Raw genomic sequence first — 69,189 nt, 5'->3', positions numbered from 1 at the left:
CCCCCCCCAATTATTCCCCCGTTTTCCCCAAACGCATCTGACGAAAATTTGGGACAGTCTGTTTCATGAATAGTCCAAAGTTCAAATAACCATGCCTTCAGGTTTGACAACCCCATTGCAGCCCCCGGGGCAAGGGCTATAAGCTTGGCAAGTTCCACTTTATTAACGTATAAGGTTTTTATGGGAAGGGTAATCTTATAAACTTTAGAGGGGGCAGATGCGCCATAGGGTACATTTTAACAGCAAAACTTCCTATCTCTCCTTCAACCTTCAGATAAAGACAGAATTTCTCCTAAAGGAGGGGTGGGGATGTGAGTTAGAAATTGAAATTTAATTCCTCGTGTTTTCTGGGAATATTTCTTTTCTACGCTTTTATTATGAAAGCAAAGAGTTACATTAAGCCCCAAGGTGCTATCAGATGTCCTAAAGAATGACAAAAGTACCAGTTATCAATATTAATTTTTGTACAAGGGCTGGTTGGTCTCAAATCACTCTCGAATTATAAAAAACTAGCTGTTGGGGTGGCACTTCGTGCCCCTCAAGCCCCCCCCACGCGTGTAAGCCGTTACGCGCCATATTAGTTACGCGCCATTGTAGTTGTGTCCCTGTGTCCCACCTGTGATATATATATATATATATATATATATATATATATATATATATATATATATATATATATATATATATATATATATATATATATATATATATATATATATATATATATGTTTTTAACTACGTAAAACTTGCGAATATACTAACAGTCTTCGATGTCCCATTGTCTGTGCATATAAATAGATTGTCAGGTTTACCAGCTTGAACATGCAACATAAAATTGTCCATGGGAAAAACAATCCGTATTCAGATCTATACCTCATTATTCTAATGATTGCCCTTGAGCTTTGTTGATGGTGATTGCTAATCGAACATTCCCTGTGCCCCCGGCGTCCCCGTTGTAGTTGTATCCCTGTGTCCCAGTCGTCATTTATATTCCCAGTATCCCGGTCGTCATTTGTGTCCCAGTGTCCCAGTCTGTAATTTGTCTTTGAGCGTCCCGGTGTCCCGGTCGTCATTTGTGTCAAGGTGTCCCGGTGTCCCGGTCGTCATTTGTGTCCCGGTCTGTAATTTCATCAGTCGACAAACATGACGTCAGTCGACAAACAACTTCTTGACGACATACAGCTGAATCCTTATAATGACGTCAGTCGACAAACATGATGTCAGTCGACACACAAACATGACGTCAGTCGACAGACACACAAACGAACAACTTATTTTTATGTATATAGACTAGAAATCTCAATTTTAGATTAAATGAACATCCTCCGAAGTTACATCCTCCAAAGACCACGAGTGGGAGGTTGTGGATCAGGAAAGGGCAGTCCCCTTTTTATATGGGGCTATATGAGTAGTGGGGGGCAATAATCCTGAAGTGACGCCTGAGGCTCTAAAGATATTCTATGAATACGAGTGCTTATTAGCATATTACAGAGGGTACACCTCATTATCATATTACGGACGGTATATATTTAATATTCAGTAATCCCACGACAATTATATGATTTTTTTTATTCTGGTGGAATGAAACCGGTTTACATTTTTATATGCTTCCTAAACTGAGTGACTATAAAGTGGGATTTCAGAATCATTTTATAATATGAACTGAATTTTTGCCCCATATTTTTGCCCTCCCCCCCACTTTTTTGTACTTAGAATTAGTTGTTTTTGAACTTAGAAAAAAATATTGGTTTTAATTTAGATACCTTTTCAGCTTTTTTAACTTTTAAATTGTTTAATCTTTTTCTTATATGTCTTAAAATAATATTAGATATAGTTATAGCATTTGTCAAGGAGCTTTAATCAAGAAATGCACCTTAAGAAGTCATTAAACAAAAGACTTTTGCATACAACAAACTCAGATAGTTGGTAAGTTCTAAGAGTCTTAGGTGCTGACTGAGCATAAAAAATTTAACAAAAGTACTTTTGAGTGCAATAAACTCAGGTAGTTGATAAATTCTGAATGTTTTAGTTGCTGAATGAGCATCAGTAATCTAATGAAAGCACTTTTGACGACAACAACATTTCAGCTAGTTGATACATTCCGAATATTTCAGTTGCCGACTGAATATAAAAAAATTATAAAAGCAGATTTGAGTAAAACAAACTCAGCTAGATAGCAAATTCCGTGTGTTTTAGCTGCTGATTGAATAAAAAAAATGAAAGAACTTTTGAGCACAAAAAATTCAACTAATTGATAAATTTTGTGATTTTTACTTGCAGCCTAAGTACCGAAAATTTAATCAAAGCACTTTTAAGTAAAAAAAACTCAGCTAGTTGGTAAATTTCGATTTTTTAGTTACCGACTGGGTACAAGAAAAAAACACCTTTGAGTACAACAAACTCAGCTAGTTTATATATTTCGAGTGTTTTATTTACTGATTGAGTAAACTTAAAAGTTTAATGAAAACACTTTTGAGCACAACAAATTCAGTTGGTTGATAAACTATATGTGTTTTACTTGCTGGCTGTTCATCAAAACTTAAATATTCATCAAAGAAATCATACACTAGAGAAGCCATACAAGCGTAATGCACGTCAAAAGTATCATCCAATATAATATACAAATTTTGATTAATATAATGAAAATTCTTTATGGTACTATCAAAACCATAAGTCATAATATCAAAATCTTGCAAATTAATGTCAAAATCTTACATGGTGTTATCAAAGTCTTAAATATCATTAAAAAATATTTTCAGCTTCAATCAAAACGTGTCCGCTATTACGGAAATTTAATATGGCACTATTAAAATTATGCCACCTTTTAACGAAGCTAAACATAGTGATAACAAAATCGTTTCTACTATTATCAAGATTATCAAACATCTTGTCAAATATTATCAATACCTTAAATGACATTATCAGAGTTTTGCATGATTTTATCAAATCCTATAAAATATTATAAAATCTTGTTTTACATTTTCAAAGTCTTATGATATATTATGATAATCTCTTCTGGCGTTGCCAAAATCCTGCAAGTTAGTATTACAGAATGGTGCTAGGAAAATCGTGTCTGATAATATCTAAGGTATTATGAACCATTACCAAAGTTTGTATAACATTACCAAATGTTGCCTGAAATTATCAAATATCTTGAGCTATATTACCAAAATCCCACATGATACATTGAAAATCCTCTGAGATATTATCAAATTTGTATATAGTATTATCAGAGCCTTGCAAGTTATTAACCAAAAATTGCATGATATTATGACAATTCTACCTGATATTAACAAAAATATTTCTTTGGTAATATCAAAATCTGTCTGATATCGTCAAGCCTGACATGATGTTATCTAAATCATGTCTTCTTTTATCAAATTTAACATAGTGTGATCAATTCATATATGTCATTATCAAGGTTATCAAAATCTTACCAAGCATTACCAAACTCTGCTATGATATCATCAAAATCTTGGGTGATATTATGAAACATCTTGGACTATTGTATCAAAATCTCGACGGGTATAATGAGCATATAAAAAACAAGAGTAACAATAGGGAACTCTTTTCTTAAGACAGAACAACTTTGGTGATAAAACGAAAAAACTTACAACAACGCATGACCAATAAAATATCCAATGAAGTAAGGATGCGGGGACCGTTTTAAAAAGTTCACTTTTATTTTTTTTAGCCGCATGTTGTTGTATATTTTCTTCTTCTATATATTTATGTTTTGTTGAGGACGGCGCTAGGATATAGGGTCAAAATTTTCTTTTAACTAGATTTCCAGTCTTTCACTATAATTTTTAGTCTTACGAAAATAATTCCCTATTGTAGTTCTGGTTTTTGATATTTGTGATGGAAAGACAGCGTGGTTCTAGTCGCTATTTATATAATAAAAATCTTTTGTAATAATACCAAAATCATAACATGATACTATAAAAATCATGCAAGATATTGATAAAAAAATCTTTTGTTATCAAGACTTGATAACAAAATCTACCATGGTATTATTATTCAATATCGCAAATTATTACCAAAATGTCTTCATCTATGACTCAAATATGTCTGCTATTATCAGAAATTAATATGGTTTTACCAAAATCATGTTACCTATTAACGAAACTTAACTTAGTGCTATCAAGATCGTATCTGTATTATAAAGATTATCAAAATCTTGTCAAATATTATCAAAACCTTACATGATATTACCAAGCCCTTGCATGATATTACGAAACAATTTTAAATATTATGAAATCTTGTCGTGCATTATCAAATTCGTGTGAGATATTATGAGAATCCTTTCTGGAACTACCCAAATTTTGTAAGATAATATCAAAATTTCAATATTTAACATAGTACCATGAAATCGTGTCTGCTGTTCATTGGATTATCAAAATCTTAGCAAGTATTGTCAAAATGCAGTGGGGTACTATAAAAATCTTACCTGATATTATCAAACATCTTGCACTATGATATGAAAATGTCTGCTCGTATATGATATAATCAAAACCATATATGATATAATAAAAATCTTGCAAGTTATTAGCAAAATCTTGCTTTGTATTATTAAACTTTTACCTGACATTAAAAAAATATTTCCAGCAACAATCAAAACGTGTGCGCTATCAACGAATTCCAATATGGGGCTATCAAAATTATTTCCACAGTTAACACAGTTTAACATGGTGCTATCAAAATCGTGTCTGTTATTATCAAGATTATCAAAATCTTGTCAAATATTATGAAAACTTGATACTTTCAAGAATTTTTCCATTTAAAAGTCTGTATGCCGACACGTGTTCACTACCTCAAGTACTGCTATCTTTTCAATGGCAGTTATAGATGGCACCAAAACTGAATTTTAAGCTAGGTCCCATTGAGTTAACTGCTTCCAAATTAGGTTCACTTAGATACACTTAGCCTGGCCCAACACGCTAATTTAACCTAAACGTACCTAACTTAAAAGCAGTTAATTAGACTTGAAAGTATTTAACCAGAGATGATGTGTTTGGTAATATCATGTAAGACACTAAAACTGCAATTTGAAATGTTTGATAATATCAGAGAAGTTTTGATAATATTTGACAAGATTTCGATAATCGTGATTATAATAGACAAGACTTTGATATCAATATGTTTCATTTTGTTAATAATGGAAATGATTATGATAGCACCATATTGGGCTTGGGTAATAAAACACATATTTTGATATTAGTTGAAAATATTCTATTAATGTCAAATAAGATTTTGATAATAACTTGCAAGATTTCGATAATATCATTTAAGATTCTTATAATACCATAGAGAATTCTCATTATACCAATAGATATTTCGATAATGTGATACAGCATGTTTGATAGAATCAGAAAGTGTTTTTGATTGTACCATACAGCATTTTGATAAAATAGGCCAAGATTTTGATATGTTGATAAAAGCACACACGGTTTCATATTACTATGTTAAATTTCGATACTAGCTTTTGATGTCATCATTTTCGATTTTGACAATATTAGAAACGTTTTGATAGTACAAAAAATATTTTCTTAACACGTAGTAAGATTTTGTTGATACTGTGCAAGATTTGGTTAATAATTTTTACGAACTCTGATAATGGTATATAATGTTTTAATAAAGCAATATACGATTCTCGTTATGTCAGGTGAGATTTAGATAATGTATTTCAAAATGTATGATAATATGAATATCAGACAAAAGTTTCATGATATCATACAAGAGTTAGGTAATATTTGATAATATTTTGATAGTACTAGACACGATTATGCCTGAAAGGATTCTCAAAATATCTCTAAAGACTTCGATAATGCAAGACAAGATTTTTTAATATTTACAAGGATTTAGTAGTATCATGCAAGACTTTGATTACAACATACAAGGTTTTGATAATATTTCACAAGATGGCGATAATCTTGATAATAGCAGACACGATTTTGAAAGCACTATGTTCAGTTTCGTTACTAGTTAACATGATTTTGACAGCATCATATTTAAGTTTTGATACTAGCAGACATGTTCTGACTGTAGCTGAAAATATTTTGTTAAAAACTTGTGAGATTAAATGATTATATTGTGCAGCTTTTTATTAATAACTTGCATAAATTTGCGAATACCATGTATGATTTTGATATTATCATAGGATACTATTATACCAGTCGAGTTTAGGATAATATAGGGTAAGATCTTTATAATATTGGAGAAAATTTGATAATATTATACGTGAGTTTGAAAATATTCGGTACGATTTTGAAAATCTAGATAGTGACATACACAATTTAATCGCGATATGTTAGATTTTTTAATAGCAGAAACAACTTAGATAACATCATATCAGATAATGTATGGTAAGATATTTAATAATTTCAGGCAACAGTTTGAAAATATCATACAAGATTTTGGTTATGTTTGATAATGTTTTGATATTATCAGACACGATTTCGCTAGCACCATTCTAGATTTTGATAATAACTGTCAAGATTTAGGAAATACTACAAAGTTTTCTTATAATATACTTTGAAGACTTTTTTCTTACAAGACTTTGAAAATGTAATACAAGATTGTATAATTTTGATAATATTATACTAGGTATTGATAATTTTTAACAAGATTTTTGATAATCTTAATAATAGAAGACATAATTTTAATATCACTATGTTAAGTTTCGTTAACAGGTAACATGGTTTGATAGCACCATGTTAGATTTTGATAATAGCAGAAACGTTCGATTGTAGCTGAAAATATTTATGTTAATAACTTGCCAGATCAAATGACAATACTGTGCAAGATTCTGTTAGTAACTTGCATGATCTTGATAATGCGATGTATGGTTTTGATATTGTCGTAGAGGATTCTCATTATATCAGTTGAGATTTTGATAATATAGTGCGAAACTTTTCATACTATTAGACAAGATTTCGGTAATATCATAACAATTGTTTGGTAATACATAAAAAGTAGCAGACACGATTTAGATAGCATCATGTCAGATATGACAATAGCTGACACGTTTTGATTTTATCAGAAAATATTGTTGTTACTATCAGATGAAATTTTTATAATAACTTGTAATATTTAGTCAATAACTTACAAGGTTTTGATTATAATACTTGAAATTTGGTAATATAGTGGATGATTCTCACTATACCATGTTGAGATTTTGATAATTTATTGCAAGATATCTGATAATTTCTAGTAAGATTTTGATAATATCACACAATATTTTGGGAATACTTGATGATATTTTGGTAGTACCAGACATTATTTTGAAAGTACCATTCTAGATTTTGATAAGAACTTAAAAGATTTGAAAGGTAATGCCGGATAAGATTCCCTAAATATCTCACAAGACTTTGAAACTGCTAAAAAATATTTTGTAATGTTTAATGTGATTTGATAATGTCATGCAAGCCTTTGATAATATTATGTAAGGTATTGGTAATATTTAACAAGGTTTTGATAGTTTTGATAATAGCAGACTAGATTTTGATAGCACAATGTTAAGTTTTCTTTGTAGCTAACTTGATTTTAGATAGCACCTTATTAGATTTTGGTAATAACAGATACGTTTTGATAGGACCTGAAAATATTTGGTTAATACCTTTCGAGATTATGAAAATGCCATACAAGATTTTGTCAATAACTTGCATGATTTTGATAATATTATGTATTGTTTTGATATTTCCATATTTTAATCCCATTACACTAGTCGTGATTTGGATATTGCAGTGCAAGATGATCAATAATATCAGGCTAGATTTTCATAATATAATACAAGAGTCTGGTAATATTTGGTTATGGTTTTGTAATGCGTGGCAAGTTTTTCATAATTTTGACAATGATAAAGATGATTTGATCGCACTGTATCAAGTTTGGTAGTAATAGACATGATTTAAATAATGTCATATCATATTTGAAGGTATAAGACATGTTTTGATAGCTCTAGAAAAATATTATGGCTAATATCAGGTAAGATTTTCATTATGCCACGCAAGATTTTGATAATATAATGAAAAGATTTGGGAATATCATAGAGGACTTTTATTGTACCAAGTGGGACTTTGATGAGGTAGCACAAGTTGTTAGATAATTTCAGACATAAGTTTTGATAATTTCATGCAAGATTTGGAAACTTTCTTATAAATTTTTTGTCTCGATTAGGTGTAGACTATCGATTGTCAAGACTATCCGATTTTGTGAAGGGGATTTCATCGCTTCCAAATGAATTGAGAAAAGGGTTGAAGCAAATAAAACAGTACGAAAGTAGGCTCAATAAACTGTCGTCGTAATTAGTTTAATTGTCCCACAAGTTCTATTTTCTTACTATCACAGTTATTGTGGTTAGGTCGTTTACTTTTTTTTTTAAACTTCTTTTCATTCTAACTATTCAGGCCCGTACCAGGAATTTGTTTTGGGGAAAATTTTAGTTTAATCTTATTCCGGAACTGCACTGTCATGTCGGTTAATTAGTTAATCAAACAAAAATTTAAATTTTCTCTCAGTTGCCCCTTTAGGACAATTTTTGTTATGGGATCTTTCTCTTTCCAGAAATGACTCTTTCCAGAAAGTAAATAGAAATTTCTTCTAAGTAAAGAGTTTTCCAACAGCGTACGTAAAAATTAATATTAAATGCTAGGAATAAACATTACTAAAATAGTGACGTTAAAAATAACAAATTTCACATAATTTTTATTTTCTTAAACTAAAGAGTTTCAAGGATCTGTGTCAGCATCATCAAAAGAGTATAATTTACAGAGATAATCAGGAATACATACAGGCGAGTGAGAGGGATTGGGCCCATTAAGATTATTAAACAAAATTACTTTATTTTCCTCCCCCTTGATAAAATATGTGTGTGTGTCTGCTTACGGTATGTTGTTTTGACATAGGAAGATTATTCATTCTCTGCTTTCATAAAACGTTAAAATTTGCAATTGTTGATAAAACGGGGAACTAATCTGCTAGTGTTGTTAATCTCTCGAAAACGAGATCGGTCTACGACATTCCTTGAGCCACAAAAATTCCACGACATCGGTCCAACATGACTCTTGAAAACAAAATAAACATTTTGATCTACTTTGAAAATCTCAAGAAAGAATGTGAAGCATAATATCTATCGGTTTGACCGGTTTGTTCTGTCCTATAAGAGAGCATATTTGTTCAGAAATTATACTCTTTCATTTATACGCCTCTTGTAAAATCTTGAGGCTGATCAGTCCTCTTTTTTTTACTTTGCCATTTATGGAAAAGGAAGATGCCTTTTTGCCTTTTGAAGCAATTTTATAACCGGAAAGAGTTTTTTTTTCTTTTTTTGTTACCGGGGTCAGAGAGTAAAACCACCCAAGTTGTCCTTGAAGACTCTAATCAGTGGTATTACTTAATGGAAATTTAGGGGCGTAGGACAAATGTATTTTGTCATACGTGTGGGGTGGTAAATTCTTCGTTGTTATATTTAATGAAAATACTAAAGAGATTTTTCAATAAAAATATCCCTGAAAAGGTAGACTACACTGTATTCCAAAATAGTAAGGGGGGGGTGAAAAATCTTGGAGGAACAGGTGTCTTCATCACTGACTGTCGAAAATGTATCCGAAATGCTATCGAATACTTGATATTTTGCTAGTTGTGATAGTTTGTTTTGTTTTTTGACATATGCTATGTTCAATTGTTGTAAATTTTGTATGTGACAATCATTGCGAGAAAACAATTTTGGGTGATGTTAGGCATAAAGGTCGTGGCGTAATTTTGTCAAAATCCCTGGGGGGGGGGGGGGTAAAGTTGGAGCCAACTTTCCAATATCAAGTGAGAGTGACAGTAAAAACTGGAAAATAAGACATTTGGTGCCTTAGAACTATAAATGGTACTTTATAATACTGTAAAGGTGAATATGTACAAACTGGTCTGTTGATGCTTGAATTATCCAGATTTATCTGTTTTGACAAGATTTTGGGAGAAATTAAATTATCTTGGGGGGGGGCACACTCTTATAATGTACTCTACATTACTCTACATTATAAATACTCTTATAATATAATGTAGTTAACCACACTCTTATAATGTTATAAATTTTTTTCGTAGGAAAACGTGAAACAAAGATTAGTCGATTAAACCGAATTTTACAGCAAAGATAAGCGGCTACAAAACGGTTATTGAGTTACGCTACCTTTCTCTGTCAATGGCACATCAGTGTAGTTTTGCCCCCCCCCCTTCTCCTCAGAAAGATCAGTATAATATTAGGGATATGAAACAGTATTACAGCAGTATATATGAACAGTATATATGAAACGGTATTAAAACATTTTGATGAAGGAACTTCGGTAGAAAGATAATAAGAAATGACTATAAGAAAAAAACATTTTATTTTGTTAATTCGTTAGTGTTTAATTTTACTCTGACATTATATCATCTCAGAATGCGACAGTCCTTACTGCTTCTCCTAGATTATACTTCCCTAAATTTCAAATTATTTGTATTTTACTTTAAAAAGAATAGAAACGATAGTCTCCTTTATAATAATTTCTGTCTATATACCCTTAAGCCAAAATACATCTTAGTCGAAAAAAAAAAACAATAAAGAGAACACTTAGATTATAATTTTACGGTTTAGTCTTTGTTAGTCTTTGTTGTGAAACTTTTTGCAAAATAAAATGTATATTTTGGGGGAGAGGGTTTGGGTTTCCTTTTAAGTTCTGTCTTTGCCTAAGTACAAGTATATGAAAACTTCAGTGGTTAATTTGTTTGAGCTATTTATAGATTTTTTGCATGGGCTAAGGAGCAATTTGATCTGTTCATGTGATTTTTTTCACTCTACTTTCATTATAATCATTTTTTCTTGAAAAAGTCTTTTCACTTGGGCTCAAATGAACTTTATTATTCAAATAGTTTTCATGTAAGCAGCAGAGAAAATACTAAATGTTAGCCCAAATATAGAATCAGAATAATATTAAACCGCTAATCAAGGTTTGTGGATGCCAAGTCGCCAGAAAATTTGATTCTGGGAAAGTTTTTTTTTACTATTAAGCAATTAATTAATTAATGACATTGTTTTCAGGAAATTGGGATTCAAAAAGATCCTAGAAGATTAATGGACAGAACGAATGAAGGAAGAAATAATGCATAATGATGGCTGAAGGTTTTGAAGGATTGTAGTGTCAAACTATTCTCTGAAATTGTATATTTTTGTATATTGTATAAGTTGCATATTTTTAATGATGTCTTTTGCTTAGCTGCAGCCTAAGAAAAGTTAAAGAAGCTGTGGTATTTTTTTGCCTTTGTAATATGTGTAAATCTCTATTCTAGTTTCGAATCATTAGGTTAAAGATGGAATTTCAAACGGGACAATCAAATTAGGTAGCTATATGCACAAAATTAGGATATTTTTCATCTTAACAACAGTAAATTCTTTCAATGAAATAAGTTGGTTTCATGCTTCGTAGAAGCTGCCATCAATAAGTGTTTTTTTAAATATAAATACTTTTTCAATATTCAGTAACAAAGTCAGATTACAAATCATGGGTTGAAACAAAGAAATTCTGTCCATATTTTGAGTTTGAATTCTCGACACAGTGGGAATTAAAAAGAGAATATATTTTGTATATGCCTCTTATTTAAATAAAACTTAGATTTAACAAAAAACTTGTAGCATTCAATTGAAATAGCCGATGCTATACATTCTCTATTTAACCAACCTATTGTTCATAAGATAATTGCTTTGCTTCGGGCCATTTGCTTGTTTTGTTTAATTATATTAATAAAACCATCTTTCTCTCTCTTTCTCTAAAAAAGAAAAAAAAATGATAATGGCTGCCAAAGTAAATGTTCCGAAATACGTGTTCCAAAAAACGTATAGTTCATTCTTTGTTTTGTTGATAGATAATTCCATCTATCGTCCGTTGATACGTCGTTCCTATGCTTAAAGAGCGAAGGCTGAGAAAGGGGCAGCCCCATTCATATTTAAATTGACTTCATTGGTCTTAAGTTAAAAAATTTGTATTATAAATTGACTTTCAAAGTTTGACAAGAAATCCTTTCTCACTTTCTGTGTGAAATTTGCCATAGATATTTCCTCTGAATCTCCTTACCATGGTTATTATTCCCACGAAAAGTCTTCATACCGCCCAAAGACAAAAATTCTTCCCATAATAAAATTTTGTATATTCTGCGATAAGAAATACTATATGTGAAAGATGAGGAAACTGCGTAACTTGAAGTTCCCTCTCCCGTGACTATAAGGGATCATATCATCTCCAAAGATGAAGTTAATGGACCTTTATACTATTTGAATCCAACTAATATCGCCAAATTTTGATCTGTTATTATATGGGTAAAAAGAGGCGTGTAACAGGAGCTAGTGGTGCTACAATCTTTTTGATTACTATGAAACATAACACAATTTGTGATTCCCGATCATGCCAGCCCTCATCTGATCTTCTAGGTTGGATTTGATGCGATTATGCCTGGGGGAAAAATATATAAACCAGTATCTCTTCTAGCAAAAAGTGTAAAATACTATATTTTAGATAGAAATAGAAGTTTGAAACTTCTACAGTTAGTCTCTAAAATATGCTAAATATTAAAGTGCTTGACATTTCAATGGTGTTTCCTCCTTTGCCAAAAATCAGGTGAATTTCCTCACACCCGTAGCTTTTGACGAATAAATTCCGTTTTTAAATTGCCATTGCTATTGGGCTGAGTCGCTCTTTCTTGATAATGGATTACATAAATTTTGGAGATGAATATTCAACTGAACCACAAATGTGCCCTGAAACTTAAATGCTCTATATAAGCTTTAGGTAGTTTTAAACTAATTGTATATATCAAAATACCCTCGATAACAGTTTAGACCTATTTGTTTAAAATTTTAATCCAAATTCTCTTTTTTGTGGGAGTATAAAGTGCAAAAAAATGACAAATTTGATATGACATTTTGTTATCTAAAAATGATTAAATCTTAATATTTTGCTGGAATGAGCTCTATCTTGACATCCTAAAACAAATATTACCATTATGATCACTCGAAGAAACAGCTAAAAAACGGTTGCATATCTTTAAGCATCTTTTTTGGGAAGAATAAACAATTTATATCGTAAGTGTGCATTATATTCAAGGCCTTTCCTAACAAACAAATTGTTTATCAACAAAATACGATTTGAAATAATAAAACATTTTACTAGTCCCTTGTTTTCTAAAGTTATCTGATCAAAATTTTGAGAGAACGTTAATAACTACTGTGGGGAGTAAAAATAACCCCCATAAGCCACGGGGAGACGCCTGTAAGCTATGAAATGTGTTCAATCTGTACGCATAGTATTTGTTATAGAGGAGTATGCAGAAACTTTTTGAGAGGGGGAATTTTGTGCCTAGGGTGGGTTTCTTTGGTAGAATTTTTAATGGAGAGGGGAATTTCCGGGGGAGGGGGTTTTCCATGGAAAATTCTACATGGGGCGATCTGATAGAATCACTGTTCGAAATTGTTTTTAATTGTCATAATCTCTTTCCAAAGTCAGATTTTTACTGAAGATAGTTCAGGAAAAATTATCCTGAGGCTATTTTCATTTTGGATTTCCAGAAAAACCATTTTACGGAAAGAGAGGATTTCAGAAGCTATTGAGGAAATGATTGAAAATTAGTCTTTTTCAAATGACAGCATGCTAAGGAGAATTTTTCAAGCTGAATCGACCGCAAGAAAATTTACGGGGGCGATTTTTTTACTGTCTGGAGGGGGTTTTACGGGAATTAGTTTACGTGGTAGAAATTCCTACGCATGAGTTTCCTGTGAGAAGGGAATATTTAAGAAGAGTGAACCAAATCTAGGGGCGTTATTTAAAAAATGATCAGAATAAAAAAAAAACAGATTTTTTAACTGAAAGTAAAGATCATTAAAACTCAAATAAACAGAATTTACTATGTATATGAAGGGAATACGCCCCTCCTCAATACTGTTATTTACGCTGAAGTTTGACTGTTTGTCCCAATTTTTGAAGAACAGCTGCATAAACATTGGTCGTTTGAATAGAAAAGGAACCATTTCGTAAAGTCCTTAAAGCTTTAGCGTAAAGAGCAAGGCAATGTGGAGAGAAGCGACTCCTTCATAAACAATTTCTGTTTGTTTTGAATTTTAATTTTGCTCCTTACTTTCCAAAAAAAAACTTCTTCAGTTAATATCCGTTACAATTATTGTTTTGTAGGAATAAAAAGTGCAAAAAATTACAAATTTGTTATTTAAAAATGACTAAATCTTAAGATTCTGATAGAATGAACTCCATGTTGACATTCTAAAACAAATAGGTTTTACCGTTATAATTACTTAAAGAAACGCGTAAAAAATGGTTGCATATCCCTAAGTATCTTTGCAGGGAAGAATATACAATCTGTATCTTAACTACGTATTATATTTAAGGCCTTTCCGACATCTTTAAGCTATGAAATTTGTAAGATCTACGTATATCATTTGTTTTTGGGAAGCAGACACTTTCGGAGCGGGATATTTTATGACTGGGGTGAGTTTCTGTGGTAGAGTTTTTCATGGAGAGTGAAATTTCTGGGGGAAAATTTTGTAGGAATTTCTACCTGGGGCAATTTGAAAGATTTAAAAAATACGATTTTTTGTAGCTATAAGTAACGATCGTTAAAACAAATGAACAGAATTTATTTTGTATATGAAGGGGCTGCACCCCCCCCCCTCAATACGTTGCTATGGACGCTAGTTTGACTGTCACCATTTTTTAAGAACAACTACTGAAACACAGGTCGCTTAATTAGAAAATGAAGTTTTTTTAAAGCACTTAAAAGCTTTAACGTAAAGAGCAAGGTACGGAGGCGGGGAATAACCCCTTCATAAACAATAATTTCTGTTCGTTTCAAGTTTTAATGGTGTTCCTTACTTTCAGAAAAAAAACCTTCATTTAACATCCATTACATTAATGCTTGGCTTAGTGTTTTTACACTTTAAGTGCCGTTTTTCATGCGTGATCAACATCCACAGGTTTGAATTCTTTCAAGAAAAAAGATATCTCAAGTGCCATTTGGAGAGCAGAAGGGTATATAATCTCAAAAAATAAAACCCTTCTTGCTTCTCATTTTAGTCTAGATATCAATGTAATAATAAATGTAAAAATAATTTTTGCAAAGTAACTGTTTTAGATTTTTTTTTATAAGAAATCTTCTTTTGGAATTTTGACAAGTCACTACAGACAGAGGATCATATTAAATATGATCTAAATAATTTTTGAAACTCATAAATTTGAGTCTTCATCTAACAAATCAAATGACTAAATTGCAATTGAAAACATATCTTTCATTTTATGAAACCAGCTTTTAAGCTTCCTAGATGGTTTCTAAATTATGTCTGGCCTGTATTATTATTATTACATAAGTCATTTCATGAATTAAGTGGCCTATACTTGGTTGTATCTTTTGCTTTGTTTATTATTTCCATGTTTTATCTTTTTTTTTTTATCAAAACTACAGAATAATGTTGGATTTCAAGTGAACATTAAATTTTTTAGCCGAAGTATGACCCTCGAGGCTTTACGATAATTTGTTAAATGTCCGTTAGTGTTGATATTATAGGGCTATAAATCTTTCATTTTCTTTAAGGCCACATTTGGAGTTTAGAAATTGTGTCAACCACTAATACGTCTTTTCTTAAAAATTTAAAAAATATTTAGAAAACTTATATTTAGAATATTACGTTTTTTTATTTACATTTGTTATTCTTGTGCAAAATATCTTCAATTTTTTTAATTATTCATAAGTGCAATTAACTTTAGTCATGCATTACAACTATGCAAAAAGACGAAAAGGAAAACCCAAGAAGTTAGTGAATCCTATTTTTCTTTATATACATTGATACATTTCCTTTTCATTTTTCAAATTACCCAAGCCCTGTTTATTGTTTAAGACTACCTTGTATTTTAGATATGTTTAATTCTTGTCTCTTTTTCTTTATTTAGTATAAGCTTTAATCTTTTTTTCGTATTTCGAATTTCTATTTGGCTTATGAAGATTTCCTAGGAGAAAGATCACTCCAGCTGAATAATTTGTATCTGTAGTATTTTTCTCCTTCTCGTCAGGATTGCACAAATTTTCACATTTAACTATCAGATATTCTCAATCATATACCAGATTCCTCATACTGTAAGTAAACTTAATTTGGTAAAAATATCCCTAAGTTTCATCAGCCGATTTTCTTTGAAAAAACATATTTATTTGCCTGGATGTCGGGATACATGGATAAAAGATTTTTTTTTTATGTATTTGGTTGTGGTTTTCTCGCGCTGGGGTGGCCTCTTCTGTTATCTCCTACCTTATATGTTTTTCTGTATTAGTAGATGTTTTGTTTTTCTGTGCATTTGTACTGTCCCAGCCTTACGAAATCTGCTCTCTGTTGGGGCATAATTTTGTTTCTCGTATTTTTTAAGTTGAATTTAATAAAGTTTCTCTAACCCTCTTTAGACCCCTCCCCTCGAAGTAGATTACAAATTTATCAGGGTAAACAAATAAGTTTAATAATTTTAATTTTTAATACAGAATTCCTTTCTCTTGCTGTTTGTAAAACCTCGGAAAGACAGAAGAGCACCTTAAGGATAGAAGCATTTTCTGTCATTGATTCTGCTATAAATTAGCAGGAATATTTAAGTTGTAGTTCTGAATTCTTTGAAGGAAATGTTAGGAGCCGGGGCAATTGTGTTTAAAGTTTCAAGAGTCGGTGGTAAAGTGGTTCGTCGACTTCACTGCAGAAACCTCTATCCACAAGTTAGTTATGTACTAGAAATAACCAACCTCGAAAAAATTATAATGAATAACCATGTTAAACTTAAAACAAGGTGAAATTACTCATCAAGGGACGGACGGATTAGGTAAAATAAGGATAATTGGATTCATTATACCAGACAAATACTTTTTTTTATTTAATGGCTAATCTGTATTCGTGTTAAAACATTTACACAAAGCACGCTAGAACAGCCCTCAGCAGATACTTTATCTTAAGAGCACTAAAAACAGCATATAAGAGAGATACTAAGTTAATCACACATTTTAAGAAGAATATATTTGAAACAAATTCAGTTCACATATTTGAACTGAATTTGTTTCAAATATCTTCAAATATGAAGATATTTGAAACAAATTCAGGTGCAAATACATCGGCTATCTGTATATTGTTGTTTATTCTTGCTATGATATGCACCAGCTGAACAGTTTGAATTAGAATTGTTAAATATATCTTATTCTTAAGAAAATTCGCGTATCACTTACAAATTGTTTTATGTCAACTATCTAAGGGATTGTATACTTCATTTCAAAGGTGCATACAAGTTCGGATCCAACGTCAATTTCAATTTCACCGTTACTTCACTTCTGTATACCAAAGTGTATTGTGTTCAGCAATCAACACAATACGGAGTACCTTAGAAGACACGGGACAATTAACATTAAAAAAAATGTGCCTTCAATCGTTATTTTTTTGTCCTCCATACTACCATCGCAAGGACCGCCTTAGTTAGACCAAAGGTTTAGAAGATTAAGTGTCAGCAGGTGTGTTTTAAGCTTGATTTCTAGTTAATTTCATGTGATTCTGCCACATTGTCATACGAATATTAACAGATACTTACTCTATCAAGTGTCGGCTGGAATATTTCAAAGTTGGAGTTACACTTGTTGGCATTGGCTAAAGCAAATGATAAACTTCAGTAACAAAACCAAACAGAAGAAATAAACGCAGTTAAGTCTTTATAAAATACGTACATTTCAACTGTGTTTGCGCTATCATATTGCAGTACCACTTCTAAGCTGGTTTTATCATTTAAAGTTGTCCCAAAACATGGCCGACATTTTCTTAAGATCATGGCTCGACTCACACAATATACCTAGACAGGTATATTGTGTGACCATATTAAGAACATATTGTCTGGCAACATAGTGTGAATATCCCATTTTTATGTCAGTTTTGGGCCCATTTTTGAATACTAGTGATATGCAGGACATTAGTGCATTGTATTTTCGTTGCTATAAATTTCTTCTATACCTTTCTCGTTGGTCTAAGAAGGGTATGAATGAATGATTTTATTTAGTGACTAAACCCATACATAGTATTTCACTATCTAATCTACAAAATACAGCACATAGAGTATATCACAAATACCGATGCAAAATACAATTTACTAAATAAAACAAAGGGGGAAAAAATACACAATATTGAGTCTCTTTGTTTGATTCAAGTTAGGAAGGGTAACCTTCCTAGTATCTCTACCAGAGAGTCTCAAAGGGATTAAGAAAAAAATTATAGACGAGTTAGCTTCTCTACGAAGACCACAAATGGAGAAAAGCTCATCTTTATATTGGCCAAATAAAAAGGTAATGCGAAAATGGACACCCATACCATCCTAAGAAAGCTCAAGCGCACAAGAAACCTCTCAGAAAAAGATATTAATATATTAGAAACAAATCACAAAGAGCACAAAATAAAAGATTCAGAAAAAATATTCATGCGAGAATTCTCAGTATTCTTCGAGAAATCATACGGAAGATTCGTATAAAAGAAATAGGATATGCAAACTTTCGTTAGCGTTCCAGAAGATTTCTATTATCAGTTTACATCAAACATCCTTATTATTGGGCTAATAAAATTTTTTTAGGTTATGCTTGTAACGCATCTCTTTTTCCTATTTCTTTTGTCTTACACTTTCGATAAAGCTAGGTTAAGACTTAAAATACACTTAGTTTTCAAAAAGCACATTTTAGTGCCAAAGTTACATGGAGTAGATGTTCAGAGAGGGGAAATACCTAGACTAGTGTTTTCCCACGAACTAGGACTATTCTAAACTTTCCAAATTATCAATTTACACAAAATCTTGTGACTGTTGGATTGCATAAGAATTTTTACGTTATACTTGCAACAAATCTGTTTTTCCCAATAATTTGTTTTAGACTATCGAATAAGCCAGGTTAAGGGTTTCAGAAAAACACTTACTACTTGAAAAAACCGAACACATTTCAGTGAGAGATTGACGTGTGTTAGATATATTATTTAACTTACGTTTTCTTGTTCTTATTTTACCGTATATCAAATTTTTATTTTTTTTCTATTTATTAAATTTTAAATGCAAATTTTCTGTAAAGAAAGTGTAAGTGTAACGTAATAAAGTGCAAGTGTAACGTAAATAAGTCTTATAAAATACAACAATAAATAGATTTGATGCATATTGATAAGTAAGAAAATTTGAAGGGCGTTTTGAAGAGGAAAATATTGAAAAGTGTTTTATAGCCTTTATCGAAGGTCTGAGACAAAATTAATTGAAAAGACAAGACTTTTTAGAAATAAAGCTCAAAAATTCATATAAAATTTAACACTCGCAAAATTTTAGTGTAAATTAATAGTTTGGAGAGTTTTTAATAGTCCCAATCAATATGTAAAAGTCTAGGCTTGGTACCCCATCCCTCCCTCTGACTATCTGTAGCATGTTACCCAGGCACTAATATGTGCTTTTTAGAAAGAGTTTCTTAGGAAAATAGAACTTTAATTTAGACCCAAATCAATAAGGGGTTCCAAGAAAGGGATATAAAAATTTCCCCTTAAAAAGACGAAAAGTTAATATACAGAAGATATGCTGTTAAAATTTAATGAATAGAAACAGAAAATGTAAAAAAAAAACTGATTTACAGTAGATTATAACTAAAACCTATGAATTTCAGAAAGTCGAACAGTATTTCAGACCCAAACCCCTTAAAACCCAATGTGCCCCAAGACAAGAGTAGAGAGATATTTTCGTAAAAAGTCTAAATATTAAAAGACAGAAAATTTGCACTTAAAATTTAATAGATAGAAAACAAAATTTTAATTTGATATACGGTAAAATATAACCAAGAAAACGTAAGTTAAAAAATATCAAATAATATATCTAATGCACGTCAATCTCTCGCTGAAAAGTGTTCGGTTTTTTCAAGTAGTAGTTGTTTTTCTGTAACCCTTAACCTGGCTTATTCGATAGTCTAACACAAATTATTGGAAAAAACAGATTTGTTGCAAGTATAACGTAAAAATTCTTATGAAATCCAACGATAACAAAATTTTGTGTAAATTGATAATTTGGAAAGTCTAGAATAGCCCTAGTTCATAAAAAAACACTAGTCTAGGTATTTACCCTCTCTGAACATCTGATATACATCTGTGATTTTTAGTAAAAATATACGACTGATTTTGGCTTACATTTTTCCTCTGACTCTTGGTCCATTAGAAGTACGATTGTAACCATGAAGACAAGAAGACGGCTTAATAGTATTTTTGGTTCAACCTAAGTTTCAATGAAGGTACAAGGAAACCAAGACATGTTGATAAACAGATAGTTAGAATTATCTTTTCTGGGAACTAAGTTCCATTTACTGGGTCAAAGTGACATACTGTAGAAGAGAAGGAAAAGGCAAAAAGCATTTAAAACGAAAAGAATTGTATTCAGGTGTTTTACTTCATTTTTACGAATTTCTTCTCGACTGAATCCAGGTCTCGTACAAGTCATTTGCTCGCAAACTAAAAAGCTCAAACGCACCTACTGTGGTCTTGTATTTTTCCATTTTCAAAGGTGTCAACTAAAGCTTAGCCGATAAAACCGATTACGTAAACTCATGACGTCATGCGACAGTCTACTTTCAATTTAAGGTCACAATCGAATGTTCATAAAAATTTTATAAATGTAAACTTGTCTCGTTGGCCGCCCAAACAAAAATTCCTGATGTGTAGCATTACTTTAATCGAATTTTCCTATTTTTTTCATGACATCATAAGAACGTCACGATCCCATGATAACAGGATAAGGTTAAGTCTACTCCTTTTTTAATTGATTTGGAAAATATTACATATTCAAAACTCTATATAAAGATTTGACAATTAAATATGATACCACTAGTAGCAAAAAAATATTTCATATTTTGTAAACATTATGGAATCTGAGATGACACAAAAAGCACATTTTCGGAAAAAATATGGCACATTCCTTAAGAAAAAATTAACAGCCCTGCTAATTAAAAGGGCCAAAGTTTTAACTGCTAATACCCCAAAAATATTGAAAAGGAATATAGTAGCCATGCGAGATAATTATGATGTTAACTATAGTTTAATTTGTGCAGTTCGTCAAGGAGACCTGGAAAGAACAAAGGAGCTAATCAATTCGTTTGGGCTCTCTTACTCAAAAGGATGGTCACAAGGATATATATTACTTCGTGATGCTTTGTTCAACAGAAAAATAGAAATTGCTAAACTACTTTTAATTTATGGGTGTAAAGTATACAGTATAAACATCAAGCCCTCTGTCACGCCGCTTCATTTGGCTGTTGCTAGTAGTGGTACAGAAGTTGTTAAGATGATTCTATACAAAGGAGCTAGGATTAACGCAGTAAACAAACGGGGAGAAACTCCACTCCACTGCGCGATAAAGAACAGTGATAAAAATATTGAAATAATCATATTGCTTCTAAAGCATGGAAGTAATGTTAACGTAAGAACAAATTATGGTGAAAGTCCACTTCATTTAGCAGCTTCTAAAGGATGCCCACAAACTGTTGATTATCTTTTGATGCATGGGGCTGATGTTAATGCTATTAATAATGATGGGGAAAGTCCACTTCATTTAGCAGCTTTTGGAGGATTCTCTCAAATTTTTGATTATCTTCTCAAATATGGAGCCCATGTTGATTGTGTATATGCTTGTTCATGGCGCAAAGGATATACACCACTGCACTGTGCTGCTAGTGAAGGCAGTACAGAAGCTGTTCAGCTACTTTTGGACAATGGTGCTAATGTTGATGCTAAAGGAGAAAACAGCTGCACCCCTCTTCATATTGCTGTTTTGAGGGGAAAAGAAAGCATTGTCGAAATCCTTTTACAGTATGGAGCTAAAGTTGACAATCAGGATAAAAATGGCAAAACTGCACTACGCCTCGCTGTTGAAAACGGAAGTTTACAGACTATTCAGAATATTTTGAAGTATAGCCCAGATATTAATAATCCAAGCAACAGAGAATCTCTTAAAATTGCAGTCCTATGCAAGTTTAAAGAGGTTGTTGAGGCTCTTGTAGAATATGGTTTTGGTATAAACCCCGAAGATATCAATTTCACAGAGTTGTTGCAATCTGCTGTTGAAAAAGGATATGTCAAGATCGTAGAAGACTTTTTAAATTATGGTGCTAAGGTTAATACGGCACTTAGACATTGCGGCTTAAACCTGCTACATATTGCGGTTATAAATAAACAGGAAGAAGTAGCTGACTTATTGATAAGCAATGAAGCTGATATAAATGCTCGAGATATATATGGGAGAACTCCGATATTTTATGCTGCCAAGAACGCCGATTTAAACCTTACCAAGTTCCTTTTATCTAATAAAGCTATTGTAAAAGACAGTCCTGAGGTTCTGCTCAAAGCTGTTGAAACGAAATGCATCGAAATTGTTAAAGTTCTTTTAAGATATATTGATGTTAACGCTACTGATGAGGATGGGCAAACAGCATTACACCTTCTTTTGTTAGAAGATGCTGCTTTTGGAAATGTAGAAACTTACACAATGCTTCTGAATCTTTTGAGATATGATATTGATATTAACGCTACTAATAGGTTTGGGCAAGCAGCATTGCACCTTATTTGTTTCCCTGATAAGATTGATGCTTTTGGAAATTTAAAAATTCCCACAAGGCTTCTGAATAACATTAAATATGACATTACAGCTCAAAATTATCATGGGAAAATTGTAAAACTGTTGCTAGAATGTGGTGCCAGAGTTAACTCTCAAGATAATTTTGGGAAAACAGCACTTCATTATGTTAATTATGATTATTATCATTCTACTAGAAAATACGATTTTGCTTCTTATATTCGCAGGTATACTATAAAACTGTTGCTAAAATATGGGGCCAGAGTTAACTCTCAAGATAAAGATGGCAGAACAGCCCTTCACTATGCTTGTGATAATAAGTGTGATGAATCTGTTCAAGAGCTTCTAGAACATGGGTCTGACATAAATATTATGAGTAAGGATGGTCGTACAGCTTTTGATTGCAGTTTATCTTCTATTGGAAACTACATGTTCCGTTTTCATGGAACAACTTTTGAACTTATTGCTTGCCACTTAGTTAAAATGAAAGCGGCAAATTTATATTTAAGTAAAGAAAATATACGTTCGATGAGTCAATTTTGCTTGGATAATGACTTAACTGAGTCATATTTTTTTGGTCATTGTTTGAGAGAACTAGCAAAAATGAGAAATGAAAAAATTGCTAATTCCAATATTTCACTTTACGACATTTTGGTAAAAGCAACAAGTTCGTTAGCAGTATATATCAGGAATGAAAATGTAGTAGAAGTTTCCAAAACAGCAATATATGGAACGCAATTTCCATTATATGCTAGCATACTAAACAATCAATTCAGAAAGGGTATGCAAAGGAATAATTTACTTGAACCGGCTAATAGATGTTTTTATTCGCTCTTTAACGGCTATCCTAAGTTACCGTTTGAATGTGCTGAAAAAATATTGAACTATATAAGTAATGAAGACTTGCAAAATTTGATAGCTTCTTGTGAGCCTAATTGGTAACGTTTGTGGTAACGAACTGTAAGTAAGGAGCGACCCGGCTCAATAGTTACCGAAACTCTAAAAAATGGAATTTTGATACCAATAGTTACATCAAAAGAATTGCATTTTAATGCTGATTTTAAATACACAATTTTCATCAAAATTAGTCGTACATCTAAAAAGCTACGAGCCTGAGAAAATTTGCCTCATTTCGGAAAATAGGGAGAGACAACCCCTAAAAGTCATACGATCTTAACGAAAATCACACCATCAGATACAACGTATCAGAGAACCTTTTCATAGAAGTTTCAAGCCCCTAGTAATTAAATAATCAGATTAGCGACGCTTCTTGACTATTACGGTCCCTGCGTCGGCCCTGCAGTGCATTGCTGCAGCATGATTCGATCTCCGGGTCCCGTATTGCCAAGCTAAGGTCAAACCCACTGTGTCACCACAAGAAGAGAATCGAACCCGGGCGTGTTGAGTGAAAACCAGCTATCCTAGTAGTAGTATTAATTTATTGTCCAAAAGAAAAAAACCGAGACAAAATCAGTCGCTAACACACCATAAGTGTCGCTTGCGAGGATGCGTTACTAACAAAAATAGAAAAGTATAAAAATAATAAAAACAAAGAACAAAAAAAAAACAAAAACAAAAAGTAAATCTATAATGCGCAGAAGGGTGAAACCGTGTACCCAGAAAAAAAAACTTACATAGATAATACATATATAATAAAACAACATTATGTCATGATCCTGAAGCGAAAAAAAAGCCAAAAACAAAAACCAATAAACAATTATAATTATTTAAGAATTAACAACGCTTCTTGACTATTAAGGTCCCTGCGTCGGCCCTGCAGCGCAATCCTGCAGCGTGATTCGATCTCTGGGTCCCGTATTACCAAGCTAACGTCAAATCCACTACGCCACCACAGGACTTCCAATAAACAATTCCATCCATCTTAATCTATTTCAAAGGTATACTTATCAAGCAACCACACACGCAGCTCGGTTTTGAATTGATTAATGGGTAATTCTTTGGTACTTGGAACAAGTTTATACAAGCGTCCTACTTGAAACTAGGCGAGAAACCTCAATATCTCCACTCAGGGGGGCCATTTTGGGCGGGGGGTGCAGGGGGGGGGGGGGCATTGCCCACCCCAGATTTTTCAGGGGGCCCAATCTTCCATCAAAAAGGGTCCTTTGCCGGCCATAATAATAACGGTATTTGCTATTAACCAATGTAAAATTTGAAAGCAGGTTAGATACATAATCTATTTCTCAAGTTTTGTCAAATTCCCGTTTCCTAGATGATTATATTAATATTATAAATTATGAATATTTGCAGTAATTCCTCTAAGCTGATAGACTAAAATAGGTCAGTTCCTGGCCTATCATGATGGAATCGTTCCTTGTTATCTTCCAATCGCACTACATAGAAGCAATTACGCGAGCGACGAAATCGCCGTCCCAGCAATTCCATGCCGTCGCCGTCGACTTGGTTATTTCTCGATCGCGCACCCTGATTCAGGCCACAAGAAGCAAACTCACCGACCTGCGTTCAGATGCTTCATTTGTATCGCTTTTCAAGAAGGCTAAAGAGTTTCCAACAGAACTCGAAATTGAAGTACCTGCTGTGAATGGACCCGCGACTAGACCCTCCTCTGTTGGTCAGAAGGGACGACCTTGAAGAATTTAAAAGATCACCAAGCATCGGAAACAATTTGTGACAACTTTGACGCTAGAAAAGAATTTCATCGAATCTGGAAATTGGACTACTACTTTGGCGGATGAAATGAAGCAAGAATACTTCAAAAGTTTTGACTGTCTACTAGCCGAATTTGACAGAAGGTTCAGAGATAAATTGTCAGTGCTGAGTACGCTCCAAGCCTTGGATCCAAGCTCAACCAACTTTATGGACACAGAGCTGCTCAAGCTTTTCTCTTCTCTTTACAGCGAGCTGTAAGCATTCTTCTCGAATCTCAAGCTGGTATTGCCAAGCATTACTTGCTCAATGAGGAGAAAAAGCTGGGAAACTTCCTAGACATTGTCGACCATCTACAGGGATTACCAGTGGCTTACTCAGATGTAATTAAAGTACTTCGTATTGCTGCCACACTTCCTGAGACAACAGCGAGCAATGAGCGTTTGTTTTCTAGCCTAGAAATAGTGAAAAACTACCTGCGGTCTACAACAGGAGATGATCGTCTCAGTCACCTCCTTTTGATATTTGCAGAGAAGGATTTAGTAAAAAATTTGGACTACAACCAGCTTGCTGACAATTTTGCAAAGATGAGAGCTCGGCGGTTCCTTTTGTTAACTTGAATGTTGTTTTTTTTTCTTGTTATGTTTTTCTTTTTTGTAAATATATTTGATCTGGAAGATTTCTGCTGAAGGGACACTGAGATTTTGGTTACAACCCTCAGCATAACAATGAAAGTTACTTTCACCGACCTATTGTTCACTTAAATAAGAAAGTTTCTCACTGAGGAATGCCAGCCTGTAGTCTGGTTGAATTTTCCACTTTCAGTTTAATCACTTAACCTCTTTGATTGTATTCTTCGTTGTTATAGTTCATCTTAGAGGTCAGTGTGGCTGAGTTCCACATTTGGTTAAAGTACATTTCCAAGCAACACACGGGTGCTGAAAATGCATTTTTACTTAGAATATTCGATCAATGTGCTGCCAAAAGCCAGATTTTTCCTACGCGACACAAAGTGAATCGGGGGGGGGGGGCAGATGGAGTTCATGCCCACCCCAAGATTTGGCCCAAATGGCGCCTCTGTCTCCCCTTGTTCGAGTTCTGTGACCATGAACATTTGATCTTTCCCAAGAAATTCCTACAAAACAATTTGGAACAAACCCAAAATAGCACTTATACATAAGAATCAGTGTATAAAAATCACGTAATCCGGCTGCAGGCATTATATTAATTATACAGTAGATTGACCTAACCGAATCCCAGTTCCCTATTCAATAAAGTGATCTAATGGCATTATTGTGTAGTACGCGGATTGGGCAAAGTATTGAGGGGAAGCCTCAATACTAGCCACTAAACCATATGGTACTTTTTCAAGCCCCCATCTACAAAAATGCGGAATTTTGCATTTTTTTTGCCAGAAGACAAATCACAGATGTGTGTTTTTTTCAGGGGTGATCGTATAGACTCAGTGGTCCTAGAAAGTCGCAAAAGGGCTTATTCTTACGGAAACTAAAAGTTCTAGTGCCCTTTTTAAGTGATCAAAAAATTGGAGGGCGCCTAGGCCCACTCCCACGCTTATTTTCTCCCCAAAGTCACTGGATCAAAATTCTAAGACAGCCATTTTATTCACCATAGTCAAAAATCTAAAAACTATGTCTTTGGGGACGACTTACTACCCCACAGTCCTCTTGGGTGGGGATGCAAGTTGAAAACTTTGACCTGTGTATACTTATAGTAGAATGGTTACTGGGAAGTGTACAGACATTTTCAGGGGGATTTTTTGGGTTTGGATGGGAAAGTTGAGGGGGGGGGTAACATGGGAGGATCTTTCCATGGAGAAACATCTCATGGGGGAAGAGACTTTCAATGAAGGGGGCGCAAAATTTTCTAGCATTATTTAAAACAACAATAAAAAAATAAATATGAAAACTTTTTTCTACTGAGAGCGAGCAGCAGCATTAAAACTGAAAACAATCAGAAATTATTACGCATATGAGGGGTTTACCTCCTTGTAACATCTCGGTCTCTACGCTAAAGTATTTCTAGTAATTTCAACTATTTATTCTACGGTCTTGGTGATTCAGGATTCATTCTTAACGAATTAGGACAAAATTTAACCTTTAATGTAAAGAGCAAGGTATATACGAGGGGTGAGTCCCCTTATATTCACAATGAAAATATAAGAAAATTTTCAAGTTTTAATGTTGATCTTTACTTTCAGGTGAATATACTTGATTTTTATTTAATTATAGTTAGAAGGAGATTAAGTAATTCCATCAAGTCCCTAGGGTTTTGATTGATTCCAGTGGACGAAGCGAGTCAAGTTTTACGTCTCAATTGTGATTGGGTTAAGATAAAGCAGGTTATCTTTGAGCAATAGTAGGACATTTTGTTCTCCACCAAATTTTGATCATAACTCTAAAGGTTAAATTAAGTTAGTAAATGTGGCTGCGACACACGCGTAATTTTAAGGAAAGTTTTGGAAATACACATTTACAGGGAAGAGTAGGACGGCTTTTCATGTGAATAAATGAGTGAGACTACTCAATATATGCAGTATAAAAGTGAGGCTTAGGTGACATGAGTTTGTACTTGTAATGGAAAAACATTACTAACATAGAGCAGTTCAATTAAATGACTCAAAAGGAATTTGGAAACTTCTGGACTAAAAATGATGAAACTAAATAAAGGACTTAAAATGTTCAGAGATCCCTTCAAGGTTGTCGGATTGAGGTATTTTGACAGGATTTAATGGAAGCTGAGTATTTCAGCAGGAGTGCTCAAAGACAAAACGACTTTGTAATAATAGCAATGGCTGTGCTACTCTTTTTCAGTTTTTCCTTAGCAATTTTTAGAGTATTTCAAGATAATGAGTAGGACTTACTGATGATGCACTACAATTTATACCTTGCAAAAGAGGGGGCTCAAAATAACCCAAAATATGTGCCGACCTACAGTTTTCAAGACATTATTCTCGGCATTATAATCAGTGAACTTTTAATATCCTGGGATTTTACCCTTATTAAAACGTTATAGTGAAATTGCGAAAAGTTTAGTAATTAATTTTTCTTGTTCATCAAGGGAAGGACGGAATAGGTAAAATAAGGATAATTGGATTCATTATACCAGACAAACACTTTTTTATTTCATTTAATGGCTAATCTGTATTCGTGTTAAAACATTTACACAAAGCACGCTAGAACAGCCCTCAGCAGATACTTTATCTTAAGAGCACTAAAAACAGGATATAGGAGAGATACTACGAGGGTGTTCCAGGTGAAAAATCAAGTAACTTTAAAGTAACTAGAAAAGTTACTTGAATTTTACAGGAACCGCTTTTAAAGTAACTAAGGTCTTATTCAGATAGAAAAAAATATTACGACCAAGATTTTCATAACATTTGTTTTAGACTCATTTAGTCTGAATTTAGAATAACTTCCTGTGCATAAGTCCTTGTAAATATTGTAGCTAAGGCCACCGACCAGTAGAGGAAACTCTTAGAATATTTTGGAAATGATCTTGAAATCAAAAAAATTAGATACACTCTAGGGGTGTATGAATAGGATATTCTAGGCTAGCTGCATGTTTAAACTTGTTTGTCTTGGGTATAGTTTGAATAACGTAACCTCTTGCCAAGATAGCAAAAAGTAGCTTAACTAGAATTTTACCACAATTATTTTTTCTGCATTTTTTCCTGATTGATTAAGCTAGCCTAACCTATATCTTAAATTTAACCCACTGTATAAAATTGGCCTACATTGTTCACAAAAAGAAAAGCAGAATGCTGCATAAATAACTTAATGCCAAATTCATTATGGAAAGGTATTAATTTTGCAATAAATCTGTGGGCATTAACCTAGATTTGGTTTAAATATCCTGTTTCTATATTAATTTCAGTGCATTAGTGTCTGAGATAGCATACAGTAGTGTTGATTATTGAAACTCTTTGGCTTAGGCTTATCACTTTCTTACATTCAGTTGAACTATTAAGGTTAGAATTTTAGACTAGGCTAGTTAAAATTTCCAAATGATGGCCTTTTCATTAGGCTATCTTGAAAAGTATTTGAGCTTACTAAATGATTTGTTAATAATGGATCTGCATCAAATGAGAGGGAGTTCCCCTAGATTTGACAAAATACTTTGGGAATTTTCATTGAAATATATATATTTTGGTACATCCATCAAGGAACCTCCCTCCTCAGATTTTCAAAATACATTCCCTTCCCCCTCCCATTAACAGTTTTGTAAATTAGTGCCATTTGTGAATTAGCATAGCAGAAAGACTTTGGTTTTGTCCTGGATCTTGTTTTATTTTATACTTGACTGATTTCAGCTTATTCATAGAAAATTGTAATGGTTTCATGTCTTCATTTTTATGGAATTTGTTTTTTTATTTATTTGCATAATTTTATAGTAATTGCTTATGAATAGGTTAAACTTGTATCAGATCAAAGGTATAAGCTATATAAAAAATGCCAATTTTTCATGATAATTAAAAATGTTTTCTTGGGCATGAATTTGTGAACACGGAAATTTTTTTTTAGGGCAATATGATTTTCAGAAACTTGTTTAATAACCAAATCAGGCTCATACTTAGGCCCATGACCTAAGCTTAACAAGAGAAAGAAGCAGAAACTTGCATGTAGGATTTAATTTAGAGTAAAGTGGATGACATATATTTGAAATATTCAGTTCACCAAGTTTAACCTTTATAAAGCAGAGTAGTCACAACACAGTTTTCAGTTTACTATATTTGCTTCTAATTAAATCTAGGCTTTCTTTGAGACCACAGTCCAAGATAAAAATGATTTATTCAAAGCCCAATAAAGGAACAAAATTTTACAGCCTCCATCAAATATTCCAAAATTCATAATAAATATAGCATAGAGATGAGTGCATAAAAATTCAATGGCTGATTTTGGATTTTTCTGTGAAGGGAAATTTCTCTCATCTGATGGCTGTTCAAAAACTGTTGTCTTTTGATGGGTAGAAAACAAAAATAACTGAACCTATAGACTTTGTATGCATTCCTTTCATCTCAAATACTTGATTCTCTTCAAAACGCACTATTATTGAAACAGATATCTTACAAAATCCTAAAATATCAAATAACTTCAAAAATTCAATTGATTATCTCAGCTAGAAACAATTTTAGGTTTTACAATTTTACAGCTTTTTTCAAATCTTCATACAATGAACTCTGCCAGTGGTACATCAGAAATGGCACAACATTATTTAGTTCTACAGTTGCTTATTGATGAAATAATGGATACTGATGTAGGATCAGATGAAAATGAAGAAAAATGGTGGTAAGTTGTAATATAATATTCAATTTAATCTTGCAAGTTATTATTTTTATAGACACAATCTTGTATATTCAGGTATGGACAAAGTTCCAAAGCTGCCAATAGCACAATTAAATAGAATTCCAAAAGCTGTTGACACTTTAGCAGCAACTGCCAAATAGCATTACTACTTAGCTACCCCATTTTCTGTATTGTGGGGTATATGTATAAATGAATGTTGGAGTGGAGACAAGTATTATGTTGACTAATAATTTGTAATTTTTTTTTATTAAATTGAAACAGTTTTTTAGGACCAAGAAAAAAGGATTCTGATTTTATTTAAAAATACATTATTTTGTTTTGCTACCAAGTCATTTATTGTTGTAACCTGTGATTATGATGTTATTCATCATCTTGTATACAAAGATGTCATCTTGTATACAATCATTGTGAATCTTTATTTTGATGTGCATATTTGAAGAAAAAGTTTACCATATGTATAGACCAACTAATCCAATAGGAACATTTTGACTAAATACCTGACAGCCTGTACAACCAACAAGTCTCTTTTTGCTTCCTGGCTTTTGGCTATGGTCTGTTTTATGCTTTCTATTTAGCTAATTTTGTTTTCCTGGTTAAATAGCAGAAATATTTTTTATTTGACTATGTTTTTGAGTTTAGGCTATTTTATGGTTTTCATTTAGTTATTTTCTTTTTTCCCAAGAAAGAATGTTGGTTAAATAGCAGAAACAATCATATAGGCTACATCACTGTCTTTGTAGAATAAACTTCTAATTTCTTGGAATTAATTTTTTCAGGTTTGGCATTAATAAATTTACTCATAGATAATATTGGCCTCCAAAATTACAGTTTTGAAAATTCCGTAAAGTATTTTGCCAAGTTTCATGCTATTTGATATGTTAATTCCAAAAATGGTTCCCATCATTCCCATAATGTTAGGATTTTCTTGAAAAATACATATTATTTTAAACAACACCCAATTTGGAAAAGAATGATGTTGCCCAATTTCTCATGTACTATTTGGTAACATTAGTTTCACCCAAAGCCAATAATTTGTTATTTCTTTATATTACATAGAAACAGTTTTTTTGGTCTTAAAAGTTTCTGATTTTATTTAAATGGCCCTTGTGTTTCAAGAGTTAAAGAATTAAGACAAAAGGTCAAACTGTAGCATAAAGAGCAGAGTATTGTGGAGGGGAAATCAAATCACATAACTTTTCCTATTTAGAATTTCCTCTTTGTGGAGAATTTTTCCTGCAGAAAATTCTCCCATCAAATATTTTTTTTTTCTCAGAAATGTATTGATAAGCATCTTATCATTTTGGTTATGGATGCAGTTGTTGGCTTGTTGCAAAATTACAAATTTCTGATGGAATGTAAACATTAACTTGCTTTTCTGAATTTACAACAAATTAGTGCAAACATAAATGCTTAATTTGGTGGTGTCCATTGTAATTCTGAGTAACTTGCAATGTCAAGGATAATAACATCTTTGTTTTATTATACTTGACATCTAAAGTTTGTGTTTCCAAGATTTGTCAGGGGCTAGTAGCTACAGTAAATTCTTAAATGATTCATAAATTAGGGTAGCTTCCCCCTCCTTAATAACTCATTTTTCACCCTGAAGTTTTTAATATCTTATAAAAGTTTCTTAGGGGCCATTTTCACAGGGATTCAAGTTCAACTAAAATCCTTGTGAAACCAACAAAAGATGGATAAAATTCATCTTTTGTTCAACTTAGAGATGGGCTTCATAATCCAGTTAAAAATGCGGCAAAAAACATAATCCATCTCAGTGATACCTTAACTCATATAGCAAATTTCAAGCAGAACTAGCTTAGCCTACTAGCAGTTGTCTTTCATTTTGGAGAGGCCAGGCCACCCAAGCAAAGGGTGTATTGTCATTACAAATGATTTTGCTGAAATGAGCTGGTGGAAAAGTATTAGGAAATGTAAGGAATCTAGTTTACTGTTTAGAGATTAGGATATCACAAATTTAAGCATTCAATATGCTTGTTTGTAAATCTTAAGTAAATACAAACCCTGTTGGAATTTTGTTGATATCCATCTCACAATTAGTGTGTCTAAAGAAAGTTTCCAAAGAGCATTCAGTTTTCAGCATGCATTTTATCTTTATTGATGGTTAAAGAAAGCAATAGATATACCTGCTGTAGTTGATTAGTAATAAATAACTTGCTGCCTTTCTGCATAAAAATGTCCTTACCAGTGGCTTTCCTTTCTACTGCAATTAGAAATGGGTGAAATATATTGCAGTCACTAAAAATTTACAATCTTACCAATTTTACCACTATTAAGTTGCAAAATGGGTGAACTAAATATTTAGCATTGAATTTACCACAAAAGTAATTTCTAGCTTCAAGAAATTCAATCATGCCTTTAGAACAAGGGATCCTAAGTTAGGTCAAAGTCTTGAAAATGTGCTTCTAGTATAAGTAATTTGTAAATAAAAATTTGTATCTTTCTAAAAATGAGACAAAAAAAATCCTGCAGAAAAGAAACAAGACAGATTAATAAAGGACGATGAAATGTAAGATAGAAATGAACAAAACTTCAATTATGCATCTGTTTTCTTTAAACAGACAGGAGGAATAAACCTCCAAGCTTTGACAAATTCAATCTCACTTTTGGAACCAGGTATAAGATTAATTTCCAGGGAATGAAAACAGGTGAATGACCCCTGAATCAGAAAGGCTGTGGAATAAATAGTTGAAATTACCACCACTACTATATCATCTACAAATATATACATGATAGCCTGAACCAATCCAAAGATACAAATGGGGCTCCATTATTTTTTCATAAAACTGTCTAAATCATTAACAAACAAGGAGAAAAGCTTTGGGGATAAAGTACATCGTTGTTTCACACCCAAATGAGACATAACTAGTCTAGAAAATTTCCCCATCACCTTCACAACAAACTTCACCCTCCTATATATAGCTGCTATTATTGCTACAAAAAAAGATGACAAGCCTATTTCTAACAGGCTTTCAATTAACAACCTCCTATTTACTGAATCAAAGGCACTTCTCAGGTCTAAAAAGATACAAATAGCTAACCATTTTTCCATCTCAATATTTCCAAAGTAAAAATATGGTCAATAGTGCTGAATGTCATTCTGAATCTCACTTGTACTGGACTCAGTATTTCCTCTTTATCTAACCAATCTCTTAGCCTAAATTCCAAAACCTTATTTGCATATCAGGGGAAGGGAGGGGATTATATCAAATACCTAACCTAACCACCTCTATACATAAATATTAATTTAAATGTAATTGCATCATAGTTTGTTTCACAAAAGAACCTAACTTTACTTATTGAGTGTGTTCTGAATAACACACAAGTACCTAACAACCATATTGATGCATAGCTTAGATTTTTTGGTATGCATTGATGTATACAATTCTTCTCAATTCTTATTTTGATAGGAATACATGAGGGTTTGAGTTTCACATTATTTTGCATAATTGCATAGCCTACTAGTTTTGACCCTATTTTCTAATGTAGCAAGAAGTTAGGCCTACTTAAAAAAGAAAAAAATTGTATACTGACCAATGGTCAGCATTGAACAGCAAGTGATATCCTGATTCAATGTCTGTAGCTGGGAGTGTTACAAAACATTGATTCTTCATTTGCATTCATTTGAGTGCAACAAACATTTGATTCTTCTTAAGTTTTTCCTCTAGATTTCTCCAGGTAGGCTAATCATTATAGCTAGGTGTACTGTGGCTAAGCTTACAGAGTCACACCATTGACCCTTATCCCGACCAAAATAACAGCAACACCAGGCCTTAAACTCCAAAGCTTAGGTTTACAAGCCTGGAGTAGCCTACAAGAAACTTTACTAGGAGGGCTCAAATGTATCTATAAATTAATATTAAAAAGTTGTTACAGGCTACCAATAAACTGCAAACTTTCTTGAAGCACTTCAATGAATTACAGGATTCAATCTAGCCAAGGCTAGCTTAAGTAATTATCATTGAATGTTTTAAATCAGCTTCCAGAGTAACACAGTGTTTCTTTCTGTCAAGTGGGATTGAACTAAGCTTTTTTTGAACTACATACATTTTTTTCTGGACAATTAGACCTATTACTCACTCTAGGCTATGCCATCTCTACAAAACAATTTACCACTGACTTTGGATAGGCTAGCAACTGTCCAAGGATTACAGGAATTTAATTAGAAGCTTCCTAAAGCAAGACCTGAAGACTTCACCCCCAACAAACTATTCAACCAAGCTTCTCTAGATATGCCCAGCAGATCACATTAATGCTTGAACTTTACCAATGAATTTTTTATTAAAAATCATTTTAAGGTCAAAATAAGATTGTTTACCATCACTGGTTCTTTGAACAATTGCAGTTGCATTCTCTTCCCTGCATAAAGGCTCATAGTCTTCAAACTTTTGTGTGTTAGCCATCATAAAAGTTTTATATTATTGTAGTGATGATAATGATGTTAAGTTACTTAACTAAAGATGCTCCTTAACTACCTTTAGTAAAAGTTACTGAAAAAGTTACTTTGAAGTAACTTTTCTGTCGTTCCAGCTGCTAAATAGCCTCAGCTGGAACAGAAAAAGTTACTTTTAGTAACTTTTAGTTACTTTTTGTCTCAGCTGGAACACGCTCTACGTCAATCACACATTTTAAGAAGAAAATATTTGAAATAAATTTGCATTCAGGTGCAAATACATCGGCTATCTGTATAATTGTTGTTTATTCTCGCTATGATATACACCAGCTGAACAGTTTGAATTAGAATTGTTAAATATATCTTATTCTTAAGAAAATGCACGTATCACTTAAAATTTTTTTTATGACAACTATCTAAGGGATTGTATACTTCATTTCAAAGGTGCATACAAGTTCGGATCACAACGTCAATATCAATTTCACCGTTACTTCACTTCCGTACACCAAGGTGTATTGTGTTCAGCAATCATCACAATACGGAGTACCTTAGAAGACATGGGACAATTAACATTCAAAAGAAAAATGTGCCTTCAATCTTTTTTTTTTGTCCTCCATATTACCATCGCAAGGACCGCCCTAGTTAGACCAAAGGTCAAGAAGATTAAGTGTCAGCGGGTGTGTTTTAAGCTTGATTTTTAGTTAATTTCATGTGGTTCTGCTACATTTTTATACGAATATTAACAGATACATACTCTATCAAGTGTCGGCTGGAATATATTAAAGTTGGTGTTACGCTTGTTGGCATTGGCTAAAGCAAATGATAAACTGCAGTAACGAAACCAAACAGAAGAAATAAACGCAGTTAAGTCTTTATAAAAAGCGTACATTTTAACTGTGTTTGCTCTATCATATTGCAGTACCACTTCTAAGCTGGTTTTACCTTTTAAAGTTGTCCCAAATCATGGCCGACATTTTCTTAAGATCGTGGCTCGACTTACACAGTATACCTAGACAGGTATATTGTGTGACCATATTGTGAACATATTTTCTGACAAAATAGTGTGAATATTCCATTTTTTCTGTCAGTTTTGGGCCCATTTTTGAAGTGCATTGTATTTTTGTTGCTATAAATTTCTTCTATACCGTTCTCGTTGGTCTAAGAAGGGTATGAATGAATGATTTTATTTAGTGACTAAACCCATACATAGTATTTTACTATATAATCCACAAAATACAGCACATGGAGTATATCACAAATACCGCTACAAAATACAATTACTAAATAAAACAAAGGGAAAAAATTACACAATATTGAGTTTGATTCAAGTTAGGAAGGGTGTATTCGATTGTTTAGTGCTACTGATATATTGATATCTTATAATAAGTCGAATGCTAAGCTCAAAGAATAGGCTTGCCTAAGTATTATTATTGTTATTATTATTATTATTGTTAACATTGATTTACTTTAAGTTTTTCGGTCCTAAAAAATATAATTTTACTATTGGACATGAGCGGGTTTACTCCTTTGGAATTTGATAGAAACTTGTTGTGGTATTAGCGAAATGAAGCCAAGAGTTCCCATATGGTAACAATGTGGTAATAAACCTTATATTGCGGAGTCTAGCTTATCCTTCCATCTTCAGTTCACTGAATTTTGCTGTTATATTTAGGACGATCTTAAACAGATGTACCTTATGACTAAAGATGTACATAACTAAATAAAATACATAAACTATGTAACATAAACATCTATATATGTATACATAAACTAAATGTAAAGTACATAAACTAAATGTAATTACGAATCATATTGAAAACAATGATTGGAACCTCCTGAAAAACAGAGTGAAACCTCCAAGTTATGAAATTTTTTATTTCCTTAGAGAAATAGTGAGGAAGAGTTTAGAGCTATAACATTGTTAACAAAGATTTACTTCAATTTTTTTGGTCCTAAGAAACATAATTTTACTATTGGTCATGAGGGGTTTTACTCTGTTGGAATTTGATAGAGACTTGTTGTGGTATTAGTGGAATGAATTCAAGAGTTCCCATATGGTTACAAAATGGTAATAAACCTTATATTGCAGAGTCCAGCCCATCTTTCCATCTTCAGTTCACTGAATTTTGCTTTTATATTGAAGACAATTTTAAATAGATGCACCTTGTGACTAAAGATGTATATAGACTACATGATGAATTAAATGCAATTGTAAAACATATTGAATATAATGATTTGAATCAGTATGGGAAAAAAGGAGTGAGATAACTAAGTTATTATTGTATTTTGAAAAGAAAATGTTTTGAACGGGAACAACAAATTTTGAAGCAGGGTCAACTTCTTACTGATGGTTCTAGTAACATATTACCCATTGATAAATCCTATCACCATCTTACTGGTATTAGGATTCAAATGAAAGCAGCGGGGGAAACAATGGAGTACTGCTCTACCAAACATCTCTACCAAAGAGTCTCAAAGGGATTAAGAAAAAAATTATAGACGAGTTAAATTCTCTACGAAGACCACAAATGGAGAAAAGCTCATCTTTATATTGGCCAAATACAAAGGTAATGCAAAAAGGGACACCCATACCATCCTAAGAAAGCTCAAGCGCACAAGAAACCACTCGAAAAAAGATATTTGTTATATTAGAAACAGATCACGAAGAGAACAAAATAAAAGATTCAGAAAAAATATTCATGCGAGAATTCTCAATATTCTTCGAGAAATCATGCGGAAGATTCGTATAAAAGAAAAAGGATATGCAAACTTTCGTCTGCGTTCCAGAAGATTTCTGTTATGTCAGTTTATATCAAACATCACCACCTATTTATATTCAGCGACAATTGGACAGCGAAGAATGTTGTATATTCGCAAGTTTCACACAGTTAATTTGTACTGTATCTATCTATCTATCTATCTATATAAAAACGAGTTGTGTATATGCATGTTTGTTTGTTTTTAAAAAGAGCGTTTGCATATGACGTCATAATAAGTACATAAGGCTTTGTATATGCACAGACAATGGGAAAGCCAAGAATGTTGTATATTCGCAAGTTTTACGTAGTTCAAAACACATATATAAATCTATTTATATTCATAGGTGGTACACAGGGACACTACTACAATGGCGCGTAACTAATATGGCGCGTAACGACTTACGCGCGTGGGGGGGCTTGGTGGGCGCGAAGTGCCTCTACCAACTAGGTGTTGGGGTAGCGGGAAGCGCCACCCCAACAGCTAGTATTTTATATATAGATATATATATATATATATATATATATATATATATATATATATATATTTATATATATATGTCATATTTTGTAAATATTATGGAATCTGGGACGACAAAAAATGCACATTTTTGGAAAAAATATGGCACACTCCTTAAGAAAAAATTAACAGCCCTGCTAATTAAAAGGGCCAAAGTTTTAACCACTAATACCCCAAAAATGTTGAATAGGAATGGAGTAGCCATGCGAGATAATTATGATGTTAACTATAGTTTAATTTGTGCAGTTCGTCAAGGAGACCTGGAAAGAACAAAGGAGCTAATCAATTCGTTTGGGCTCTCTTACTCAAAAGGATGGTCAGAAGGATATATATTACTTCGTGATGCTTTGTTTATCAGAAAAATAGAAATTGCTAAACTACTTTTAATTTATGGGTGTAAAGTATACAGTATAAACATCAAGCCCTGTGACACGCCGCTTCATTTGGCTGTTGCTAGTAGTGATACAGAAGTTGTTAAGGTGATTCTATACAAAGGAGCTAGGATTAACGCAGTAAACAAACGGGGAAAAACTCCACTCCACTGCGCCATAAAGAACAGTGATAAAAATGTTGAAATAATCATATTGCTTCTAAGGCATGGAAGTAATGTTAACGTAAGAACAAATTATGGTGAAAGTCCACTTCATTTAGCAGCTTCTAAAGGATACCCAAAAACTGTTGATTATCTTTTGATGCATGGGGCTGGTGTTAATGCTATTAATAATGATGGGGAAAGTCCACTTCATTTAGCAGCTTTTGGAGGATTCTCTCAAATATTTCATTATCTTCTCAAATATGGAGCCCATGTTGATTGTGTATATGATTGTTCATGGCTCAAAGGATATACACCACTGCACTGTGCTGCTAAAGAAAGCAGTACAGAAGCTGTTCAGCTACTTTTGGACAATGGTGCTAATGTTGATGCTAAAATAGAAAACAGCAACACCCCTCTTCATATTGCTGTTTTGAGGGTAAGAGAAACCATTGTCGAAGTCCTTTTACAGTATGGAGCTAAAGTTGGGGTCTCTCGAAAACAGGCCTAGCCGTTCATGGCATGTTAGAAAACAGGTTTCTTGCGGCCATGCCAATTTGATTAAAAAAGATACAAATATGCAATCCAGGCACGTCTTAGACCTGACGTCACAAAACTTGTTTTTCTTAATAGGCTAATAGGAAGGTGACATGCCGGTTCTAAACCAAAAAGGACGCTTATGAAAAGTGGTACGCTTAGGCGCTACGTCAAAAAACTGGATTTTGTTCCATAAGCTAATATGAACCAATGGCAAATGTATTTTCACTTAATAATTATGGGTCTGCTGGAATTCAGTGATACAATAAGTACTTTGATCAGAAGATGGCAGTTGAGATATAAATTAATGTCTAGAAAAGGGATGTCTTTTAAATTTAGGATTTATAAATGCCTTCTTCTGAGGTGTAGGATCTACAAAAATAAATGTAGATATTTTATTTAAAAATATATTTGTTCATTTATGTATAAATTATTTTTGGAGGAGATTGTACAGAAAATTAAGTTAAACTTTGTAGATGGTTTTCGTTCAAATAGGAAATTTTTATTTTTGCTTGTTTTATATCTAGTGGGACTCTTATTGAAACGGATTTAAATGGCCATATTCCTTGGAAACAGTCAATTCTATCCTATCTGTAATTATTGTTTTATCCTCATATCCTTTCACTCTATTCGGTCAACTCTACTTCACCTAGCCTTTGTCTCATACCTATCTAGTACTCGTTGGCATTGAAAAAATTAAAAGAAGCATTGAATCGATAAATTTTGTTAGAAATGAAAGACTATTTCATAAAATACACGGTCTTCTCTTCTTCCACTCTCAAATTAAATTTTCTGATCTGATACAGAGAATACTTCCTAGTTATCTTTGGTCCTTGGACTCGTTGCAGCTGCAAACATTTTGTAGCCTTAAAGAAAATAAAAGATTTATAGCCCTATAATATCAACACTAACGGACATTTAATAAATTATTGTAAAACTCGAGGGTGATACTTTGGCTAAAAAATTTAATGTTCACTTGAAATCCAAACCTATTCAGTAGTTTTGATAAAAAAAAAGATAAAACATGGAAATAATAAACAAAGCAAAAGATACAACCAAGTATAGGCCACTTAATTCATAAAATGACTTATGTAATATTAATAATACAGGCCAGAAATAATTTTGAAACTCTCTAGTAGGCTTAAAAGCTGGTTTCATCAAATGAAAGATATGTTTTCAATTACAATTTAGTCATTTGATTTGTTAGATGAAGACTCAAATTTATGAGTTTAAAAAATGATTTAGATCATATTTAATATGATGCTCTATCTGTAGTGACTTGTCAAATTTCAAAAGAAGATTTCTTATAAAAAAATCTAAAACAGTTACTTTGCGAAAATTCTTATTACATTTATTATTACATTGATATCTTGACTAAAATGAGAAGCAAGAAGGGTTTTATTTTTTGAGATTATATACCCCTCTGCTCTCCAAATGGTACGAGATATTTTTTTTCTTGAAAGAATTCAAACCTGTGGATGTTGATCACGTATGAAAAACAGCACTTAAAGTGTAAAAACACTAAGCCAAGCATTAATGTAATGGATATTAAATGAAGTTTTTTTCTGAAAGTAAGGAACACCATTAAAACTTGAAACGAACAGAAATTATTGTTTATTAAGGGGTTATTCCCCTCCTCCGTACCTTGCTCTTTGAGTTAAAGCTTTTAAGTGCTTTAAAAAAACTTCCTTCTCTTATTAAGCGACCCCTGTTTCAGTAGTTCTTCAGTAAAAATCTGACCTTGGAAAGATATTATGACAATTAAAAACAATTTCGAACAGTAATTCTTTCAGATCGCCCCATGTAGAATTTTCCATGGAAAACCCCCTCCCCCAGAAATTTCCCTCTCCATTAAAAATTACACCAAAGAAACCCACCCTAGGCACAAAATTCCCCCTCTCAAAAAGTGTCTGTATACTCCCTTATAACAAATACTATGCGTACAGATTGAACAAATTTCATAGCTTACAGGCGTCTCCCCGTGGCTTGTGGGGGTTTTTTTACTCCCCACAGTAGTTATAAACGCTCTCCCAAAATTTTGATCAGATAACCTTAGAAAACAAGGGACTAGTAAAATGTTTTATTATTTCAAATCGTATTTTGTTGATAAGCAATCGGTTTGTTAGGAAAGGCCTTGAATATAATGCACACTAACGATATAAATTGTTTATTCTTCCCAACAAAGATGCTTAAAAATATGCAACCGTTTTTTAGCTGTTTCTTCGAGTGATCATAATGGTAATATTTGTTTTAGGATGTCAAGATAGAGCTCATTCCAGCAAAATATTAAGATTTAATCATTTTTAGATAACAAAATGTCATATCAAATTTGTCATTTTTTGCACTTTATACTCCCACAAAAAAGAGAATTTGGATTAAAATTTTAAACAAATAGATCCAAACTGTTATCGAGGGTATTTTGATATATACATTTAGTTTAAAACTATCTAAAGCTTATATAGTGCATTTAAGTTTCAGGACACATTTGTGGTTCAGTTGAATATTCATCTCCAAAATTTATGTAATCTATTATCAAGAAAGAGCGACTCAGCCCAATAGCAAAAAACTCAACCCAAATTTAAAAACGGAATTTATTCGTCAAAAGCTATGGATGTGAGGAAATTCACCTGATTTTTGACAAAGGAGCAAACACCATTGGAATGTCAAGCACTTTAATATTTAGCATATTAGAGAGACCAACTGTAGAAGTTTCAAACTTTTATTTCTATCTAAAATATAGTATTTTATACTTTTTGCTAGAAGAGATACTAGTTTATATATTTTTTCCCCAGGCATAATCGCATCAAACCCAACTTAGAAGATCAGATGAGGGCTGGGATGATCGGGAATCACAAATTGTGTTATGTTTAAGAGTAATCAAAAAGATTGTAGCACGGCTAGCTCCTGTTACACGCCTCTTTTGACCCATATAGTAACAGATCAAAATTTGGCGATATTAGTTGGATTCAAATAGTATAAAGGTCCATTAACTTCATCTTTGGAGATGATATGATCCCTTATAGTCCCGGGAGAAGGAACTTCAAGTTACGCAGTTTCCTCATCATTCACATATAGTATTTCTTATCGCAGAATATACAAAATTTTATTATGAGAAGGATTTTTGTGGGAAGGGTGTTTTTAGGCGGTATGAAGACTTTCCGTGGGAATAATAACCATGGTAAGGAGATTCGGAGGAAATATCTATGGCAAATTTCACACAGAAAGTGAGAAAGGATTTCTTGTCAAACTTTGAAAGTCAATTTATAATACAAATTTTTTAACTTAAGACCAATGAAGTCAATTTAAATATGAATGGGCTTACCCCTTTCTCAGCCTTCGCTTTTTTAAGCCTAGGAACAACGTATCAACGGATGATAGATGGAACTATCTATCAACAAAACAAAGAATGAACTATACGTTTTTTGGAACACGTATTTCGGAACATTTACTTTGGCAGCCATTATCATTTTTTTTTTCTTAGAGAAAGAGAGAGAAAGATGGTTTTATTAATATAATTAAACAATATACAAAAATATACAATTTCAGAGAATAGTTTGACGCTACAATCCTTCAAAACCTTCAGCCATTATTATGCATTATTTCTTCCTTCAATCGTTCTGTCCATTAATCTTTTAGGATCTTTTTGAATCCCAATTTCCTGAAAACAATGTCATTAATTAATTAATTGCTTAAAAGTAAAAAAAACTTTCCCAGAATCAAATTTTCTGGCGACTTGGCATCCACAAACCTTGATTAGCGGTTTAATATTCTTCTGATTCTATATTTGGGCTAACATTTAGTATTTTCTCTGCTGCTTACACGAAAACTATTTGAATAATAAAGTTCATTTGATCCCAAGTGAAAAGACTTTTTCAAGAAAAAATGATTATAATGAAAGTAGAGTGAAAAAAATCAAATGAACAGATGCAATTGCTCCTTAGCCCATGCAAATATATATATATATATATATATATATATATATATATATATATATATATATATATATATATATATATATATATATATATATATATATATATATATATATATATATATATATATATATAATAAAAATAAGTTGTCTGTCTGTGTGTCTCTGTGGAACAGGTGACGTCATGTTTCTGTGTCCACTGACGTCATGAAATTAGTTGTCGTCATTTTTGCTTTGACGGTGACGTCATTCAAGATATTTAAGACATATGTTCACGTAGAAATCTATTAATGTTTAAGTTTACAATGACTGATGAACTTACCATGGCAAAAGCCGATGAAGATGCTCAAAGAGTCTATGCCAAAAAACTTGCTGCTGATAGAGTAAGTCAGAAAAGAAAGCGTGCCGAGGAATCAAAAGAACAGCAAGGAAACAGGCTTGAGGCTAAAGAACGCAAAACCGCGCAGTTAGATGAAGATCCACCTGGACAGCGAGAGTCAAAACATATCAAAACTGAAAATGATAGCGATGATGATTGGGTTTGGGATTTTGACTTGGATAAGGTCATCAATGCCTACCAGATTTTAGTTAAAAAAACAAAGGTTCGGCGATATGTATTTCATAGTGAAGCTGAAAAATAAAGAAGAAAAAGAAAACTGAAAAAAGAAAAAATGTAAAAAACTAACAAATACTAAAAAGAAAAACACTCAAAGAGAAATTACAGACCGGGACACAAATGACGACCGGGACAGAGGGAATATAAATAACGACCGGGACACTCAAAGAGAAATTACAGACTGGGATACCGGGACACAAATGACGACCGGGACACAGGGAATATAAATGACGACCAGGACACAGGTATTTAAGAATATCGTTCAAAGACAAATTTCTAATTGTAAGAAGACCGTTGAAAGAGAAATTTCTAATTGTAAAATGACTGAAGAACCTACAATGGCAACGGTACCACCATCAAAGTAGATAACCAGTGGGTTGTTCCATATTCCCCATTATTATCAAAAACATTTAATGCACACATAAACGTTGAATACTGTAACTCCGTAAAGGCAATCAAATACATATGTAAATACGTCAACAAAGGCAGTGACATGGCAGTTTTTGGCTTGCAGCCCAAAATCAAAGATTTCGACGAAATCGTACAATATCAGGCTGGAAGATACATAAGCAGTAATGAAGCTGTTTGGCGAATTCTTTCATTTCCGATACATGAACGTAGTCCAGCTGTTGTTCACTTAGCGGTACATTTACAGAATGGTCAACGTGTTTATTTCTCGGAAACCAACGTGCAACAAAGAGCCCTGAATCCACCGGATACAAAATTAACAGCTTTTTTTTCGCTTTGCAAAAATGATTCTTTTGCAAAAAAACTGCTGTATACTGAAGTGCCTTCGTATTACACGTGGAATACTAAAAATAAAGTATTTGAACGTCGAAAACAGGGTAAATCAGTCGACGGCCAACCTACCATCTTCAAAGATACCACGATAGGAAGACTCTACAACGGTCACCCCAATCAACATGAATGCTTCTTTTTACGCCTGCTTTTGGTGAATGTACCCGGTCCGACATCCTTTGAGTATTTGAGAACTGTAAACGGTACTATACATGACACTTACCGTAGTGCATGCCAAGCTCTGAATTTATTGGAGAATGACCAATACTGGGATAACTGCATCAATGACGCGTGCGAAACGTCAACCCCAAGTGAAATTCGTGCATTGTTTGGCATCATTTTAACAACTTGCTCTCCATCAGCTCCTACAGAGTTATGGGGAAAATATAAGTCAAAATGTCCGTAGATATACTCCATCGAAAACAGTTAGAGACGTCAGATATGACTTTTGATTTTACATCAGAAATTTATAACTACACTTTAGTTATTATAGAAGATTTGTGCGTACGTATGGCAAACAAACCTCTTTAGGATTTGGGAATGCCTTCATCTAACCGTATCGCTGCTGTTTCGACATGTGTAGAATTGGATCGTGAACAAAGTTACAGTACGAGTGATCTATTGTCGTATGTACAAAATAACATTTCCAAGTTAACGTCGGAACAAAAAGACATTTATGATACGATATTCAATTTCAGGACGTATACAACTACCTGCTGATTTCTGTAATTTAGTGACGTCCAAAAATGAATTGATTGAAAAAGTATTTCCGAATATTCTAAAAAATTATAAAAATAGTAAATGGCTAAGTGAAAGAGCGATTCTCGCACCCAAAAATATAGACGTCCACGAAATCAACAATATTGTTTTGACCAAGATTCGAGACCAGGCAGTCCTTTACAAGTCAATCGACACAGTTTTGGAACCAAATGAAGCGGTTAAGTATGCATGTTTGTTTGTTTGTAAAAAGAGCGTTTGCATATGACGTCACTATTAGTACATACGGCTTTGTATGTGCACAGACAATGGGAAAGCAAAGAATGTTGTATATTCGCAATTTTTATGTAGTTTAATTCCTGCAGACGAAATGAATGCTTGCCTGAAAAATTCTAATTTATGGGCACACGTAAAAATATTAAAATTAACTACAAATATGCGTGTCCGATTGCAAAACGATGACTCTGGTCAAACATTTTCAGATCAATTGCTGGCAATTGGAAACGGAAAGCTCCCAGTAGTGGGAAAGCCAAAAATGTTGTATATTCGCAATTTTTACGTAGTTTGAAACACATATATAAATCTATCTATATTCACAGGTGGGACACAGGGACACAACTACAATGGCGCGTAACTAATATGGCGCGTAACGACTTACGCGCGCGGGGGGGCTTGGAGGGGGGGTTGCGAAGCGCCCCACCAACTAGGTGTTGGGGTGGTGCGAAGCGCCACCCCAACAGCTAGCATATATATATATATATATATATATATATATATATATATATATATATATATATATATATATATATATATATATATATATATATATATATATATATATATATATCATGAAAAGAGAAATCACCAATGCAACATCACAAACACAAAATAAAAAAAAAAAAAAAAAGAGACAGAAGGAGAAAAGGAAGACTGTTTTCCTAAATTAGTGATTAATATAGACCAGCACTTGAATGAGGCCTTAACCCTACTCATCCATACAATCACATAGGTCAAACAGCATAGCCACATACAATCAACCATAAAGAATAATCCATGGACAGGCAGTCATGTCGTCAATAAGTATAAGTCGTCATTTACCAAACAATAGAAAAAATAATATAGACAAATAATTCAGAGGCAACACCCAACATAAGGGCTTATCAGGAGAATACACTGGCCTATATAGGGTTTCGCCACTCTAAATTCTCTACCCAGCACAGTGTTGTGGCTACCACAGAATATCCATGGCATCCCCGCGTCAGGTATCACCCCCAAAATACATGCCTATGAAAGAAAAAAAAACAGCAAATGTAAAACAACCAAGTAAAACCAAAACAAGCTTATCCTGTTAATATATCCCTCCCTTTAGCAACAATAGGTAAACTAGATATTATAAATTTTACCAAATCACAAATATTAACACATTGCAAAAAACCTGAATGAACTAAACAATTATAGAATTCATCTTTACCATGTGGCTAATTTTTAAGAAAATCCACTCAATTAGAAACACAATTCAAAATAAATGGCGCTGCGACAACATTTCTCAAACCTCCGAAATTAGTTGAAAATTTCTTTAAGTATTTCTAGATAATTCTTTTGATATTTATTTAAAAGTTCGTTATAATGAAAACTAAATTTTTTAAATTGCCAAGTTAATTTATTTGCAGAAAAACCTCTTGATATCAATTTTTGGCTTTAGATTTTACATCTATTTTTAAAATCAATATAGTTACTACAAATCCTTGCATAACGAAGTAACAGTGACAAAAACGCTGAATATGTGATATTTGAGTTATTTTCATTAATTGGTTTAAAAGTTAGAACATGGTAACGATCATATTCTGATTTGAATTTGCCTCTAGGAAAAAACTCCTTGACTTTGTCTCTTCGTGTGTGCAACCGAATTCTTCTAGTATTAGTTTTTTTTTTTTTTAACAGCTTTTGTAGACTCGGGTTTCAAGTGTTTTATGAATTTCTATTTTTTGTTTCGGAACGTGTGATAAAAAATACTGTCGGTTACATGCCCGTGAAAATTTCATGTCGCAAAGATAAAACGAAAATTCATTTATTAAGGCAAATGGTGATTTTTAATCTGAACCAAAACTACATATGATTACCATTTAACAGAGAGTTAGGTATAATGTCAATCAAAATTGAATGGTGATAGAATACGAATCAATAAGTGTCATATAATTCGAAACACTAGAACAGTATTAGTATTAAACACAAACTAATCATTTTTTAGCCCTAAAAATAAAAAGTAAAATGTGAATAATATTGAAAAATACTAGCAGTCTCCATTGCATCGAACAGTTCGTGGCAACAAAGTGTAAGTATCGGATGACCCGGCTCAAGAGTAATCGAAACCCTAAAACACAAAGATTTGATAATACTACATACTACAAAAGAATCGAACATTCAAGTTGATTTCAAAAATATACAGCTCATTAAGCTTAATGGTAACCATTAAAAGTTACGAGCTAGTGAAAACATGACTTATGTCTGAAAGAGGGAAAGCAACCAAAACAGGTGATCTAAATGGAAATCACACCATCATATTCAGCACATCAAATAACCCTATTTTCAAGTTTCAAGGTCCTATATACCAAAATGCGGAATTTAAAATTTTTACCACAAACAAAATCACGTATGTGTTTCTTGTATTTGTTGTTTGTTTTTTTTTTCCAGAAGTGACCAAATCGGACACAGTGATCCCATAAGATTGGGAGACAGCTTACATACATTCGGTGCAAAAAGAAAGAACTAAATTATTTTTTCGCACAATATACCTTACTTCTTCGCAAAGCGGTTTTAAATTATAAATAAACATGGACTTACCCTTGCGCAAAGTAGAGTACTTTAGAAACTCCATTTGAAAGGCCATTTTTTGAGCACAAACTCTTGACTAGCTAAATTTTACTTCAAATTTGACATCTCTCAATCCAAAACAGATTCTTTTTCTCAAACAGCCACATTTTCATGAAAAATGAAAAAGCTGAGTTTCCTTATAATTTTTTGATACGATAAAATAATATTATTAAGTATTAAGCCTGTGATTTCGTATTTTCCTGCTATAGAAATTATAAATTTTACTTTTGAAATATTCTATGATGATTGAAACAAGCAAGCATGGCAAAATAAAACATGGCACTGAGATTAGTGTAAGAAGGTGTGCTATATTAATCGAGTTCTAAAGTGTCTGGTAATGGTCTGTCTTTCTCGTTCAAACAGTAAACTTGGAATAAATCAATGTATTATGCTCTTGTGTCAGTTGCGGTTTTGGCCTAGCGGTCCCTTGAACCCTTCTTGAAATAATATTATTGAATTATAATCAAGTAGGTGTGGGCATCTAGCCATGGCTAATTGAAGAAAAAGCTAAGACAAATAGTCCGATAGAGTGAGGGGCAAATCTTACATGAGCCCTTACTAGGATTGTATAAAAATGATGTCAGTTAATTTTTTTTAGTTAGAAACGGGATAAAATTTACCGGCAACTGTATATTCATAAATTTCATTTGTGGGTTTGGTCAGATGAACCTGTGGGCTAGACAATATTTATGGCGCTTGGGTCGGTTGCAGCTCGACCAAGGGGTTATCCGACTGCTCCGAGTGTTGTATTTTTATTGTGTTTGAGAAAGTCTTGTGGGTGCAAACAATTTTTGCTTAGAGTAGAAAAGGCTCTTCCTTTGCCCTTTAGCGCCACTCGACTAACCTCGTCGAAGGCAGCTCGACCAAGGGGTTATCCGACTGCTCCGAGTGTGGTATTTTTATTCATTTTGAGAATGTCTTGTGGGTGCAAACAATTTTTGCTCAGAGCAGAAAAGACCCTTCCTTTGCCCATTAGCACCACTTGACCAACCTCGTCGAAGGCAACTCGACCAAGGGTTATCCGACTGCTCCGAGTGTGGTATTTTTATTGTGTTTGAGAAAGTCTTGTGGGTGCAAACAATTTTTGCTTAGAGCAGAAAAGACTCTTCCTTTGCCCATTAGTGCCTCTCGACCAGCCTCGTCGAAGGCAGCTCGACCAAGGGGTTATCCAACTGCTCCGAGTGTGGTATTTTTATGGTGTTTGAGAAAGTCTTGTGGGTGCAAATAATTTTTCTGCTGCAAGTTTTTTGCTTATTATGCAATTTTTGCAAGGGGTTATCTGACTGCTCCGAGTTTGGTTGCTAATAGTTTAAAGTTAAAATTGAACCACTAATTCATCCAAAGCAGTTCAGCAGTATGTCATGGGGATCTACAACAACACATTTGATTTGTATGCATGATCTTATCCCGGAACATGTGGGTCGCAGTATAGGTAAAATACAGTTGTAAAATGTTTTTCTGAACATTACACACATTTCACAGGACGAAATTAGGGAAGTTTTTCAACACGTCAGAGCCATGCTTTAATTTGCTACTTGGTTTTCTATCGGAAACCTATGTCGTTACACATGCACAAATTCAGGTTTATGAAGTGTGTGTGATTTTCGATGTGTGTCAAAAATCTTTAATGGAGAATAGAAATTTTTGTTACTATATATTACCTCAACTGTGCTGTGAAAAAACGATGTATATTATTCAATATAACAGATTCGGTGTGCTTAGCCAGAGTGGAGTTAGATATCAATAAAAGTACAAAATTCTTAACTAGTGTAAACCCATTTGCAATTAGTATAGAAAAAAAGAGCTTTGGTCGATAATAATTATCTATGAAATTAATCCTTACTTTGATTATTATTTTCTTAGCATAAAATTCATATTTAACATCACCCTGTTATCACTTCCCCGCCACATTGAGGTGACGCTGAAAGTACTTTTGATTTCATTTGTTTTGCTAAGTACATACGTGCTATTAACAAAATACACATTACATAGCAAAACATCCAAATCAAAAGCACAAGGGAAGGCCCGCCACAAGAACTAGCAAGAAAATTGTAAGCAGTAAACCCTAAGCAATAAAACTGTAATCAAACTGTAAGCAATAAAAATAAGAATAATTGCCCTTTGAAATTCAGCCTAGGTATTCCTATTGAATTATGTGTAAAAGAAATAACTTTCGTCAATTTTTTTTGGGTTGTTTCTGTGGTTAATTTTCGGTCCATCACTGCTTTGGAAAAAAAGGAAGACAAATGAAGAATGAAAAATTCACAGTGCTTGAAAAAACTGAGTCAACAGTGCTAAACTAGTTGAAAAAAAAAAATGAAGGACAGCAATTTCGACAATATTCTAAAACTAATCTTGAAAGCTATACTAAAATAAAATCTTCTATTTCTTGGATTTGTTAGTAATGAATCATAATTGCAACTTAACATAATTTCTACTCTTTGATTCTGTTTAATAATTTTTACTTCTTATTTCAGTACCCTTCCGTTTGGAAAAAACTAATGATAATATTTGTAAAAATATCTTAATTACTGGAATAAAAATACTACAATATGCACGAATATAATGTATTCCTTGTGCAAAAAATTTATTCTTTGACTGATTTAGTTTGTATTTCCCCTGGCTGTTTTACAACATTCATCTCGCCTCGTTCACTTCCCAGAATGTGAGTAAATTTATAATGCAAATTAATACTGTCATAAAAACAGTAAAACCTACAACGAATAAAGACAAACTGAAAAATGTAAAGCCAAAAAATTAAAATTTTCTATTAGAAAGAATCCGGAAACTACAAATTAAAAAAGTTCTTAAGTACCATGCAAAGAAGAAAAATTGGGTGGTGGTGAGAGAAAAAGAGATTATTTCAACTCATGGCAACGTTGAAATTGTTTATACAAAAATGAATTTAGTAGCTTTAGCAGTTGATTTCAATCTTTTATTATAACCCAATGACATGTGATATAAGACACACAATAAGCAAAGCAAAGGACATGGGGTAGCATTAACACTTGCAAGGGGAAAGCACATGCGGAGGAGGCACGTAGTACTACATCTTCTTGACATGGCTGTCTATAGGGGGATTGGCAAAGTCTGGTCTAAATCACTCATAAATTTATCTTTCTGACGGGTTTCTCAGTTCTGACGTATAATGTTTCATGACCTCTCGCGGTAGGACTTTCAGTCACTGCGTTATAACATGGGCATGTTTTTTGGAGTGCAAGGTTCAGGAGTATATGAGGAGTGACGTGTTGGTGTTATGGCAGGAGTCGAAGCACTTGGTTTGGAGGCAAAGGTGGCCCCATCCTGGGCAATTCGTTCCCCCTTTCCAGAGTTCTTTTTTCCAATGATCACAGCACTTTTGATCTTACTTCAGGTAGTTATAGGTAGATCAGGTTACATCAGATAGAGATAGGGCGGGGATTTATAAATCCGGTTTCTTCTTAGCAAGGACCCGGTCATTCTTCTTACAAAGCATGATCTTGGATTATCACTAAATTGCATTAAATTGCATGATGATGATGATAATGAGGATGGTTTTAATGATGATTATGATAATGATGATGATGATGATAATGATTCTGATGATCCTCGCTTCTTTGCCCGTCATCCTCACTTGAGCGTTTTTGACGTTTGAGTATCCCAATTGGTGTTTTTTATTTGAGCTGTGAGAACATACCGTTTTATTGTTAAAACGTTGCAGTCCAAGATAATTCATGCCACTGCATCACACAATGGCTGGCAGACAGCACCCTTTGGCATAAACTATATTTCCCAAGGTATTTTACCTTAATCATCTTAATTCATCTGACAGATTTAAGGTCTTCCAGACCTGGAGTGACTGGATGGAGGGAGCATTAACAGTTGAATCTTTCAGTTGATTCCAACGGTTTATGACTTCTTGTGCAGAATGTTTAGCCAGTTTTCGATCGGTAGCTTGACTTTGGTAGCTTCTTGGAGTGTCCTCTTGTGTTGTGCTACTTGTACTGAGATTGCCGCCAAAGATTGCTGACTTTTTATTCTGCAGCTTGTAAGTAAGCATCATATCGCTGCGAACGTGTCTGTAAACTAGAGTGGGTAGTTTGAGGTATTTGAGCCGGTCCTCATTTGAGGTCGATACTAGACTTCGTACGCATTTTTTTTGCTCGTCTCGTACGATTTCGATGAGTCTCACATCTTGCCGACAAGAAGGACCAGCAAGACACATACCAAAATCGAGATGGGGTCTGACGAGAGCCTTAAATAATTTTTTAAATATAGATACCTGTCTGCTGTTGATAGTTCATTTTAGCAGTTCAAGACAGGAGCTTAAACGGAAAACAACATTCTGGACATGGCTGTGAAATTTGTTAATCATCAATGATGACACCAAGATCCCTTTCTTCTTCTCTATTCTATAGTTGCTCTCTTACTTTGGTGGTGGGGCTGTAGATTGTGCAGTTCACCATTGGGTTATTGCGTCCAAGGTGTAATACACAGCACTTTCCTACATTAGATTGGAGAAGCAAGTCTTTTGTCTAAACTTGCAGCTCATCTACGTCGCGCTGGATGCTCTGAGGGCATTCAATACCAAAGAGTTTGAAATCATCAGCAAACAAGTGCATGCCATTGTTAATATGGATACATCATTGATGTAAATGAAAAAGAGAGTTCGGACCCAGTACAGATCCCTGTGGTACTCCGCTCAATACTTCGGTCTCGTCAAAGTAGATTGGCTGGCCGTCTGTAGCAAATAAGTGAACTTTCTGCTTGCGATTTGTAAGGAAATTTGTCAGCCAGTCTACAACAGCCTGATTGATACCGATAGCGTATATTTCGGAGTGCAGTCGACTGTGAGGAACCTTGTCAAAGGCCCAAGTAAAGTCCAGCAGGAGCAGGTCAACCGGATGGCTGTGGTCAATTAGGTCTGTGATTTTCTCGTATGATTCCAAGAGGTTTGTTTCAATTGATTTCAACTTCTGGGATAGTACATTTTTCCACCGTGTTTTTCTCAAGGTTATCATTACACTCTTTGACTTTATCTATCCTTTCGGCGATATCACGTTTAAGCTCCTCTACCGCTCCTTTTACTATGTCCGTGATAGCCGAAGCACTTGGAACATTGGATGTTATAAGGCTCGAGATTTCTACTAATGAAGGGGGTATGCTGATGTTCCAGATTGCTTGCAAACCGGACAGTACCTCTGCATATCTCTTACGGTTGACATCTTTGTAAAGAGTTCATACTCTGGGAGGGATATTTTTATGCACTCTATACACTAACCATTTTTCACATCCATCGCGTAATACAGCCTTAGATTCTGGCTCAAGACCTTGCTTGCAGCCTCCGCAGAAATCTAGAAATTTTTTGGACTGGATAATTTCCGTGAGCGGTCTCGTTTAGGACCCATGCTTGTTCGCACAACTTTTCGGATTCATGCACTTGTCAGTATTTTCTTTATTTCTTATTCTGTGGCCGCGTAAAAAGGATCGCAGCGGGAATGAAAACGCAGCACGAATGAAAACGCAGGGTGAATGAAAACGCAGCGCAAAATTAAAAATTAATCGCTGTCTTTGAATGGTTACTGGATTGGACCTGTGGGAAGTCCAGATACCCGAATCGCCTATCCCCAGCAGTTTAAGAACAGATGTCCAGCCGGTACCACTACGGCACTTCGTGTTGGTTATTGCTCTCTTCTGCACAGGTTTCTCCAAATGAAGAAGATGAACCACTCAGTTTACGTAATCTGTGGATTTTCGGGAAAAAAACAAATACTTTGCAATAGGAGACTGGCAACACTTTAAAATTAAAGTGAAGAACAAGAAGATACACAACTCCCAAGAGAATTGAAAATGGAGTAATTGACCTAGAAATCTGAATATATAAAGTTCAAAATCTGTGGTAGGTCGCTTAAATTAACACTTGGGGTACCAAAAGATTAGGAATAATACAAATAATAAGGAAAAAACAGTTTTGTCTTAGTTTGTTATATATTTATCCAGAGGTCAAATTTATGCATCCACATGGGTTTGTTGTTATTATTTTCAGACATTTTCCTATAAAATAACCGTGTACACTAGAATCGATCGTTTAAACTTAAAGAACATATCCCAATGGCTTTTCTTCTGATGACTTGACAATCGACGACAGAAAAAGGATATTTCCAATTGTGTTTTGGAAGTTTTTCGTTTGCAAAGTGTGATATAGGATGTTTGATTGGGCTCTTTCGTAGTTTAACTTGTCTGTATCAGCTTTGTTGGTGTTTGAAAGACTACTTTGGAAGACGCTGTTTAGTTCCGATGCATCCTGCTTTATCTTGTGAGTGTTAGCTTAGTTGATATTTTAAGTTTTTTCTGAAAGTTTTTCGATTATAAAAAAATGATTTAGGACGTTCAGTTGCGCTCTTTCGTAGTTTAGTTCGTCTTTGTCAGCTTTGTTGGTGTTTCAAAGAGATAAAATTTCGGAAGAATTAGTTTAGTTCTGTTGTGGCTTCTTGTTAGCTCAGATCTTGTTGTCTAGTCTAGTTCTCCTCAAACACAGCAGAGTTGACAGAAGCTCCTGCTGGATTTTGCTTCGCACTCACTACAGGCAACTGCTTTACAGTTTTTACATATGAGCTGCATGTTCTCCGGTATCTGTTCTCGACAGTTATAACAACTGGCCATTCTGTTCTTTATTAAAAGAGTTAAAAGTACCTGGACAGCCAATTCGTTTCTATATTTATTCATTAGTTCCACAGTTTTCATATTTGCCATTTCAGTATCATCGTTATATAAGTCTATGACTTTCTGATTGGATACTGTGGATCTTCCCTTTGACCACTTATACTTAGAAGGTGATGGAAGATCAACTGACAGTGCACTTCCCAAATAGGTTATCCCATTTGCGTAGTCTTTGGCATATTTGACAACAAAAAGACCGCAGCTTGCCGAATCTACTTGTGGAGCAATTCCACACGAACCAAGTTCAAGTTCTGTGTAGCGTTTATCAACCCCATCCATGAGATATTTTAGGTTGGAAAGAACTTGCCTCCCTTGAGTACGGTTTAATGGCTTCAAACTATCAAGAAGATAGAAAGTTCTCCTGGAGAAATCACATATTCCCAAAATGAAATGATTCTTGCGCTCCCTATCTGATATATCACGCATATTGACACACAATGGGACAAACAGAACACTGCAATCATGTGAAACATCACTAAATCTTTCTCTGGGCGTTTCTGGGTACGACTTTAAAGCATCAATATTTGTCAAATTGAAAGTAGAATAAATATCGATAGTTCTTGCTGATACACAGCTAGAAGTAACAAGATTCACGAGGTAGGACACCATTTCAGTTTTGAGCCAAGTCTCAGGCCTCAGCAGTGATACAATGTCTTCAAAGAAAAACGTAAACACGTCTGTGTCCCTTAAGGGAAAATTAGTAGCTCTCCACCAAACTAGTTTCGCTGCGTTTTCTACAACGGCAGAATTGGTAGATTCGACCACTATTCCAAAAAGCCTTTTTAAAAGCTTGATTACTTTTTTTACCTCATCATACAAATTATTTATGGGACCTGTAAACGCATAACCATGACAAATTGATGTAGGAATTGTAGACGGGGTAGCTTCAAAACGATTATTCCGTCTCCTTGCCATTTTTCAGGGTTTCACCGGTTGAGTGGGGCAATGCTTCCTTTTTTTTACAGTCTTCACAAACTGTATATCTTCTGTATGCCTTGCAACTTTTGAATTATGATCCCAGTCAGAGCTTCTCGATTGGTACTTGGAAGTCTTTTTAAGTGAAGCTACTTCAGTATTTTCTTTGTTTTTATTTCTGATACCTGTTTCTAATGTATTTTGTTCCCCACTCGTTTTTAGAATAGCTTTTGATGTTTCATTTATTGGAGGCGTAAAACTTCCCTCATCCTGATTATCACAACAGAAGTAAACGACAAATTATGGGCTACTACAAAATCTGCTGCAGGTTTAATATTGTAACAGTCCTGAATGGTTAATGAGCTTTTTATTCCAGGCCTCACATACCTTTTAGATCTTACTTTGACGTTCTTAAGAGTTTTCAGCTGTATATTGGATTTTTCGGTTCCTAGATCATGTCCTCGAGATCTTAAGACTGCTAGTTTGCAAGGGCATGCAGAAATTCCAAAATCACAAGAACAATCATAAACTTCAACCAAGCTCTTCCTCTTAGTACCCTTTGTAACAATTATATCTCCTCTAGCAGTGATTGTTTCTGTGCGTGATGTCACAACATTAACCTTCTTTCTAGTAAGATTTGAAACAAGATACACTTGATTTTCGTTGCAAAATGTAACATGTCCCTTTCTCCATAGTGCTTCTGCTGTGTCAACTATATCACTTGGCTGGTGGTCTTCTTTTGTCGTATTTTTTTCGTAAAAGGAATCTGATCCATCTACTTCTTGGACCATACGCAGAAACATTTCCTTCCTGGATTCAACTGGATCTTCCTCCTTCTTTATATGAACTATATATTCCATAAGTGCCTTCTCAAGGAGTCTATAATCTCCTATTCCCTTGTATCCATGATATACGTGTGTATAATATTCATCGTCTAAACAAAGGAGGCCCAAGATACATTTGTCCATTGGTACGTCTCGCTGTTGTTGTATAACTCTTTTCATCAAAGCGTTGAATGACTCTGCGGTATTGTTGGTTATCCCGGAGACTGGATTAAAATCAGGGATCTGGAAACGATGAAGGCACAGTCATATTTCAACATATCAGATTCCAAATTAACTTGAAAATACTTAAGTGCACGGATGGACCATTTCACGAGCCTTTCAGTTCTTATCTGGTTGTACTCATCTATGTTTTTTGATCTTAGCAACTGAAGAATATCGTCTTGAACTACCTTGATGTCTCCTTTAGGTGCAACCATTTTTTGAAGTGCATGTTTAGCACTGATCCGGTAGTGTAGCCAGCAATAAGCAGGCTGAATAAGAGGAAATATTTTATTTCTCGTAACCTCTATACCCTTTTCTCTATCACTCACAAAAGCATTTCGGGGTGAATTGATGCTTGGTGCTTTCTTCATAAGAGCCATTAACAGCTCTTCGTGCGAATCAGCTGATCTATTTGTGTGAAGTAAAAATGCAATTGGAATGATAGGTGTTCTTCCTTTATGGTCGAAGTCAGGATGTCGGAATGTCAGTGCTGAAACCCAGTAATTTCCAATGTTATATTTTGTATCATAATAGAACACTATCGGAATACCATGTTTTACGAAATATATAACTTCTAAGATTGCAAACTCTAATACACAGGTGACAGCTGCTTCTCCTTGCCCAAATTATTTTTCTGTCACAACAAAATCAGTTTCTATCATAAGATATCGAATCATGTTACATGCGTCTTTGGATATCATGCTTTTTCTGGCCAAAGAAAAGGTGTCGTTTGCCTGCCTCTGACTTCTTGGAACATTTGTCTGCAGCTCATTCACTGTCTTACTAAACTCCCTATGAAAATGTTCTCGGGACGTCAATATTGTGGTCTTTGCTATTGTTTTTGCTCTTAACAGATGTCTCAGAAGGCAAAAGGGGTGGTTTTTACTCCTTCTTTCTTTTTATGGTTTCCATGAGGGTCACAAATTGATTTTCTGTCACAAGTACCAACATAATGAATAACGTATATAGGCAGTGCTCAAGTGGACAGTTGAATACACATGGCTCATATCGAAAGATATATCTCTTCAAATTGACCGTCTTACCTTCAATCAGCCGTTGATTAACTCTTTTTGGATGAACAGAGGGTACAGTTACCGAGTGTCCCCTACTAGTACTGCTATAACGGTAACCATCGGCCTTGTAGTCTTGTATGCGTTCAATACTATCTGAATCTACTAAAAAAATACTACCTGCAGCAGAATAGGACGAAACAGTGTATTTGCACAGTTTAAACCTTGATATAGCAGTTTCGTGATCGGTCTTCAAGATTATGGCAGCCTCAGTAGATTTAAGTGTCGATTTCTTGGTTTCGTAAACATGTAGATCCACTGAATTACAAAGTGATGCGCCACATGTTTCCTGAATAACACTTGGTTGATCGTTTTGAAAATTTTGTACTTTTTTGGACAAACTGCTATATTTCTCAGTTTCGTTAAGATGTGAGTCCACTGGATTACGAAGTGATGCGCCATGATTTACCTGAATAACACTTGGTCGATCCTTTTGAAAATCTTCTTCTTTTTTGGACAAAAAAGAAATATTCAAAAAAGACTTATTAAGAGTCGATTTATTTTTTTCACACTGTGTACTATAAATCTGTGCTTCATAAGAGTCCAGGTCTTTGTCTTTACATAATTCATTGGCTGTGTACACCGTTTTGTTAACGTTACTTCTTTGTTGTGGGGTCATTTTATCATCGTTTTCATTATAGATGTCATTGACCTGGAACTCATTTTCTTCTTCCAGCTCAAAATATTCCAGCATACTCTCTTGGAGGTATCCTCCAAGATTTCTTCCATCCTCGTTGATTTCATCTCCCTGTTGTCCACCTTCTTCCGTGGATTTGCAAATAGCACTTACCATTTCGTACTCATATTCTCTCGAATACTCCTGGTTACTTCTTTGAACCTTTATTTTTCTTGTATTTCTTTCTATTTGTTTTTGAGCTTTTTGCCACGAGAGCCTCTTTTCCTCATTTTTCTACCCATCACCGAAAGAGAACTTATAAGTGAAATTAAGAAGAAAGATATTTGATTGTGTCGAAACTATATCCACAATGCTTTTAAAGGGGATTCAAAGTTAAATGAGTAAACCATTACTGGAAATTACTTGGATGTCAAATCTACCTAAAAAAGGGGGCTAAACTGCTTCTCTTTCAATGGCCTACTAAAGTCTCCTTACATATATCTCACAGCTTACCAATAGGACCTAATTTCTTTGTAAATTTGAATTTGTAAAACAATCGTCAAGTGCTATAAGGCACCTAAGAGCTCGCGTATAATACGTGCAAAAATTGTCCGAAAAAGATATAGAGTTAGTCAACTTTAAATTATTTTTCGAAATGATATTGTATTATGTACGATGTACGACTGTTATAAAGAAATCTTTCCTCTTATCTAGTAAAAGGTTCTCGAAAATAGACAGTTATAATAAAAAAGCCATATGGACAAACTGCTTTAGTACTACAGTTAACTTGAGATGTTACAGCTTGGATATGATTTTTGAGTTATTGGAATTTGTTTTATACAATGCTTATATAAGATTTGGGGGTGATTTGTACAAGCAAATTATGGGAATTCTCATGGGGGGGGGAATGCCAGCCCATTTATAGCTGACTTGTTTTTAAGTCAACTAGAATATAAATATATGATGGATAAGAATAATCCAATTAATTTAAAACATGCTTTGTCAAATAATAAAAGATATTTAGATGATATTTTGGTCTTAAATTGTAAGGATTTCACTGATATTTCTAAAAATATATATCCATCAGAGCTTATTCTTGAGCCTAGTCATGGCGCTGGTCATGAAGATCATTTCTTAGATTTAAATATTAATATTTGTGATAATAATAAATTAAGTTTTAAAATGTATAATAAAACGGATGATTTTGATTTTGAAGTGATTAGTTTCCCATTCCCTGAAAGTAATATACACTCAAATATCACATATTCAGCGTTTTTCTCACAGTTACTTCGTTATGCAAGGATTTGTAGTAATTATATTGATTTTAAAAATAGATGTAAAATCTTAAGCCAAAAATCGATATCAAGAGGTTTTTCTGCAAATAAATTAACTTGGCAATTTAAAAAATTTAGTTTTCATTATAACGAACTTTTAAATAAATATCAAAAGAATTATCAAGAAATACTTAAAGAAATTTTTAACTAATTTCGGAGGTTCGAGAAATGTTGTCACAGCGCCATTTATTTTGAATTGTGTTTCTAATTGAGCAGATTTTTTAAAAAATTAGCCACATGGTAAAGATGAATTCTATAATTGTTTAGTTCATTCAGGTTTTTTGAAATGTGTTAATATTTGTGATTTGGTAAAATTTATAATATTTAGTTTACCTATTGTTGCTAAAGAGAGGGATATATTAACAAGATAAGCTTGTTTTGGTTTTACTTGGTTGTTTTACATTTGCTGTTTTTTTTTCATAGGCATGTATTTTGGGGGTGATACCTGACGCGGGGATGCCATGGATATTCTGTGGTAGCCACAACACTGTGCTGGGTAGAGAATTTAGAGTGGGGAAACCCTATATAGGCCAGTGTATTCTCCTGATGAGCCCTTATGTTGGGTGTTGCCTCTGAATTATTTGTCTATATTATTTTTTCTATTGTTCGGTAAATGACGACTTATACTTATTGACGACATGACTGCCTGTCCATGGATTATTCTTTATGGTTGATTGTGTGTGGCTATGCTGTTTGACCTATGTGATTGTATGGATGAGTAGGGTTAAGGCCTCATTCAAGTGCTGGTCTATATTAATCACTAATTTAGGAAAACAGTCTTCCTTTTCTCCTTCTGTCTCTTTTTTTTTTTTTTTTTTTTTTTTGTGTGTGTGTTTGTGCTGTAGCATTGGTGATTTCTCTTTTCATGATATTTGAGCCGCTGTCAGAGAACAAGATAACTTTGTCTATTTGAGACTCAGCTCTTTCAATCTAACATTTAGTTTGAGTCAGAAATACCTCTGGTGTAAGACCACGTTGATGGAGATCTAAATTCGACAAGCCCCTGACAACTCTGCGTATCAGGATAAATATAATGAAATTTTACAAATGTTATTGGAAGCTTGGTTCAGAGGAAAATTCACTAACGCTTCATTTTCCTTTAAAAAAGAGATAGTGACTCACATCGAAAGGGTCCGTTGGTTTGCAATGCCTGAAGGAGAATCAAAAGCATTAAATTTTTCGAATAGACACTCGATATTCTGTAGAACGTGGGTAATAACAGTTTTCATCCAAACACTGATTTTTAATTTTTATAATTTTACCAATTCATTTAAATTCAGGATAAACGTTTGTTCTTCTCCTCTAACACATAAGTCATGACACTCAGTGACGTAATTTGTTTGGCGGACTGAAAAATTTAGTTATAAAATAAAACAAGCTTTAAATATTTATTAAAATTACTCCGATGTTTTAATATCTCGCAATATTTTTGAGTGGCAAATTAATAAATCAGCTAAATTGTAAGAATAAAAATTTGTTGTTTTTTTAAGAATTTTAATTTACTGAAAATTACACCAATATTCCCCAAGAAACTTCAAGGAAAGCTTGTAAATTTCACCTTAATTTCATCAAATCAAAATTAATTTCAAATAAACCGCTATGATAGAAAGTCCATTAAAGGAAAATTAGCTCTTATGGAGCATTGTAGTCAAATACGAGCTACTAGTTTGGAAGCCGGCAAAATCTTTTATGATGGGGTGAGTATCTAAGACGTTAAAAATAATTTTGAGGTCCAAGTTCATATTTTTAGGTTCTTATAAGTCATACTTCGGCTATCGAAGACATAAAATCAAAAAAATTGAGCATATAAGTCAAAAGCCCGTTGTGTCATTTGTACTTTACTGAAGACGAAATATGTTTCAAGAGTATTTTATATTCACAGCATTTAAAATAAAAATTACAGTGAAATAAAAACTGAAATCACTGAGCTTCCCGGAATTAATGTTCATTATTTTCAATAGTTTCTCCCAGTTATGCTGATTATTATAGAGATTTCATTTTTATTTGTCGTTGATGTTTTGTAAAACAGAAAACTTTGACCAATATGTACATACAGTAATGGTTAAATGTGAAGTGTACAGACGTTTTCAGGTTTTTTTTGGTTAGGGGGGTTGAGGGGAGAGGGCTATATGGGAGAACCTTTCCTTGGAGGAATACGTCATGGGGGAAGAGAAATTCCATGAAGGGGCGCAGGATTTCTTAGCATTATTATAAAAAAAAATGAAAAAATAAATATGAAACAGTTTTTCAACTGAAAGTAAAGAGCAGCATTAAGACTTAAAATGAACAGAGACTATTACGCATATGAGGAATTCTTCTCCTAAATACCTCGCTCTTTATGCCTAAGTATTTTTAGCAATTTCAACCATTTATTCTTCGGCCTTTCTGATTCAGGGATCATTCTTAAAGAATTGGGACAAAATTTAAGCCTGAAGAATGAAATTTAAGCTAAATTTTAAATTAAAATTTTATTGAAGTGTAAAGAGCGAGATATTAACGAGGGGGCAAACCCCCTCCTATACATAATAAAAATATAAGAATATAGAAGCTCGTTACGTAAGTTAATTCTCAAGTTACGTATACTTTTTACTAATTAAATATGTTCGCTAAAAATTAAAAGTTCTAGTTGCCTTTTTAAGAAACTGAAAAATTGGAGGGCAACTAGGGGTCCTCCCCCACCCCTTTTTCTTATCAAAATCGTCTGATAAAAACTAAGAGACATCCATTTCCGCAAAAAAAAAGAATTAATACGCGAATTTCATTTCTATAATTTATATGCGGAGAGCCAAAATCAAACATTATTTCAAAAATGTTCAGAAATTAAACAAAAAAAGAACTAGATTTTTTAACTGAAAGTAAGGAGCGACATTAAGACTTAAAACGAACAGAAATTATCCCGTATATGAAAGAGGCTGTTCCGTTCTCAACACTCCGCTCTTTACGCTAAAGTTTTTACTGTTTAATAAAGTAGAATTGAGCGAAAGATTCAAACTTTAGTGTAAAGAACGGGGTGTTGAGAAGGGAACAGCCCCTTTCATGTGCGGAGCAATTTCTGTTCGTTTTAAGTTTTAATGTCGCTCCTTACTTTCAGTTAAAAAAACTAGTTTTTTTTATTTATTAGTTCTCAATAAAACGGGAAGGACATAACAGGCTTTAGACTTTTACAGTATTGAAAAAGAGAAAGGGACATTAGCCCAACTCCTATTGGTAGTAATTTTTGTTCACCATACACAAATATGCCAAACTACACACATACTATTTTTCAAGATACTTGAAAATTGAATACTTGAATACTTGCATATTCACCCAGTGTAAATTTCCTCAGAAAAGTTCAACCCTGAAAACTTCCCTCTCAATGGAAATTTCTCCCTGTGATAAAACCTCCCAGAAGGAAATTCCTCCTCTCCTCCTGGCCCGAAAAATGTATACATTCTTCCCAATAACAGATACTATACGTTAACAATCGGCTAATTTTATAACTTAAAAACATTTCCCCAGGGACTATAGAGGGCCATTTATCTCAAAAGACACAGTCATTGAGCCTTTTAACTATGCTGAACTAAAAAGCTCTCAAAATTTCGATTGAACAATCTTGGGGGAAAAGGCACGGGAGGGGGCCTAGTTGCCCTCCAATTGTTTTTACTTAAAAAAAAGGTACTATAACTTTACATTTCCGTTAGAATGTACACTCTCCCAACGTTATATTGCCACTGGGTCGATACGATCATCCCAGGGGAATAAACAACACCAAATAAACACGCATTCGTGATCTTTCTTCTGGCAAAAAAATATACAATTCCACATTTTTGTAGATATGAGCTTGAAAACTCTACCAAAGGCTCTTTAATACGCTGAATCTGATGATATGATTTTCATTAAAATTCTGTAACTTCTAAGAGGTGTTTACCCATATTTTTGAAAATCAGCCAAATTTTCTCAGTGAAACTTAATGAAACTTATTTATATGGAATCAGAATGATAAGCCAATTCTTTTGATATATCTAGTACTATTAAAATCCCCCTTTTTTGGAGTTTTGGCTACTATTGAGCCGGGTTGCTCCTTACTTGCAGTTTGCTTCCACGAACCGTTTCATAACCCATCCAAATTCGAACAGAGATCATTGAAATATTGATCATGGTTTCTGCGTTACCAAGGGCATAAAACTATACAGTTTCTTGAAATATAATTAAAGGAACAAAAAAGGTGTTTCTACTAAAGTGAGGAGCGATTTTAAAACTGAAAAAAATATAAGTTATTCTGTATATAAGGGGGACTACGCCCTTCTTATCACCTTGCTCATTAAGCAAAAGTTTTTTAGTACTTTGAAATTTGGTTTTTCTATTACAAATTTTCTTACAAAATTTGGACAAAAACAAAACTTCAGAGTAGAGAGTAAGAAGCTAGTGTTACTATTTGTATAATGGTTTCTTTGCAAGAGTGATCGTTTCGAGCCAACGGTCATAGAATATCCAAAAAGGGCTCACTTAAACAGAAATTAAAAATTATAGTGCCCTTTTTAAGTAGCAAAAATACTGGAGGGTAACTTAGCCCCCTTCTAAGCCCATTTTCCCAAAAATTGTCCAATCCAATTTTTGTCAATTTTTGATAGTCATTTTGTTGAGCATAGTTGAAATGCAGCTACGCCTTTGGTGCGAACATGAACCCCAAAATTTCTCGGGAAAGGTTTCTAAGTTTTGAAATTTGCCTGTTGTTTAAGCATAGTATTTGTCATTGGGAAGTATACATTTTTTAGGGGGGGGGGTGCATTTTCTAATGTAGTTTTTTCACAGGGAAAATTTTTCAAGGAGAGGGAATTTTCTGGGGCTGAACCTTCCAGGAGGAATTTTATACCGGGGGAATTTGCCTGAATTCCAAATTTCCGAATTTGGGGAATACCAAATTCTTTTTGGCTGTCTTACTTCCTCTCTACCGGCGAATTTTACATATGGAGATGTCATGAAAAATTGTCCGGCTGAAATTTTTACCTGGTAATAATAACCCAAAGGATCTTTTTGTGTGTGGGGGGGGGATTTCCCACAGAAGAAATTCTCCATGGATAAGTTTTCAGCTGGTGGAGCTTTCCACTAGGGTGGGGGATTTCTGGTATAGTTTCCCTGCGGAGGGGGGAGGTTTTATGGCACGAATTGTGCAAGAATCTGAAGTCTTTTTTCTGATGAAAGTGTCCTAAGAAGAATTTTCAGCCACTCGTCTGCAAGAAATTACCTGGGGAGAATTTTCCTTGGGCGTTGGCGAGGGGTATTCTACATTTGAGGAAGTTTCCATGGAGGGATTTTTCTTGGGATGAGGAAATTTTCCATTTAGAAAGAGCCAAATTTTCTGACATAAGTTAAAATGCTTGTTTTGCGTTATTTATGAGTTTGGCTACATTCCCCCCACCCCCACGAAATACCTTCCATAGCAAGTATCTAATATAATCTAGTCCTTGAATATAGAAATTATTTAAAAATTGTACTTTTGTAAAATTAAGGGTTCGCCATCTATTGAATATGCATGAAAATCTTGAAACCGAATTTAGCCTTTAACTAAATATTTTTAAAGAATTTCGTATAAAGTTTTAGAATTTCAAATCGTCGAGCAAGCACAAATACGTTTATAAAAACTCTCTTTTTTTATAATTAAGTGCTTCGAAAAGTTATAAGCCTTACATTATGATAACTTTTTTGCGACGATTAAACAACTGTTGTATCTGCTTACAAGCTTTCTCTTTGAAACTCTTTGACCAAACAATCAAACATTTCCACAATTTTAGAATGTGTTTTCAAGAATCCTCTAAGGAGAGAGGAAAGACTCCACTGGAGCATTAATTGGGAGGGGAGAGGTGGCAAATGCCTTTTTTTGATAAAAATACATCTTTTAAACTAAAAATTTTGAAAAAGAACAAGAATATATATATATATATATAATATATATATATATATATATATATATATATATATATATATATATATATATATATATATATATATATATATATATACATATATATATATATATATATATATATATATATATATATATATATATATATATATATATATATATATATATATATATATATATATATATATATATATATATATATATATATATACATATATATATATATATATATATATATATATATATATATATATATATATATATATATATATACATATACGTATACTATAGTACTTAGTATAGTACTATATGCTATAGTGCTTAAAAATGCTAATTCTAGGAGTACATCCATTTCTGTTTGACCTTCCTCCTCCGTGGGGCGAACTAAAAATGCGTAAAGTTGGCTTGCTTACAGGTAACTACATATGGAACGAAGCGTATTAGTTCATGAGCCCTGCAGGCAGCAAGCCGAGGTCTGTATTCTATATTTATTTAATCAACCTATTTTTGATTTTATCACTTTGTTGAATAAATATAGAATACAGACCTCACCCCGCAACCCTTTTAAATTTGACTGAAATAGAAACAGCTTTATTTGACAATCTTATCATACAATTAAATAAAAAAAACTAGTATTTTTAACTGAAAGTAAGGAGCGACATTAAAACTTAAAACGAACAGAAATTATTCCGTGTATATAAGGGGCTGTTCCCTTCTCAACACCCCGCTCTTTACGCTAAAGTTTGACTCTTTCTCTCAATTCTACTTTATCAAAAAGTAAAATGAGACTGCCCGTCTCTTTAACGATAAAAGTATGGCCCTCTTACTTAAATAACCAATTCTTTTGAAACAAACTTTTTAGAATTATAAAGTAAAAGAGAGTCAGGGCAGAGGATTCACTCATTTAACATATCAAATATGAACAGGACAAAAGTTCATCCAAATCTTTCAGTGGAAAAGTTTATTGGTATAAGATGGTTTTTATGGCGCTTGGTATTGACCAAGTGACATATAGCAATCGCCAATTCTGTCGGTCTGTCTGTCTGTCTGTCGGTTGGTCCCGGTTTTGCTACTTTAGGCACTTCCAGGTAAGCTAGAACGATGGAATTTGGCAGCCGTATCAGGGACAGGACCAGTTTAAATTAGAAATAGTCGTTTTCCCAATTTGAACATCTGGGGGGGGCGGTTAATTCGTAAAAAATAGAAAAAATGAAGTATTTTTAACTTACGAACAGGTGATCAGATCTCAATGAAATTTGACATTTAGAAGAATATCGTAGCTCAGACCTCTTATTTTAAACCCGGCCAGATCTGGTGACATTGGGGGGGGAGGGAGGAGTTGGGAGGGGGAAACCTGAAACTTGAAAAACACTTAGAGTGGAGGGATTGGGATGAAACTTGGTGGGAAAAATAATCACGAGTCCTAGATACATGATTGACATAACCGGAACGGATCCGCTCTCTTTGGGGTAGTTGGGGGAGGGGTTAATTCTGAAAAATGAGAAAAAATGAGGTATTTGTAACTTACGAACGGGTCATCAGATCTCAATGAAATTTGATATTTAGAAGGATATCATGTCTCCAAGCTCTTATTTCAAATCCTGACTGGATCTGGTGAGGTTGGGGTACGTTTGGGGTGGGGGAACCTAAAATCATGGAAAACGCTTAGATTGGAAGGATCAGGATGAAACTTGGTGGGAAAAATCAGCAGAAGTCTTACATACGTAATTTACATAATTGGAACGGATCCAAACTATTGGAGGGGGGGTTGATTCTGAAAAATAAGAAAAAATAGCGTATTTTTAACTTACGAAGGAGTAATCGGATCTTCATGAAACTTATAGGCCACTCACTCAAAATTACGCTATGTAAAAATCGAGCAAACATACCGGTTTCTTAGTTCATTTCTTTTAGCTTTACGTGAGACAAGACAAAGACAAGTGATAGAATAGATAGGAAATATATATAATTTGGGCTATACATTTGCAAATAAGGAGGTTGGGGTAAAGTATTTGGACAGTTCGAAGACAAAAAACAGCTCTTACTTCATAATATGCAAAATAATTGTACCAAACCCCTCCACCGAATGTGCAAATATATAGCCCAAATTTGTTTCTTAAGTAACGAAAAAAACTAACGAAGAAACCATTTGTTGTTGAGTTTTACACATCGTTAACGGTGCTTGTGCCCTATACGCCACTCACTCAAGTTTACGATTTAAATGTTTTATAGTTTGAGAAATTTACGAAAAATTATAATTTCAAAAATTTTAAGTTTTACACAGCGTAAACTTGAGTGGGTGGTAATATAAGACACAAGTACCAAAATGCATTCACCTTGGGAAACAAAAGAATAAGTCAAATAAAATTTCAAATTTTGAAAACCTTATTTTCCCGGGGGGGGGGGGGGGGTACTTACCTAGGGTATATTCGGGGAGGGGGTATTTTCCACCGGTGAGGGAGAATTTTCCACGGAGTTATTTTCTAGGGGGGGGATTTTTAGGGAGAGCATATTCTGTTGGGGGTCAATATTCCTAGGGGTAGTTTCAACGATGACTATTTTCTACAGGAGAGTAATTGCAATGGATATTTTCTGTGTGAGGGATGGGGGGTAAACACCAGCCACTGGTTCACCCTTCTTCGCTTTCAAGGAAAACAGCCATTTTACTTGATTTGCCAAATTTCCTTTGTTTTTAGTTGCATTCCTGCAATTAGGCCTTGTTCCAAGATGTCAATGTCTTATTTGGGTGATTGTGGGCGTTGAAATCTCTAGGGGGAACTGTTGGAAACAGAAGTTTTATTTGTCTTGTCACCGGGTTGAAATCACGACTTGTAAATGTTTGAAAACAAAACAAGGTTGAAATGAGATTTTTTCTAAAATAGAACTCAGAGAAGCAACATATTTTATAAGACTTATATTTTTTTAATTTGTATACTGTTCGGATTCTGGAATATTGCATTACTAAAAGTTCTTGTAAGTGTCTGTTAGTTACATAAGACAATTAGGCCTACTTCTGAGAAGACTTGTGTTTTCAGTTAATGGGAGGAGGGAGGCGTAGCCCAAAAAGCATTTTTGAGCTGATGATTTGTTAAGTTTCTTCTAATGCATCAAAATAAGGTAGAAATGGAGCTAAAATTCTAGTTAATTGACCTCTTGCTATCACGAAAAAGGTTTAGGTTAGGAAAATGAAACTTTCAGGGATGAATCTACAGACTAAAGTATGTCCCGGGAAGGTATTTTGAAGCAACTACCTCCACTCCTTCTCCCTCTAGAGGGGCTTGATCTTTAATAACCTTTAAAAATATGTGTGT

The 69,189-nt window shown here is 33.6% G+C and overlaps 2 protein-coding genes across 2 annotated transcripts; one reads left to right on the top strand and one right to left on the bottom strand.

Moving 5' to 3' along the window:
- Window positions 1-20,951: 20,951 nt before the first annotated feature.
- On the top strand, window positions 20,952-51,930 carry LOC136030620 (serine/threonine-protein phosphatase 6 regulatory ankyrin repeat subunit B-like). Its single transcript, XM_065709686.1, has 5 exons — window positions 20,952-23,312; window positions 25,535-25,666; window positions 30,453-30,589; window positions 38,485-39,265; window positions 51,769-51,930. Exons 1-5 carry the CDS (start codon window positions 20,952-20,954, stop codon window positions 51,928-51,930), a joined length of 3,573 nt encoding a protein of 1,190 aa, XP_065565758.1.
- On the bottom strand, window positions 42,861-56,492 carry LOC136030012 (uncharacterized). Its single transcript, XM_065708630.1, has 2 exons — window positions 48,267-56,492; window positions 42,861-43,021 (listed from the first exon to the last, which is right to left on the bottom strand). The coding sequence occupies exon 1, from the start codon at window positions 55,908-55,910 to the stop codon at window positions 54,804-54,806; it is 1,107 nt and encodes a 368-aa protein (XP_065564702.1). The 5' UTR covers window positions 55,911-56,492; the 3' UTR covers window positions 42,861-43,021; window positions 48,267-54,803.
- Window positions 56,493-69,189: the final 12,697 nt, after the last annotated feature.

The sequence above is a fragment of the Artemia franciscana genome, chromosome 8, assembly GCF_032884065.1.
Source record: "Artemia franciscana chromosome 8, ASM3288406v1, whole genome shotgun sequence".
Taxonomy (NCBI): Eukaryota; Metazoa; Arthropoda; class Branchiopoda; order Anostraca; family Artemiidae; genus Artemia; species Artemia franciscana.
The sequence above is the reverse complement of the archived record's forward strand: the minus strand, read 5'-3'. Positions and strand labels throughout refer to the sequence as shown.

Excerpts from the sequence above, each read along its gene's own strand:
- LOC136030620 (XM_065709686.1), top strand. The coding sequence starts at position 20,952 with ATGGAATCTGAGATGACACAAAAAGCACATTTTCGGAAAAAATATGGC. Across the intron at positions 23,313-25,534 it reads TTTCACTTTACGACATTTTG|CGAGCTGTAAGCATTCTTCT; the intron begins GTAAAAGCAACA and ends TTCTCTTTACAG. Across the intron at positions 39,266-51,768 it reads TTCATATTGCTGTTTTGAGG|CATGATCTTGGATTATCACT; the intron begins GTAAGAGAAACC and ends CTTCTTACAAAG.
- LOC136030012 (XM_065708630.1), bottom strand. The coding sequence starts at position 55,910 with ATGGCAAGGAGACGGAATAATCGTTTTGAAGCTACCCCGTCTACAATT.